Source organism: Lampris incognitus, chromosome 13, assembly GCF_029633865.1.
Source record: "Lampris incognitus isolate fLamInc1 chromosome 13, fLamInc1.hap2, whole genome shotgun sequence".
Lineage (NCBI taxonomy): Eukaryota > Metazoa > Chordata > Actinopteri > Lampriformes > Lampridae > Lampris > Lampris incognitus.
Genome location: NC_079223.1, coordinates 40083904 through 40155992, shown reverse-complemented (window position 1 = coordinate 40155992; position 72089 = coordinate 40083904). Strand labels below are relative to the sequence as shown.

At 44.3% G+C, this 72089-nt stretch overlaps 3 protein-coding genes across 3 annotated transcripts in view; 1 reads left to right on the top strand and 2 right to left on the bottom strand.

Moving 5' to 3' along the window:
• ide (insulin-degrading enzyme) overlaps positions 1-7799 on the bottom strand; it is a 39143-nt gene extending 31344 nt beyond the window's left edge. The window contains exons 1-3 of the mRNA XM_056291462.1: positions 7530-7799; positions 6082-6266; positions 3855-4062 (exon numbers count right to left, since the gene is read on the bottom strand). Of these exons, the coding sequence (XP_056147437.1) occupies positions 3855-4062; positions 6082-6266; positions 7530-7615 (479 nt within the window). The 5' untranslated portion in view covers positions 7616-7799. The remainder of the gene's footprint in view (positions 1-3854; positions 4063-6081; positions 6267-7529) is intronic.
• Positions 7800-29783: 21984 nt separating this feature from the next.
• LOC130122987 (kynurenine 3-monooxygenase) lies at positions 29784-52227 on the top strand. The gene is made up of 15 exons (XM_056292087.1): positions 29784-29942; positions 30334-30403; positions 30646-30743; positions 31479-31568; positions 37846-37894; positions 39792-39879; positions 42102-42267; positions 42451-42522; positions 45639-45760; positions 46361-46508; positions 46602-46659; positions 46836-46918; positions 48513-48614; positions 48713-48772; positions 51657-52227. Exons 1-15 carry the CDS (start codon positions 29880-29882, stop codon positions 51804-51806), a joined length of 1419 nt encoding a protein of 472 aa, XP_056148062.1. The 5' UTR covers positions 29784-29879; the 3' UTR covers positions 51807-52227.
• A 1792-nt stretch (positions 52228-54019) lies between these two features.
• On the bottom strand, positions 54020-62514 carry opn3 (opsin 3). The gene is made up of 4 exons (XM_056292319.1): positions 62181-62514; positions 59311-59630; positions 54614-54865; positions 54020-54292 (listed from the first exon to the last, which is right to left on the bottom strand). Exons 1-4 carry the CDS (start codon positions 62497-62499, stop codon positions 54020-54022), a joined length of 1164 nt encoding a protein of 387 aa, XP_056148294.1. The 5' UTR covers positions 62500-62514.
• Between the last annotated feature and the right edge of the window lie 9575 nt (positions 62515-72089).

The window sequence follows — 72089 nt, the reverse complement described above, 5'->3', positions numbered from 1 at the left end:
TGAAAGGCAAGGGTACAGTTAAGACTTCTGGGAGCAGCAGATGTGATGAAGATGAGTCCCATTGACACAATGTTCAGTGGTTTGAAAGGGACGGTCTCATCAATATTTCAGCATTCCTCTGCAGGCCCCCGTCTTTTCATTACAGACCATATGGCCTTCACCATTCATTGGCACACAGGAAAATTAGTCTGTGTATTTGTTGGACAATCATGTATTTCTTAGTATGTAAGCTTATCCTGATAGGTTGAATTCCACCCCACCACCACACACACATACATACAGGCATACACACCGGGGTTTGCCTGGGGTTTTGAGGAGGGGCGACAAGCATTACACTTGTTGCACAAAACTGCCCAGCAGCGAGGTTTGGACCAGACAGACTGTAACAACAGCTCTGTTGGACTATCACCTGGACACCCACGGAGAGCGGCTCTCGCTGATAAATAAATAATTTACAGCATCCAACTATAAACGTATTAGGAAAAACCGCTGCTGGTTATACCTCAGATATTGCTTCACTAGGTCGACTCAAAATGATGCAAGTGTATGATGACCTTAAGCTTGTGAAGAGTGACAGTGGTTACAAAAATGTGCATGCAAAAAGCTCTAATAATGTTGTGATTGTTGACAAACCTATTACCACAGCAGGGTGTAGCTCTGATGTCATTATGGGGCAACTGTTGGTAATGTCTAAACACTCTTTACAAATTAGTGCACATATCAGTGGTGTTACTTTAATGCAGGCCGCTGGGCCCCTCAAAATTAGGGCTGTGCGATATGACGACATATATCGTGTGATGATAGATAAACGTCTATCATTTCATACTATGCTCTATCGTTTATTTCATTGTGTCAAAAATGTCACTCTTTACGGCAATATTTTTCATCATTAGGAGTCTGTCCATCTTTTGCGTGGATGACATTGACAAATTACTCTTACTGGCTTTTTACTCGCGAAGCTTATATTGCACTTACAGTAACGTAACTAGTGTAGACGTCATCAACTCTCCAACTCCACCGATATCTTGTCACTCTTCCGCTCAGCTGAGCTGTGTGTGTGGAGGGGCTGAGCACTGCCCCGGATGAAACAAAGCGCAGAGGACAGGAGACAAGAAACTAACGTGACCATAAATGACAGCAAAACACAGTAGAGACTATGTTTATGTAGTTTACCTAATTTATGTGCACTTGTTTCATTTCAGCTCAGTGTGAGTTTCTACTGCATTTTGCCGTCATTTATGGTTGCGCTACTCTCCTCCGCTTTCTGTGGTTCAGCCAAGGCAGTGCTGCCCCCTCAACATATGCACACAGTGGGGGGACATGGACCTATTTATTCAGTGAATTTACATAAAATTTGCTATATCGCGATATGTATCGTTATCTAGATATGGAATGACCTATATCAGGATATGAGATTTTGGTCATATCTCACAGCCCTACTCCAAATCTCTATAAAGTCTACTTAAAACAATATTTTAACAACAATATGTTAAACATAAATTAGATAATGCAAAATAATTATGAAATAAAAATCGTTTAATTGTACAATGTGCCATGTAGTGTGTCAGCACCTGTCAGCATTTATTAAAAATTGGTTCAGAAATTTGGTTCTTTTCTGTGTGACTACATATACTTCCTGGGTGAAGGGCGCTGCTCAAATGAGAGTGGGTACATCTCAAGTCTCTTAATTGCATCCATGTTTCCCTAACTTGTATCTTTTCCTTGCGTCTAAGTCCCTCCCACTAAGGATGCATGGAGCGACACAAAAGAAGAAATGAAGAAATATGTTTTAAAGGAACTGAAACGGCCTTTCCTCTAAAGCGTCATGTGAAGCATCATGTGAAGCGACGTCAGTTTCTGATGACAGCAGCAGATTTAACAGGTTGTAGACTGAAATAAATGTAACGACATCTTCTTGCGCAACATATCAAAGCAAAAATAACAGGCATTTACGCTTGCGCTGTTTCTCCACCATCTCATTTAAATGTGTCAGATGTACGGGGTGGAGTAATAATACGTCATAGTGTTCAGTTGAAAGTCTTCTAGGTAGGCTGCGCTCACGGCTCCTCAGAGATCCCATCTTGTTCCTTGCTTCTCAGAGCAGAAATAAGAGCTTTGGAACAGCCTTCAAAATGCCGGACCAGAACTACTTCCGGTCCAAGTGATTAGAGGAGCGAGGAAATATCAAAAAAGAGACTTGAGATGTACCCAGTCTATTTAAGTCCTTCAACTTTTGGCAAGCCAATTCTTGATACTATATTTCATGTTCACATCCGCCATAAATAGAACTATGGATGCATGACTGTCACTCCTGCTCCTTAGCTAACTGACCGGTACTTTCAGTAGATGGCAACTTCAATTGGAACCGTGGAAATCAAAGAAAATTCAGTTATTTCCTTACAAAAACACCCTTTCACAAGGCGTTCACTGGAAGAATAAAAGAGGATAAAAGAGCTTGGACCAAACCTACCCGATTTACAAATTCAGCAGCAGGCAAGTGATCGGGGACGAGCTTATATCCGGGGCTTCTCCAGCTCTTGTTATGACAAAGGGTTTTGGCTAGCTGGATATGGTGTACGTAATGCCTTTTATTGCTTTAAACTGTTTGCTATTTCAAAGTGTTGGGACTGAAGCATGTGGACAATGATGGGGGTTCAAGACCTAAAACATCTTTCTGAAAAATGCAAATGAAAAAAGTAGCCATAGCGATCTAGACAATAGTATGAGGCTAAATTTTTTTGGCAGGCTTAGCATTGATGACAGGAGAGGCTGAATGCATGGGCCATGTTGTCAATGGAAAAGAGACTAGTGACTGATTGTCTGACTTTAACCACAAAGTCATTGAGAAATTTGCAGGCCAGAAGGAAAGCAGGGCAAAATTTATGTTCAAGTAGTGCTACTGGCCAGTGTTTAGGCAACATTACAGTGTGTCATTTTTAGATTTGTTGCTTTCTTTCTTTCTTTTTTTTGTTGCTGAGCTATTAGGGCTGCATCAGTTTGTTTGCCCCCCCCCAAATATTTTTATTATCAGCTACCACTGGCGCAAATGTAGAATATATGGGCAAGAGTTTAGAGAGGATTAGCTGCTGTCACAATTATCCCAAATTAGCTGAGCCAAAAAGTCAAAAAGCACAGCTGGGGGTGCTTTATAGAGTAATAGAGCCAGTTAAAAAAAAAAAATTTCTTGGGGGAGGGGATTTTTTTTCTCCCCAATTGTACTTGGCCAATTACCGACTCTTCCGAGCCATCCCGGTCGGTGTTCCACCCCCTCTGCCGAGCCGGGGAGGGCTGCAGACTACCACGTCTCCTCCAATACACGTGGAGTCGCCAGCCACATCTTTTCACCTGACAGTGAGGAGGTTCACCAGGAAGACGTAGCGCGTGGGTGGATCACGCTATTACCCCAGTTCCCCCTCCTCCCCTAACAGGCGCCCTGACCATCCAGAGGAGGCGCTAGTGCAGCGACCAGGACACATACCCACATCTGGCTTCCCACCCACAGACACGGCCAATTGTGACTGTAGGGACGCCCGACCAAGCCGGAGGTAACACAGGGATTTGATCCGGCGATCCCCGTGTTGGTAAGCAACAGAATAGACCACCACACTACCCCAACACCTCCAGAGCAAGTTAAATTTTAATTCAACCAATCCAATTGGTTAAGTAGAAACAAAGATCTGTTAAGGATGGCCTTACAGAGCTTTTGTCATAAGAAAATACCAGTCTTCCAGGAATTACTTAAGACAGGCACTACCAAAAACACCACGAATAGTGTCTTTAAAATATTACCTTTCTATTCTACTACATAAGGGAAAAGGTCACAGAACAATCCATCAACTTCAATAAGAAGTTACCTATCCAATGCTCCTTGCAAGTGCTCATGGGACACGTCAAAGTAGTAGTTGGTGTGCTCTCCACTGGTGAAGGCATTGGAGCTGCCTGCATGCTCACTGAGGAACTGGCTGTATTCATTCTCCTTGGGATATTTCTCAGTGCCCAGGAACAGCATGTGTTCACAAAAGTGTGCCAGGCCAGAAATGTTGCCTGGGTCTGATAATGAACCTGTAATAAAAATGAGAGGTCAACAGAAAGTCACTGCAAAAAAAAAGAGGCATCTCTACAGTTTTTGTCTTCTGAGATACACTGATGAGCCAAAACACTATAATCACTCACAGGAGAACCGAATAACGTTGATCATATCCAAACAAGGGCAAGTGTCTGTGTAGATTAGATGGTAAGTGAAGAATCAGTTCTCATAGTCAATGTGTTTGATGTAGGAGGAATGGGCAAGAGTAAAGTCCTGAGTGACTTTGGCCAGATGACTGGGTTAGAGCATCTCTGAAATGGCAAGGCTTGTGGGGCACTCCCAGTCAGCAGTGATGAGTACCTACTGACAGTGCTCCGAGGAGAGACAAACCACAAACTTGCGACAGGGTATTGGCGCCAAAGGATCATCAGATTCTCTGTGTGTGATTCTCCTGTGGTGCTCTGTAATCCTTGATTACAGAGCACCACAGGAGGTCATTCCTGCCTGTGGCCATCAAACTTTATAATTCCTCCCTCAGACTGTCAGACACTCGGGAGTTAATGGTCACTGGACTGGCCCATCGACTTGTTTTACCTTGTTGGGTTTTGTTTGTGCTGTTGTTTTGTGCTGCGGTAGTGCGGTATAGATAGGGTGTTAGGGTGTTATGTGCACCATCCTTGTTGATATATTTTGTTCTTATTTCTATTTCTTATTTTATCTTTTATTTCTATTTATTTGTTTTTCTTGTTTCTATTTGTTTCTAATTTCTTGTTATCTTGTTAGTTTTTAGTTTTTTCTTACTAGAGCATGAGTGTCTGTAGTTATCTTGTATCTTGTTAGAACCCAATTTCCCCTCGGGGATGAATAAAGTATTCTGATTCTGATGCTTGAGGGCAATAATAATAAAGGCTCTTCCATCTGGTCCAAACCAACAGAAGGTCTGCTCTGGGATGAATGTGTCACAATACACAGTGCATCACACCCTACTGCGTATGGGGCTGCGTAGCCGCAGACCAGTCAGAGTGCCCATGATGACCCCTGTCCACCACAGAAAGCTCCTATAATGGGCACGTGATTATTGGAACTGGACCTTGGAGCAGTGGAAGAACATTGCCTGGTCCCATGAGTCCCCTTTTCTTTTAGATCATGTGGATGGCCATGTACGAGTGTGCCATTTACCTGGGAAAGTGACTGCACCAGGATGCACTGTGGGAAGACACCAAGCCGGTGGCAACAGTTTGATGCTCTAGGCAATATTCTGCTTTGAAACGCTGGGTCCGGCCATTCATATAGACATCAATTTGACATGTGCCACCTACCTAGACATTGTTTCAGACCAGGTACACCCCTTTATGACAATGGTATTCCCTGATGGCAGTAGCCTCTTTCAGCAGGATAAGGCATCCTGCGACAGCGCACACATTGTTCAGGAATGGTTTGAGGAACATGATGAAGTGTTCAGAATCAGAATACTTTCTTCATCCCCGAGGGGAAATTGGGTAAGTGTTGAAGGTGTTGTCCTGGCCTTCAAACTCTCAATCCAATTGAACATATGTGGGATGTGCTGGACCGACAAGTTTGATCCACGGCAGTTCCAACTTGCAATTAACAGGACTTGAAGGATCTGCTGCTAATGTTTTGGTGTCAGATACGACAGGACACCTTCACGGGTCTTGTAGAGTCCATGCCTCGGTGGGTTGGCACTGTTTTGGCAGCACACTGAGGACCAACAGCGTATTAGGCAGGTGGTCTTAATGTTTTGGCTTATCGGTGTATCATGACAGGCTTTACAGATTTGACTGTTGGCCAGTTATTATAATTTTTACTTAGTGGTTCTCAAAGACACACAAAGGTCAAGCAATGGACAGTGTGTAAGCAGTTCTATAATCTCTCATACTAATTTCTTATATTTCTTTGCATTTCCCATAATTCCTATAATAAAAGTATGGAGAATTGCCAAAATAACTATATTTTACTACAGTTCCCACACCTGTGTCAGAATGGACCTTGTGAACAAGGTAAACCTTCCATGATATGCAATGAAAGAGTTTTACCTATGTGGACATCCAGTGCTGCTGAGGACTTGTCCGTTGTTGGGTCACTGATGAGCACGGCCTTCAAGCCATTAGTGAATTCCAGGCCCCTGTATACTCGCTTGTCCTCAGGAGAGCGAATTATTTCAGTCACAACCCTCTTCACAGCTGGGTCGGTCATTCTGAGGGGCAACGACGACACGAGCCTGCAGCGAAAAGGGCCAAGTATTAGGTCAAGTATTAATTTCAAGTAAGATGACCACCTGGTGAAGTGTGGTTAGCCAAGTTTGTCCATCCTGACCTGTTTACAATGTGACTTGACTCTAGCCTCCAAATGTACCTTGGTATATTTTCGCATTGAGGGCAACTTCTAAGGGTTGTCCAAAATTAACTTTTTGGTAGGGTGCAGCATGCGTTGAGGACTTATTTTTTTCTTATAAGTCTAACAGACAGACTGACACATACAGATACATACACCAATACCAACTTTAAGCCCCAACTCATGGCAGAGCCCTCACTGAGAGAAGTTTACAGACTGTCCTTCAGGGTCTGAGCAGATGGCAGAATTCAGTCAACAGGACATTCAGCCAAACTGGATCAAGGCCATACACCTGGCAACAAATCACTATGAGAGCAATTGCTGTTAGGCTACCTTAGATGCCATTGCCGTTTGCTGCAGGTAACCTTAGCGGGAATTTGACATTACGAATGTGTTTATTGACAAACAAAGCAAAGTTGGAATTTTTTTTTTTGCCAAACTATTAGTCACATCAGATGTACGGCTTTAAAGTGGCTTGCACTGATGGCAAGTGGGGACTTGCCCAAGTTGGGTATCAGTTATTAAGACGTAAAGCAAAATGATATGGCATTATCCGTTTTTAAATATATAACGCAGACGTCACGCGACTTGCTACCTTTTTTGTCAACTACTGAATAAGCTTTTTACAGTCACCAATGTTTTAACACCACACAAATAGAAATCACAGGACGTATAACATTATCGCTACCTGGAAAGGGGACATAAATGTCATCCCTTTAGCGCAGACGCTAACAACGTAGCTAGCCGGTTAGCAAGCTAGCAGCACAGGCAGACTATAAAAGTGATTCAGCAAGTAAGCAAGTCACAGCCGGTATTCAGATTTATGGTTCGGAGGGACGGCTACGCAGCATGAAATGCAGCCGTTTTCCTCAATTTCACCCTTGAGCGATAAGACGTTGACACAACAACCAAGGGTTTCACTTGACCAATACGGGCTAGCTATGAAGTGTATTTCCGTAAACCTACAACGTTATATAACCGCAAAGCTAACAATTTAGTTTATGCTAGTCCGCTAGTGATCCGGCTCGACCGTTTCGTGTAGCTAGCTATGTTAACGTTAATATGATGGACTGCTAGCTTCCTGGCAGGTACGGAAATTATTTTAATGTTGGAATTGAAAACATCGGAAAATCTGTAAGGAAATACTTACCTAAAATCTTGTTTTAAGTGGAAACTACTCTCCGCTAGCTTAGGATATCTGGCAAACCGGGTCAGTCGGTTAATACGCTGAAACATACTTCGGACCCATGAATAACAAACCTTTGCTCATTACGGCGCCATTTTTACCAGACCAATGTAGCTGAAACCAGATTAACGCATAGACGGTCGATTAAAATTGATGCCGCAGTCGAAATATTTAATCAACGAAACCTCTAAAGGTCACACTAATGTCTTCAACTTAAATACGTACTAACATATAACTGTTGTGAGTTTTTGTCGTTTAAAAGGTTGTTCCGGGTTAACGATTACAAAACTCGATTAGGTTGGTCTCCGTACTGTCATAGACGCGCGTGCTCTTCTTCGCGTAGATATAGTGCGGACGATGGATAACAACGGCGTGTTAGCGCCCCCGACCGATCATATCGGGACCTTGATCTTTGTATTAAGCCCTACTGCAAGTAAAAAATAAGACACGTCGGGCGTGGTTGGAACAAGTATGTGGCTGGGTATCATGAAGAAGCCCGTGAAGCCTTTAAATCATGGGCTACGGCAGGTAGACCCAGACAAGGGCCTGAGCTTGAACACAAGAAGCTCACTAATGCAAAATACAAGTATGCCATTCGCTTCATTTTTAAAAATGCAAGTCATGAGGGTTGATTCCGTGGCTAAGAAGCTGCCAGGAAATAATGTTGCAATTTTTTTGTTGTTGAAAGAAGTGAGAATTCTCAACAACTGTAAAACATCTCTACCATGCACTGTTGATGGTATCTCATGTACAGACAATATTGCTGAGTTGTGGCGACAGCATTATAGTACCTTTATTCAACTATGTCCAAAGTGATCTGTATAAGGTGGGCAATATTGAGAGTGACGATTCAATGGTGATCATGTCACATGAGGTATATCAAGCTATAAACAAGCTGTCTGTAAACAAAGCAAGTGGTTTAGATCATATTACTGCTGAACACATTAAATATGCCAGTCCGAGGATAGCGCCTCTCCTTGCTATTTGTTTTACTGGCTTTATGGTCCATGGCTTGTTACCAGACTCAATGTTGTCTGTACTGTTAGTGTCAGTCATTAAGGACAAAGCTGTTAAAATATGCAGCCTAGATAACTGCAGGCCTATAGCTCTAGCCAGCATACTGTCAAAAATCCTAGAAAGAATCCTGCTGGATAGAGTGCATTAGTTTATCAACTCCACGGATAACCAGTTTGGTTTTAAAGCTAAACATGGCACTGACTTATGTATATATGCCTTAAAGGAAATTGTTTACAAATACAGAGGCCAAAACTCATCGGTTCTTATGTGTTTTATTGATCTTTATTTATAAAGCTTTTGATCGTGTTAATCATAGAAAGTTGTTTGTTAAATTGCGATTTGGATTATGGATGGATGGATGGAAATTTACATAGTGTGGTCCACACATGATATACAGCAACATGATGTTAGTCAGTGTTCTGTAGCGCTACATAGTGGACAAAAGAAGTTATATTTAACTCCTTTGTGCAACGTCCGATATTCGTGAAAATGCATGTCAAGCGACCTCCACTAAATGTATTGCTGCATTAATGACACACGTGTAGCGCCACCTCCTGGCAACAAGAAGTCAAGTCGTAAGTTACAAACTTCTTTTGATTTACATAAAATTTAAAGTGTGTGCTCTACCTTTTCTAGCACCACATATAGCCCTTTTCGACCAAAGTTCCGTTCAGGATTCTGAAAACCTTGGTGTTGTGTGGCGAACGGGCCCGCATTTCGACCAGTTTTTACCGGAACCGTTGTACGTCATCAACGGGGGACTTTGTGCGTTGCACACCGGATGTAAACATTAGCTACATTCCACTGAAACCCACTAGCTAGGGCTATAATATAGCAATAATATTTATAATGTGATGTGGTCAAATAATGGACTTCTCAGCCAACCTTTCAGTGTTAACAAGCAAGCTTTTAATTACCGTAAGCCAAGCTAGTCATAACAGACATAAGTTTGTATTGGTCTCAGCTTGGCTTACGGTCATTAAAAGCTTGCTTGTTAACTCTGAATGGTTGGCTGAGAAGTCCATTATTTGACCACGTCACATTGGTGTCAGAAGTGGGATTGCCCAGCTGGCCCCTTCTTTGCATTGCAGGTGTTGCAGTTACGGCAGAACCGCTCCACATCTCGCCGGCACCTCCCCCAGTAGAATCTTTCCTGTAGCCGCCGCAGCGTTTTGGTAATGCCGAAGTGTCCCACTCCAGGGGGGCCATGAACTGTGCTTAACATTTGCTGTTGTACTGCGTGGGGAACAACTAGTGTCCAGGTACTGCCTCCCGTCCTTGGCTCTTCCCACACGCGATAGAGGGAGCCCTCATGAAGCATGAGTGAGTTCCACTGTCCCAGCAATGCCTTGGTAGTGGGGGAGTGGGGACCTGCCGTCTCTCTACTTGGGACCTCTTTATGTGCTAGCCAGCGTATCACGGGTCCCAGGTGGCTATCCCGACGTTGGAGTTCCCCTATCTTGGTTGGTGACATCTCCTCCAGTGGCGCACTTGGGACCACAAGTGTCCGCACTGTGACACGATCCACCCGTTGCTGTTCTCGAGTCTCCAACCGGCTACAATGGCGGCAGGCCTGATCAGAACAGGGGCGTCTGGAGAGAGCATCAGCATTGTTGTGTCAGCTGCCTCTTTGGTGCTCTGTGGTGAAGGTAAATTCCTGCAAGGCTTCTATCCATCTGGCTACCTGCCCTTCTGGTTCTTTGAAGCTAAGCAGCCAGCGGAGCGATGCATGGTCCGTCCTCAGTAGGAAGTCCTTTCCATACAGGTAAGGCTTAAAATGCTTTACGGCCTGTACTGATGCCAGGAGTTCTCTCCAAGTCACACAGTAGTTCCTTTCTTCCTTGCTCAAGGCTCTACTGTAATAGGCCACCACTCTTTCCCCTTCCCCACTGGGCTGCAACAGGACTGCTCCCACACTTACATCACTGGCGTCAGTGTCAAGTATGAATGGCCGCTGCCTGTCTGGGAGGGCTAGCACTGGTGCTTGGGTCAATGCTTTCCGGAGTATCTGAAAGGAACTCTCACATGCTTCAGTCCAGTGGAACCATCATCCCTTCTCGGTGAGCTGGTGGAGCGGACGGGCTTTGTCTACAAAGGCATGTACGAACCGACGGTAGTATGATGCCAGTCCCAGAAAACTCCTCACCTCCTTTCCTGAGGTGGGCGTTGGCCAATCCCTGACTGCAGTGTCAGGGTCTGTGGACACACCTCCGGGCCCCACCAAAGGTCCAAGGAACCTTGTCTCCCGCTGCAATAGATTGCATTTTCTCGGATTCAGTCGTAGGTTGGCTGCCTTGATGCGTTCGAGCACCATTCGGAGGTTGGAGAGGGCCTCTGTAAACATAGCTGCATGCACCAGGAGGTCATCCAGGTACACTACGCAGGCAGAGCGAGGGATGGGGCCAAGGACACGCTCCATGAGGCGTTCAAATGTGGCTGGGCTATTACATAAGCCAAATGGCAGGACTGTGAACTGCCAGAGTCCTCGGCCAATGGTGAAGACAGTCTTTACCCGGGATTCTGGAGCCATCTCTACCTGCCAGTACCCACTTCTTAGATCCAGGGAGCTGAACCATTGGGAACCTGCCACACAGTCCAGAGCTTCATCGATGCGGGGGAGTGGGTATGAGTCTTTCCGGGTCAGGTTGCTTAGTCGCCGATAGTCCACACAAAATCGGAGGGAACCATCCTTCTTGGTAACCAGCACGGCAGGGGACGCCCACGGGCTATCTGAGGGTTCAATGATGCCTGCAGTTGCCATCTCCTGGATCTTTGCTTCTGCCTCTTGAAATTTCATCAGAGGGAGACGGCGAGCTCTATGGCGGACTGGGTCCAGTGTCAATGTGGTGCTGTACAAGATTGGTGCAGCCACACTCCAGATCACTCGAAGTGAAGAGGTGTCTGTTCTCTATCAGCAGGTTCCGTACCTGCTCCCCCTCTTCTTGGCTCAAACCCTCCATGCACTTTTGGGCCAGTTCTTCCAGTTCAGAGGCCATTTCTGGTGATGTACCTTCCCATGGCCCTGAAGCCAAGCACAAGATTCGTGGTCCACCTTTATTGCCCCCCGGATTGCTGCGTACGGTAATGGCATTTACCACTTGGTTGTCCACCTCCAGCTGTGGTCCGGCCGCCTGTACCACCACACCAATGGCTCTCAAGGCATCCAGTCCAAGGATACAGCCCTCTCGTATGTTTGCTAGCCAAATTTATTGCTGTACCTCCATTTCTCCCATCTTAAGGGTCAGTTTACTTCTCCCCTCCATTCTAGCACACTGACCTGTAACTGTCTCCATCTTTACTTCTGTCGGCATCCACTGTACTTCTTCTCCTAGGACCCCTGGTCTCACCAAGCTGATGGTGGATCCGGTGTCGACCAGGGCAATGCAGGTATTGCCATTCAGCTGACAGGAGACATGGAGGCTGAAGCCAGCGCCAACCCGTCCAACGACTCTGGGACTGTTACTCAGGGGCGAGGTTGTGTGGGCCGGCCAGTCCCCTTCTAGGCCGACCCTTGGTCGTTTCCCGGTTCAGAAGTGGCGGCTACTTGGTTGACACACCTCCGTGCTCGTTGGTAGAAGCGTCTATTCGTCTTCTGACACTCCTTTCTTTGGTGCCCTGGTTTCCCACAGCCCCAGCACAGAAATGGCTCTGCTCGTCATGCTGCCTGGACGGATGTGCATGGCTCCTCCTCACTTTCCTGCAGTGCCCGAACATGATGGTGCAGTGTTGGGGCCGCTCTTTTTTCCGCCATAATGGCCTCCACTTCCTTTGCCCTATGCAGCGCCTCTTCAATGGTGAGTGGCTTGGCCAGCCGCACCTGTTGCCTGAGGTGAGGTGGCTGTAGAGCCCGTAGGAAGGAATCCAGGGCCAGGCATTGGATGGCAGTTGGGGCATATCAGGATATGCACGGCTCACCAGATGTTGAATGTCAGCCACCAGGGTACCCAACTTCTCCTGGCCGTGTCTCTGTCTTGAACGGAGTTGATCCCGGAGGCTAATCAGTGATTGGGTGTTGCCAAATCGGCGACCCAGGGCAGTGGTTAACGACCCCAGTGATAGCTCTCCAGCCGCCAGGTCTAGGAGTGCCTGCCTTGATTCTCCCTCCAGGGCTGCTGCTAGGTTGACTACTTGTTGGTTTTCGGTCCCTAGCAATCAGGTTGAACTGAGCAAGGAATCCCTCCCAGCTGGAGCTCCCGTCGTAGCGCCCCAGCTTCACCGAGGGAGTGTTTGGGCTTGGCAGAGTTGGTGAGTCTTGTACTGGAACCATATCTGCAAAGTGTGTTCAGTTCTCCACGGATCATGTCCAACTTGCTTCTGGTAGCTTCCCCATGGCTTGAAGGGCTGGCCTTTTTTTCGTCGCACGGTCGGGGCAGGACGCGGCGGGGGCTCCCCATTGGGCTTGCTCTGAAAGAGAAGAAATTTTCCATTTCCTTGGGACTCCGCCACTCGGACACTACCCAGCACGTCTACCGCACTCAGGGGTGGGCACAGGTCTCCCCCTTCCTGAGGCCGCACTGCGCTGCTCCCATCTGGCAGAGAGAGCCGACCTACGATCTCCTTTTCGAGAGCAGCGATTTCCATACGCTCACCGGCTAACTTTCGGTTACGCCCTTCGGCCAACGATTGCTGTTTAGAGAAGTCCATTCTACTTCTGACACCAATGTGACGAATTCGGGGGGGAGTCTGGGAGACCGTCGCCACAGCCGGGACGCGAGCCCGTATCTCCTACTCCGCAAGCGACAACGTTAACTAGTCGACTAAAGGGCCCGACCCGCTACTCAAGGACCAACGTGTCTACTTATCCATGCACGTTAGAATAATATAGCAATAATAATTGCTATAACATAGAAATAATATGGCATCATATATACGTCGTCCAGCTCCACTTTTGGACAACTGTTTTTTATCGTCTCGATTGTCCTTCTTAAGTTTTTTTTTAACTTGTTGATAATTTGTTGTTGCGTTCGAGTGAACCCATTCCCGGCCATCTCTTTTACTAATTTGCCATACAGCTTACTCTTTCTCGTGCTACTTGTAATATTTGCTAGTAATATTTGATTTGCTAATGTCCCTTACGGCTTTCCGTAGCGCCACAACAAAGTCACGTGATGTACGTAACAACGTCAGTCGGAATCCGGTCGGTGAATAAACACCCAGCACGAGAGAAGTCGTCCTTGCTTTATTAATGTTATAAGTTAACATAGCCAGAGGGCACAGAACATTACATGGTGTCAGAGTAGCGGAGTTTAAATACCCAATATGGATTCGTACGGCGTTCCAGCTCCACGGATGGACTGGGAATCGGCGAACTTACCTGAAGCATGGAGACGATTTCGACAAACAACGGAGCTAATGTTCACGGGCCCCCTGCGCGGGAAGAACGAAGAGGAGAAATGCAGCTACCTCCTGCTCTGGATAGGGGAAAAAGGGCGAGATGTGCACAACACTTGGACACTCAGCGGAGAACAAGCCAAGAAGCTAGAAACGTACTACGATAAGTACACTGAGTACATCACCCCCAAAGCAAACCCGATTTATGCCAGATATAAATTTCATGAAAAGATGCAGGGAGAGAGTGAATCCTTCGAACGATTTGTAACTGAGCTAAAGCTCCTAGTCAAAGACTGTGGCTACCCAAATGCCGACGAGATGGTCAGGGACCGCATCGTGTTTGCCACCAACTCACCCAGAGTGAGAGAAAAGCTACTTAGCCAGGGAGCTGAGCTAACGCTAGAAAAGGCCATAGATGTAGCCCGCTCACACGAGCTAGCAAAGCAACAGCTAAAGTCTATGGGCCAGGGCAGCACACATGAAACGGTGCACGCAATAGGCAGAAAGACTTACAAACCGAACGCACCCAAAGCAGCTAACGCTAACTTCAGACAAAGGGAGGGTAACGTTAGCACCGCCGCTAGGGCGTGTAGCTATTGTGGAGGGCTACACGGCGCTAAAGCCACTTGCCCAGCTAAGGGTAAACAATGCATTAAATGCAAGAAGCTCAATCATTTTGCTAAAGTATGCAAGTCTAGCTCCCAGGGACAGACAAAGTACTACCGCGGCACAGTACATGCCGTCGGAGAGAACCCAGAAGAGTACACCACTGACAGAGAGCAGGAAGAACTGTACTTCGACAACATTACAGTGGAGAGCACCGCTGTGGGAGAACAGACAGAGCTGTACATAGACTGCATCTCAATAGAGAACAACGGAAAAAGCAACGAGCAGGCTTACGTAGAGGTTGGAATTGGCACACCTCCACAGAAGGTAAAGTTTAAACTAGACACTGGGGCACAGGCCAATACTATTCCCACCAACCTGTTCCAGGCGCTGTTCAAAAATGTGACACTGAAACCAGCAATACACAGACTCACTGAATATGGAGGAGGCGCGCTGAGCGTGAAAGGCACATGCAAACTCAAATGTAAGTACAGAGACAATGCAATTATGCTGGACTTTTACGTCATTGACACAAACGCCCCACCAGTCATGGCAATGAAAACATGCCGTGACCTAAACTTGGTAAAAATAGTGATGGCTGTGAGCGAGGAAAACAATGTCACATCACAGAGCATAATGGATGAGTATGCAGATGTTTTCCAAGGAATAGGAGAGTTCCCAGGCGAGTGCACCTTCCGCGTCACACCAGATGCAACGCCGGTCGTCTGCCCGCCACGCAGAATCCCCATCGCCCTACGCAGCAAACTGAGGGACGAGCTTGACAGCATGGAGAAAGGCGGCATAATCTGTAAGGTAACAGAACCCACAGAATGGGTGAACGCACTCGTCATTGTTGAGAAGCCAAAGACAGGCAAACTTAGAGTGTGTTTAGACCCCAGAGCTCTTAACAAAGTGATACAACGACCTCACTATCCCCTCCCCACGCTGGAGGACGCCACCACAAAGCTCGCTGGAGCTGAGTACTTTAGCGTGTTAGACGCGCGGTCAGGCTATTGGGCCATCAAACTGAGCACTGAATCCTCAATGTTGACGACATTTAACACAGTGTTTGGCAGGTATCGTTTCCTCAGACTGCCATTCGGAATCGTGTCCGCTCAAGACGAGTTCCAGAGACGCGTGGATGAAACATATGAAGGATTGGACGGTGTGACGGCCATAGTGGACGATATACTAGTGTTCGGCAAGACTAAAGAGGAACATGACCAGCGTCTCAGAGCGATGCTGAAGCGCACAAGGGAGCGAGGGGTGAGGCTCAACCCCGACAAGTGTCACATATGCGTGTCCGAGGTAAGCTACTTCGGCCACACGCTCTCACACGAAGGCATCAAACCAGACCCACACAAGGTGAAGGCGGTCAAGGACATGCAACCCCCACAGAACAAAGCAGAGCTGGAGACAGTCCTCGGCATGATCAACTACCTCGCCAGATTTGCTCCACACCTCTCACAGATAAACTCACCCCTCAGACAGCTTCTGAAACAGGACAGTGAGTTTGTGTGGGATGCAGTCCACGACAAGGCGTTCCAAGAGATGAAGAATCTCATTACACAGCACCCAGGTCCAGTACTCTCATATTTCGACCCGCAGAAAGAGCTGCGACTCCAAGTGGATGCATCCAAAAGTGGCCTTGGGGCTGTCATGCTCCAAGATGGCAAACCAATTGCCTATGCGTCCAAGTCACTCAACAGCACTGAAGAAAACTACGCACAGATAGAGAAGGAGCTCTACGCTGTGGTCTTCGGCTGCAAGAGGTTCCACGAGTACATGTATGGACGAAAAGTGATTGTGGAGTCAGACCACAAGCCTCTGGAGGCAATACTAAAAAAGCCACTGGCAGCAGCACCACCCCGGCTGCAACGGATGATCCTGGCGCTCCAAAAATACGACATCCAAATCATCCACCGCCCCGGTAAGGACATACCGGTGGCCGACACACTGTCACGCAAGTCAATAGAACACCACGACAGTGACCTACAGGAAGGGATGGAGGCCCAAGTGCACACAGTCCTCAGCAACATCCCTGTGAGCGACACAAGACTCACAGAAATCAAGCAGGAAACAGCGCAAGATCCACAGCTCACCGCACTCAGACGAGCCACACTCACTGGCTGGCCAGACACAAAGAAAAAGTGCCCGCCCAGCATCCAGGAATACTGGAACCACAGAGCAGAAATCTCAGAAATGGACGGTATCCTGTTCAAAGGTGAGAGAATCATTGTCCCCCAAAAGCTTCGCAAGGACATGATACAGCGCATCCATGCCAGCCACCTTGGCGTGGAAAAAAGCAAATGCCGAGCAAGAGACTTACTGTTCTGGCCTGGCATGGGGAAACAGATCGAGGATGCGGTAGCAGACTGCAGCATATGCCAAGAACGGCGCAGCGCAAATGCAAAGGAACCAATGAGGTCACACGCCATACCCGAGCGGCCGTGACAAGTGATAGGCACAGACCTATTCACATGGAACTCACAGGACTTCATAGTCACTGTGGACTACTACTCCAGATTCTTCGAGCTAGAAAGACTTTACAGCTGCACCTCATCTGCCGTCATCATGAAGCTGAAAGCAGCAATGGCTCGACACGGAATCCCCGAGACTATCATCAGCGACAACGGTCCGTGCTACAGCTCTGGTGAGTTCCGCAACTTCTCACAGACATGGGGTTTCTCACACACCACCACAAGCCCCCACTACCCACAGAGCAACGGCCTCTCCGAGAAGACTGTCCAGACGGCCAAACGCATCCTGGACAAAGCCAAAGCTGAGAACAAAGACCCCTACATGAGCTTACTGGAGTATCGCAACACACCGGTGGACAACCTGAAATCACCTGCACAGCTACTGATGAGTCGGAGGCTGCGGTCCATTCTCCCATCAACAGCAAAACACCTGCAGCCACAGATCGCCAGTCAGGAGGATGTTCACAAAAGGAGAGAGGTATGTCAACAGCGCCAGCAGGCATACTACAACCGAACAGCCAAACCTCTGCCCCACCTGCCCGCAGGCACACCAATCCGCTTCCGGCAGGAGGATGGATCCTGGAGACCTGCAACTGTGGAAAGACCAGCGAACACAGACAGGAGCTACCACATCCAAACCAAAGAAGGTCAGATCTACCAACGCAACCGTCAACACCTGCGACAAAGCAGAGTGAACACTCACACTACACACACACACACTTCACAGCAGACTGTTACCAGCGCTAACAACAACACACAAGCCCATCAGCAAGAGCATGCTGAACCTCCAGACACGAACAATCAGCGACAACCAGACACACAGCCTGGTTACACCACGAGGTCAGGTCGCACGATCAAACCAAGACAAATCCTTGACTTATGAATGTTAAAAAAAGAGAATTTTACACCAACCTGTACTATACCTGCTATGTTTTGAAAAGAAATATTTACAGCGTTCACTTACCTTGTGTACCTACCTGCTGTTTGCAGTTACCAGTAATGAAATGAAAAAAAAAGATGAAATGTTATTACGGTGTCACATTTAGACAGTGAAGGAAATGTTTTACACTACTTTGTTGCAGTCCAGTTATATAAGAGTTCCACTTTCATATTCTTTCTTATTAAGATTGTATTCGCTTATAAACGTGCTCAACGTGGTCTGTATCTCTGCAGAGAAAGCAGCACTTTTCAGAAAAAGGGAGATGTAATATTTGCTAGTAATATTTGATTTGCTAATGTCCCTTACGGCTTTCCGTAGCGCCACAACAAAGTCACGTGATGTACGTAACAACGTCAGTCGGAATCCGGTCGGTGAATAAACACCCAGCACGAGAGAAGTCGTCCTTGCTTTATTAATGTTATAAGTTAACATAGCCAGAGGGCACAGATCATTACACTACTCTCTAGATTTCCTGAAAGTCGTGAGATGCCCAGATAACAACCAAACACTGAGTTTCCTCAGCTGACCACCGCGCACCCTTGTTATCTGCGGATTTCGCCATTATCTAGCGTTATCTCCTCTCTTCTTCCTCTGGAATGTCATGCGCCAATTGATGTCGTCACGGTCCGCGCTGAAAAACCTGCTGTTTTTTGGTGCCGGTTCGGAACTAACTTTTCGGGTTTGCAACCAATTTATTTTTGGTCGAAATGCTCTGAACTGTTCAAAAAAGGGTTTGCGAACCGGCACCGATCCCGTCCCCTGTTGATGAAAAAGGGCGAGACGGTACAAACCGCACAGTCTTTAGGAGGCTTTAGGAAGAAATTAAAGTAAAAATTCAAGTAAAGTTGATTTTAATGAATGAATTTAATAACTAGATGTGTCAGAGTTTGACTGAACCTGCAAAAATAAATAAATGCAACCTACAGAAATAAATAAACAATATGTCTAGTGTAATGTGCATGGATAAGTAGACACATTGGTCTTTGACTAACGGGTCGGACTCTTTTTTTCTATAAATTTATTTCTAGTTTTTCCCCTTATCCCACCCGATTAACTCAATGGCATACGGCCGGAACTCTTGTCGAATAACTCCCCTGGCTCACGTTTCCACAGGAAGGAGATAGTTGTCACACCAGTTTCCTTCAAACTCGTGTCGGCTGCTCTCGCTATTTTACACGCTGAAGCCTCGCATGGATTGCATTACCCTCAGGCCGTGTTGAGCTATGACACCAGTTTATTTGTATGACTGTGTTACTGTGTACTATTATTTTGTTTACAGTCAGTAATGACTTTGTTTGTCCACAAGTGGGCGGTGTTGCGCTTGCATGCGCGGATTGATTACGTCACTGAGACGCTGTTCATTCTTCTTCTCCAAAACGACTGAATAAACGGAGGCTGCATTTTTCCCTCCAGCAGAAGTTCGGTAGTCAGTACGATTATTTATAACGGTTTAATAATCCACTTCATCTGCGCAGAGATAGACATAAAGTATTAGTCTAGTCTTCTAACAGGCCGCGAAGGAGACGTAGGGAGAATGCTTTCGGTTGCAGGCGCCCGGATGGGCCAGAGGGGTCGCTGGAGAACGAAGAGTTCCCGAACACTACTCCGATGTACACCCACTATCCATCGTGTAAGGGTGGCCTAATGCCTTACCCCGTGGACGCTCTGGCCGTGACCGGTTACGGCGAGTCTGGAATACGAACCTCCCAGCCACATGACGAGCGGGCTGCAAGAACGGCGGTTTATTCCGCTCAGCCATCAGAGCGGCTCGGGTCGGACCCTTTAGTCGACATGTTAACGTTGTCGCTTGCGGAGTGGGAGACACGGGTTGGCGACGGTCTCCCAACTGCCCCCCGAATTCGCTACATTGGTGTCAGAAGTGGGATGGTGAGACCGTGAGGTCATCGGAAGCGCATGCGCCCAGAGGCGTGAAGGAGCCGATATTCTAAAGCGTGTGCATGGATAAATAGACACGTTGGTCCACTATTAATAGGCCTGAGTCTTTAGTCGACTGGTTAACGTTGTCGCTTGCGGGGGGGGGGTGGTACGGGTTCGCGTCCCGGGTGTGGCGACGGTCTCCCAGACGATCACGCGAAATTGCTACACTATATTACGGTTTATGTATTTATTTTTTTAAATTCTCTGAAGCTCTTTAAAAAGGTAGAAAACAACGCGTACTTTGATAAATGAAACTAAAGACCATCCAAGACCATCCGCTGGTCTTGTGCCAAGCAAGACCAGCAGATGGCGTAAAGTTAAACTTGGATGAACGAAGCTGCAGCGCCATCTGCTGGTCATATACACGTGCATGTATATGCACACGCGTAAAAGTGCACTATTTCGCTCATGCGTAGTAGGGTTTCCGTTCTGCGCATAATAGGTGCGCAATTTCGCGCATGCGCACCGGGTTTGCAGTTCATTTAGGAAAGCATTTTTGGGAATGCCTTTGCTGTATATACTGGGTGTTTTTTATTTATTTATATTTTTTTATCCACTTGTATAAAAGAAAGAACAAAACACAGGGAAAAATATGTACCGGTAGGGAGGGATTTTTTTTCTTTACAACATAATCGTTGATTTGTGAAAATAAAATCAGGCCTATGGGGGGCTATGTAGTCAAACCACTTTTTCCAGTATAAGGTTAATTGTTCCAATTCATGATTGACAGGTGCTGTTATCCTCTCCAATTTAGAAATGTCCATTGTAATTTCCATCCATGTGTTTAAAGTTGGGCTCTCCTGTGATAACCATAAAAGTCTTTTTACTAGCCACCAGCAGTATATTCATTAAATATTTACTTAATGAATATACTGCTGGTGAATTAAGAATTTCAACCATTCTTGGGGTTCTTATACCCAAAATATATGGTCTTACTAGCTTTTATACCCAAAATATATGGTCTTATACCCAAAATATATGGTCTTACTAGCTAGAAGTATTTCACATTTAAAAATGTCTTGTGTATCGTTCTCCAATAGTCTTCGATAACAGGGTAATCCCAGAAAATATGGTTGTGGTTTGCATTTTGGTTTCCACAGTTTCTCCAGCAAACAGGGAGGTTACTATCATAATGTGATTTCTGAGAGGGTGTATTAAAATACCTTATCAGGTATTTCCAACCAAACTCCCTCCATTTCTGCAAAGGAGTACACCTCCATATTGTTGTCCATTCTTCTTCAGATATAATTGTCTCTCCTTCCTTCTCCCATTTTGTTTTAATATATAAAGTCGAATGTATTTTAAGATTTAACAGACCCCTATGAAATGATTCTTCTATCAGTATCTGAATTATATGCTTTTCGAAACAGTTCTATCAGACAAGTACTTGCCTCAGTTACATTTTTCATCTTCATGTTAACAATGTTGCATCTGCAGATACCGATAAAAGTCTTGTTTTTCAGATAAGTGTTTCTTTTTAAGCATTTCAAAACTCAGCAGTGTTCCTTCTTTCATTATATTGCATAGAGCTGTTATTTCTTTAGCTGTCCAGCCCTTAAATCTAGTATCTAGCTTATTTGTTGTAAAATCTGAGTCATATGCACACATTTAAGAATTACACTATCTCCCTCTAGTTTATATTCTTTTATCCTAGTTTTCCATATTTTGAGAGTGCATTTCACCCATGGGTTATCCATCGTATTTATATAACTTCATAGATTGTTATCAGTTAAGATTGCCTGTATGGGGATGGATGGTATCCTCTCTTCAATGTTTGCCCATTGAGCATCACAAGATGGGTTACACCAGCATATCATAGCTCTCATCTGTGCTGCAAAATAATAATCTCTAATAGAAGGTAGGCCCCATCCCCCCTTTCCTTTGGCCAACTGCAAAGTTTTGAGATGAACCCTAGGTCTTTTACCTTGCCATATGTACCTTGACAACATTTTGTCCCATTCATTGAATTGGTTTTGGTTAATCTCTACTGGTGGGGTCTGAAAGAGATACAATTGTCTGGGCAATATATTCATTTTAATAGATTTGATCCTTGACCTGAGACTAAGGAAAGGAATTTCCATCTTGTTACGTCTTCCTTAATTTTTTTTAGTTATAGGCGACTAATTGTATTCTGATAGTTTTGCCAAATCTTTTGGTATGTTGATGCCCAAATATTTGAAAGACTCTGTTTGCCAAGTCAAAGGGTATCTACTTTCAAATTTTCTTCGTGGGCTACAGTTACATGAAAGTAATTGGGTTTTATCTATGTTGATCATCTGCCAAGTCTTAAACTGCTTTAATACTACCCTGCTCATAACAAATATCTATGGGTACAATTCAAAGTCTAGTAATGATGTCCTACTAATGGACCTAGAGTGCAAGCTTAAACAGTGGCTATCTAAATATCCAGGTGCTTACTTGCTAATAGGAGGAGACTTAAATGTTGTTTTAGATGAAGCTGTTGACAGGTGACCCCCGTGTCAAAGTTCTAATCAAAATTCCTCTTTAAGGCAGTTCATGGATAGATCTGGTATTGTAGATATATGGAGAGAGGAATTTAAACCTGACAGAGTTTATATTTGGAGCAACAAGTGTGGCTCTATCATGCTTAGATTACTGGCTTGTTTCTAAAAACTTGCCTAAGGATTTGTGTACAGTCAAGGTGATGGCAACTCCACTTACAGACCACAAAGCCATCTACATTAATGTCAGACTTGTGTCTGATTATGGTAGTATCACAGGTTGCTCTTTCTGGAAAATGAATAACTCCGCTAAAACATGCTATTGTTAAAATGGAATTGGAACAGATTATTACCTTTTATTGGAATAAAGCACAAGCTGAGGGATTGTTTGGTTGTAATTGGGAGCTCCTAAAATATGGAAGTGGTAAATATTTAAGGCAGTATGGAAGTGATTATGCCAAAGGCCAACACACCATGGAGGAGAAGGTGGTTTCTGAAATTACTACCCTCACTAATTTGCCACCAGAATGATGACTTGTATAGAGAGGGCTGAGGGAGCCTTTGTAAGATCCAGGTTGAAAATGGCTGGAACGGAGAGCAAATGTCAGGTTTTTTTTTTTAAATTAGAAAAGCAAAGAGCAAAATATATTTTGTTATAGCTGAATATTAATGGGTCTTTTACTGATAATGCAGATGATATATCTAAAGTTTGTTATAATTACTATTCTAATCTCTACAGATCAAAGTTCAATGAAAGTAACTTTACTTTGTTTAGTCAACATCTCGATGAATGTGATCCTATTCGTAAAGAGGAATGTTTATCATGCGAAGCTCCAATATCAGAAGGTGAAATTAAGGAGGGCATCCATTCACTCAAAAACAATAAATCGCTTTGTAATGAGGGTATCATTGCTGAATTTTTCTCTGATTTACTCACACCATTTCACACCATAAGGTCTATTCAGAAAGTATCCAAAATTCCTCTCTTCTTACCACACTGACACAAGGCACATATGACACATATGTTTAATCCCCAAACCAAAGAAAGATCTGCTTCTGCTGGACAATTGGAGACTTTACTCAATGAATATAAAGTGTTTGCTATTATTTTAGCTAAAAGATTCAAGCAGGTCTCAAACTCAATAATTGATGAAAATCAGTCTGGATTTATGAGCGGTAGACATTAGCAATAATATTAGATTGGTCTTAGACCTCAGACTATTCTGATCTAATTCTAGACAAAAGTTTCATATTTTTCCAGGACTTCTGCAAAGCCTTTGACTCCATAAAACATCCTTTTATTTTTTTTATTGTCTAGAACGCTTTGGTTTTGGGACATATTTTTGTAATGCTATGAAAATTCTCTGTGTTAATGGTAATAGCTCGATGTTAATGGTAATAGCTCTAAACCATGGGACAACTCAAAGATTTTCTCTACAGAGAGGGGTGAGACAAGGTTGCCCTGTTTTTGTTTACCTTTTCCTCCTCGTGGCTCAGGTTTTTTGCCATTATATTAAATCCAGTAGGTTAGAAGGTATCTCTGTTGCTGATCACAATCTTCTTATATGTTAGTTGGCAGATGATACAACATCATTTCTCAAAAATGCCTCTCAGGTTCAATCACCTAGAAAGATTATTGATTTATTCTCTAGAGGTTCAGGTTTAGGAAGGATTATTATATTAGAGGGACCGCTCAGGTTGGATGGTTTGGAGACAAAGCAAGAGAGGCAAGATTGAGATGTGTTGGAGGAGCTTGTGGAGGAGAGATGCTGGGTATATTCAGAAGGATGCTGAATATGGAGCTACCAGCAAAGAGGAAAAGAGGAAGGCCAAAGAGTAGATTTACGGATGTGAGGACATGTGGACATGCAGGTGGCTGGTGTGACAGAGGAAGATGCAGAGGACAGGAAGAAATAACAGATGATCCGCTGTGGCGACACCTAATAGGAGCAGCTGGAAGTAGTAGTAGTAGTAGTAGTAGTAGTAATAGTAGTCTCTAGAGCTTCAGGTTTATGCCTGAATTTGGGAAAGTGTGAGTTATTTGCACTGAAAAACTATAAGGTGTCAATTTGCAACATTCCTGTAAAAGAAAAAAGTAACTTATTTAGGTATTGTTGTAGCTAAAAAACCCAAGGACAGAGTTACCTTAAATTACAACCCAATGATTGATAAATTAAAACATGAATATTTGGTTACAAAGAGATTTGTACTAAAAAGTGCATGCTCATATCCAAGTGTAAGGACCTCTAAAACCTAGGCCCCTAGGATGTAAATAGAGGCCTAGTATAATACTGTTTATTGTAATGCATATGTTATGACATTGTACTGTTTAGCATACGGCTTACTGTACATACTTTGTGGTACTTCATTTACCAGCATGCTTTGTGTTTTAAGCATTTCCTATGTTCTTATAAGTTTCTAAACATGTAAACCAATTAAATGTATTTGCTCTTTGTATTTTTGAATTTTGTTATCATCCAATGATATTGTGTAAAGTTATTATGCCCGCGAAATCGCCAGGACGTCAACATTCTATCTCCTCACGGAGAGAGAGGAGGCTGAGTCCAAGCCAGTACTCCCTAGAGAGAGGTCTATTTTCTGCTGCTCCATCTCAGTACCAGTTTCGCGGAGACTTTATACACAGCCCGTGTACTAGGCCCGCGTTTGAGTTCAGGAGTGTTGCGATTGGCCCGCGGTAGTATGCTTGCTTTTGTGGTTGTTTTTTTTAGTATTACGATTGTTTTGTCTATGCCCTATAACCAGTGTAGCCGCTAGCTAGCTAAGTGGATTTAGCACACAGAGCTAGTGTGTTAGCCGACTTGAGTTGTGGAGGCTAGCATGAAGTCATCGGGCTGCACTGGACTGTGCGCTAACTAGGTGAGCCGCTCGGCTCCATTCTTGGGACCTGTCTGCTGTCCAAAGAGGACTCGCTTCATCTGCTCTCCGTTGCTGGGCCCACCGGAGGACCACCATCTTCGCCAGGGTTTTTCTGATCATAACAACCTGTGGCCATCTTGCGGCTGAGGACGCTAACGGGGAGCCGACACCTGCCAGCTGCTAGGCTAGCACTACGCCTTCCATCCTCTGGACTGCACACAGCCTCCCGGTCGAGGGAGCGATGGGTTGTGAGTAACCTGAAATTGCATTTATACTGACACACACACACACACACACACACACACTTTTATCTCGTCGCCTGGGCATCGTAGCGGTTGCTGCCTTGCCCTCAGCTCAGAGAGCTGGTTTGTGTGCACCAACGGGCCCCAACGGAAAGCGCTGGGTAGTTTTGTGTTCTTTTGATACTATAACGTGCATAGATAAGAAGACACGCTGGCCGTCGAGCGGTTAGCGATGTCTCCTGCGGTGCGGGCGATACGGGTTCGCTTCCCGGCCGCGGCAGTTCCTGTGGTTGCGTTGTCCCCCGAATTCGCTACAATACTTTTCTTCCTGTTTATTGTGACCGGTTGTCACACCCTGTGTAATATCAATTAATGTACCGATGTCAATAGTCTGTTATCGATTTAAGCACATTGCTATTGTTCATTGGGTGTTAAGCTGTGTGATTCACAGCTAGTGCTACTGTAAACTACTAATAAGACACGTTAGTCCCTAGCTAACGAGTCTGATGCTTTAGTCGAGCGGTTAGTGATGTCGCCTTGTGGTGCAGTACACCTCGTATCGAATCCCGCACCGGGCAAGAAAATAACCGGTTACATTGGTGGCAGCGGTGGGATCCGGAAGTGTGCAGATCCTCAGAAGTCTCCTCGGAGCGCGGGAATAACAAAGCGCGAAGGCGCGCTTCCGGGGAGGGTGACGACTGTAAACTACTAATAACATGCATTAGTCCCTAGCTAACGGGTCTGACCCTTTAGTCGAGCGGTTAGTGATGTCGGCTTGTGGTGCAGTACACCCCGTATCGAATCCCGCACCGGGCAAGAAAATAACCGGTTACACTACTAACACTGGTCTGTAACGCTACTTAGGCTAAAAGCTACAGCTAGCTTGAACCTAGGTTTCAGGTAGCTCTTTGGGTTTGTTTATTTAATCAACAATACTACACTCGTGTGGTTCTCTCTCTCTCTCTCTCTCTCTCTCTCTCTCTCATTATTATCAAATAAATCCTATTATTATTAATTACATTTCGGGTGTATTGGCAGCTCATTTCCTCTTATGCAAAGCCTAGGTTACTTTTAGAGTGCTGGTAATAAGCTTGTGCAGTAATTCAGTACACAGCAGGGTTATAAGATCTGCATTCACCACTATTATAATTGATTCACATGTTTGTTTAATTCTGGGAAGATACACCATTCACTAGACTTAGGTAAGTGTAGTATTTTCACAGTGGAGGCACTGCGCTACTAAATTGATTATTATATCGGTTAATTATTTCTATTATCATTTATCACTAATATTGTCATCAGTGGCACTAGCCTACTAGTACACAGGAAGTTCAGCCAGCTCACCATTCCACCGCTGAGAATTCAGGATCCTGTTGCGCCATTGGATTGTATTGTAACACTTTAGTAACTGGTAGCATTAGGCTTTTGTCTTGTTAAAATGTGCTTGGCGTTGCCCGCCAGTGAAAAAGGGGTTACACAAGATTGAGGGAATATCCAGGCTTATATATTTTGCTTCATCTGTATTTTTGGATTACAAAACTGCTAATGTCACTGATACATTTTTCTATGGAAAAATCCAGTCCACTATACCAGGAAATCTGTAGTTTTCAACTCTATTAGTGGTTTAGATTTTCTGGATTTTTCTTCTATGAATTATACTCTGAAGATTAACTGGTTGAAGTACTTCTTGTCTAACAGCTCATCCATGTGGAACATTATCTCTAGAACGGTCTTAAATAAGGTTGGGGGTCTTCCCTTCTTGTTAATGTGTAATTATCAAATTGGCAAACTCCCTCTTAAATTATCAGCAAGCAAGCCTTACTGGCATGGAAATGGATTTACAAGCACTTTTCTCCACACCGTTTTCATATATGGAATATTTTATACCAGCACACATTTTATACAAGTATTTTCTTTAGTAACTGGTTCAATAGGAATATTTTATTGGCAGGAAAGCTGCTGAACTCTCAAGGTTATCTCATGACATGACGAGTTTATTGTACATTTTACTTTTCCTGTAACACCCAAAGAATTTGCTATAGTGATGGCAGCTATCCCCAGTGGTTCAATTTCCTTATTGCAAGGTACTCAATATCCTTTCATTATTCCTTTAGTACATCCAAATGAAACAATGTGTGGAAGGGTTTGCTTCACATAAAAAACAATAAGGCTGTCCGTACTGTTTTCTATAGGGAGTTTACCACTTCTCCATATGTTGTAGCTTACTGGTCCCAGTTTGATCGGAATATTCCATGGGAAAAAAGTTGGACAACCACTGAGTTTCCTCAGCTGACCACTGCGCACCCTTGTTATCGGCTGATTCCGCCATTATCTACCGTTGGGCTATCTCCTCTTTTCTTCCTCTGGAACGTCACGCGCCCATTGATGTCACTGTTCGTGCTGAAAAACCTGCTATTTTTTTGGTGCCGGTTCGGAACTAACTTTTTGGGTTTGCAACCAATTTATTTTTGGTCGAAATGCTCTGAACTTTTCAAAAAAGGGTTTGCGAACCGGCACCGAACCCGTTCCCTGTTGGTGGAAAAGGGCAAATAGTGGACACAGGAAGCGATAGTTGTCTCCTACATGCAATGTTTAATATTCATGAAATTGTATACCTTTACATGCAAGTTAAAGTGTGTTAACTTACAAAGCTTTTGTGTTTTCTTGGAATGTCCTTCAGGTGGCATGTTTGTATGTCATGACGCATTAGACATTCTCCTTCACCGGCTGGTTCCCCTCCAGTATACATTGAATGAGCTATTTGTTACCTAGGCTTTACTTCATAACACCACTTACAGGCAAAAAGACTGAACCCTAAGTGACACGTAGTTCATCTAATGTATACACAAATTCTAACATGTCCCGTCCAGCACCAAATACTGAACAGTTAATAATATTTTACCCACACACATACTCATGCACTACCACAGCTGCCACTCCCTCCGACACACATGAGGTGCGAGGGCCCGTCCATCGCAGCTTGCAGCTTGAATTTTATGTACGTGCACAGATAAGAGTTGCGCTCTGGCGACCAATTTTGCACACACACACACACACACACACACACACACACACACACACACACACACACACACACACACACACAAAGGATTCACATGCAATATATATATATTTATTTAATTTTTCCAAGAGCTGTTACAGCACATGAACGGCTTGAGGAGGGCTTATTTCTCTGCCGGGACATTAAGCCAAGAGACAATACTGTAACGTGCATGGATAAGTAGACACGTTGGTCCTTGACTAACGGGTCGGACACTCTAGTCGACTGGTTAATGTTGTCGCTTGCGGAGTGGGAGACACGGGTTTGCTTCCTAGCTGTGGTGGTTCCTGGGCTGCTCCCTGAATTTGCTACAATACTTTGGCTTTGATTTACTGGGTTAAACAAAAAAGGTAAGGGCCAAGCCATCCAACAACACTGCTGGAAGAATTGTGGGAATTTTTCGAGGAGAACAAAGTTGAACAAAGAAAAGTGCTCAACCCCTTATTGGATTAAGAGCAGGTATCGCTGTGTAGGGAGAACTTGGTGTGGGGTCCCCAGTACTGGCCAGTTGTTCCGTGGATGGCTATGTTACTATCAGTCTTCTGTGTGTGTGTGTGTGTGTGTGTGTGTGTGTGTGTGTGTGTGTGTGTGTGTGTGTGTGTGTGTGTGTGTGTGTGTGTGTGTATATACATGTTTAACTATCCTAATGTGGACCTAATGTCCTCATTAGGATAGAAAAGCCAGAAACCACCTACCTTGTGTGGCCCTTTTCGAGGTCCTCACAAGTAAAAGGGTCTATTTTAGGGTTAGGACTTGGTTTTAGGGTTAAGGTTAGAATTAGGGTTAGGTTAAGGTTAGGGTAAGGGTTAAGGTTAGGCGTGTAGTTTGCGTGGTTAAGGTTAGGGTTAATGGCTAGGAAATGAATGTAGTCAATGAGGGGTCCTCATAAGTATAGTGAAACGAGTGTGTGTGTGTATGTGTAAAAATAAATGACAGAGAATTGCCGCAAATATCGTTTTCACCACTAGATGGAGACACAGTTCATTTGAGTTTTGACCGTGGTTGCTCCGGGGGAGGGCAATTACGCACGGCAGAAGACGGACATCTGAGTTCATCAAAACGCAAACCTATCAGAGAAGTCGGTGTTTTCCCTATGGCAAGTGCAGTAAAGACACCAACTCCACCAAAATGTGCATGTTATTTGTGAAATGCGTTCAACGAAATGCTCACGCATTGGTGCGCACGAGTAGGACGCGAGAGGGGGTTGGTGTTTAGATGAGAGGTGGGAGGTGGGAGGGTTACTTCGCTCCTGCTGAACTTTTGCCGTCATTTCGAAAAAAAGAAAAAGAAAGAAGTGTATGTGAAACCACTTTTCGCCGGACACCGAGTTGGACAGTTTAACAAGAGGGGGCCAAACGCAATGGAGGACACAACGGGCAATACTACCAAGACGAAAGTTGTGGCTGTAGTGGGAGGTGGTTTGGTAAGACCATTAAAAGTTTGAACAACTGTATCTCCTCTGTGGCTCTTTCACAGCAAAATGTGTCTCGCCAATCACGTTTAGAGAACACAGTTCTTTCTACATTTCATTTACTGCAGAATTTTATCTATCTATCTATCTATCTATCTATCTATCTATCTATCTATCTATCTATCTATCTATCTATCTATCTATCTATCTATCTATCTATCTATCTATCTATCTATCTATCTATCTATCTATTTATTTATTTTGGTTAAATGAATTTTGGGGGAAAAAGCAACTAAACAACCCCATGATAGTGGGAAGCATATCCAGTATTGATGTTGTTAGGCTTCCATTATAACAAGGGACAAGGTTTTCATGTCATTACAACCATCCCTTTACCCCTCAGGTCGGTGCCCTGAACGCCTGCTACTTCGCCAAAAGAGGTTATGAAGTGCAAGTCTTTGAATCTCGGGAAGGTAATATTCAAAGTATATGTATTTTGTCCAAAGTAAGCAACACCACCATCATGTCATTCACGTATAATTATCCTTCTTGCTTGGGGAGAGCTTGTGAAAGGATGCGTGATGAATAAATCAAGAGAAATATAGACATGTAAGGAAGTGAAAGTGAGGTTTATCTCTAAAACAAAAGTAAAAGAGTAGTAGACTGACAGTAGTGTGAACATAACGACTTACTGAAAAGATCATATTTTGGTCAGATATCCGCCAAGCCAAAGTTGTGAGAGGAAGAAGCATCAACCTTGCGTTGTCTCACAGGGGCCGTCAGGCTCTGAAACAAGTTGGAATGGAAGAGAGGGTACGTTGACTTCTTTATCATCTATTTTCTACCTCTGTAAATATCGCCACACTGATGCTGCTGTGTTAGTTGAGTGAAGAGATGAGGTGCATTGTCACACATTCACCCTATAAGTGTGTTGTATGCTTTCCGGTATAGCACAGATACCCATCATGTTAACACTCATTCTCGAGCTGCACACCCAGAGACCAAAGTGGAAGCAAGCAAATAGTGCACGTGTTTCTGTTTAACTGGATCCCTAATAATGACAAATTTAATGTGTACAAGCCCCAGGGATTCATCCACCCTGCCCTGTTTGCCTCCACACTGCTCAGATGTTGTTTCTGTCATGTCTGATGTCAGCAAATATGTTCTTGTTTGGTTGGTTCACATCAGACGTTCTGAGCATGTTATATATGCCTGGAAAATCTTTGCGCTGGATGCTCTTTTTTTTTTACACGCATGACTTTTCAGCATGACAAGACAGATCTTGCCTCACAACCTTTTCAAATAAACATTCAAGGGCAGTTTGGAATGGAAGACAAAATGGACTATGGCCATGAGAAAGGACATGGTCGTTACTTTTGTCAGCATGGCTCCCACAGACTGTTTCTACCTGTGATATATATATGGATGTTTGATTTATATGAAAGTTTGATTTGCTGTGAAAGCTAAACAATTCGTCTCAAGTAAAAAAAAAAACTATATTTCAAATGTTGATTTTGTGTGGCATTCTGGGGCGTTTTTTCTCCTCAGATTATCTCAAAGGGGATCCCCATGCATGCCAGGATGATCCATTCACCTAGTGGGAAGCAGTCACCAATTCCTTATGGCAAGAAAGGCCAGGTAACTGTCAGAAGCCCAGTGTCAGTATATACTCTCACATACAAAAAAAAAAAAAGAGAGAAAAAAGGGACGTCTGGATGATGTGGCAGTCTAGTCCTTTGCCTGCCAATATGGGGATTGCTGGTTTGAACCCCCGTGTTACCTCTGGCTTGGTCGGGCGTCCCTACAGGCACAATTGGCCGTGTTTGCGGGTGGGAAGCCGGATGTGGGTATGTGTCCAGGTCGCTGCACTAGTGCCTCCTCTGGTCAGTCAGGGCGCCTGTCAGGGGGGAGGGGGAACTGTGGGGGGAATAGCATGATGCTCCCACGCGCTACGTACCCCTGGCGAAACTCCTCACTGTCAGGTGAAAAGAAGCAGCTGACTACTCCACATGTATCGGATGGAGTATGTGGTAGTCTGCAGCCCTCCCTGGCTTGGCAGAGGGGGTGGAGCAGCGACCGGGATGGCTCAGAAGAGTGGGGTAGTTGGCCAGATACAATTGGGGAGAATAACGGGGGGGGGGGGGAATCCAAAAAAACCCAAAAAAACTTCAAGATATGAGCTCACTTGACTTTCACTGTCTTCTATCATTCCCAGACTGTCAGTCTGTCAGACCAAACGACATGTGATTTGAGATGTGATGACTCTCTGAATATTGTGAAAAGGGGAGTTCTAAAAGTTATCATCATTCCAAAAATTATTTCAACACAACTAATGACCCTTAAAGCTTCAGTCAACTAAGACCATAGTGACTGATTACTCGACTTATTGACTACGAAGTGGTAGTGCTTCATATTTAGTCAATGGACTGATAAGTCAAAAGTACTAAAGTCCAAGATTGGTTAGGCAGACTTCTCCATTGGTGGCGCATGCATGCGCGTACCTGATACAGAATCGGACGGTAGTGAGCACTCTCGAAAGATTGGTGACGGATTGACGTGCGCCTCGAGTCCCCACTGCAAGATTCTTCGATTCAGAACAGACTTTGTTTCCTCCCCTTTCCCTGTGTGCATGAATGTTCAACCAGTAGGTTATATGTCCTGATCCTAATATCCTGAATAATTGATAAACTCCCGAGGGAGTTAACCGATGCAGTTGTCGTGTGTTAACTTTGACTAGCTGCACCTCTTGTTTGATTAATACTGTTACGGGTAAATAGGAATTGACGCCACAACAAGATATCCGATTACATGTCTGTTCTGTAATCCTGTTTCTGTTCATGGACATTATATTGTGTAGTTGTTAATTGCAGTAGCTTCTCCTAAGAAACTCACGTGGTACTCTTCTATTGAAACGTGACTTAGCCGCACGGTCGACGAGTCTCTGATGTTGGATGTATTGGTATTAATACGAGTGTTATTATGCCTTTGGTAGTAGTATTTGTATTAATAGGACTATTAGTTTGATTGACATTGCTGTTAGGTGTTGACATTGTTGGTAACCTTATCAGTGAGATTACCATTACTGTCAAGCACTGTATACATTATCAGGAAAGCCTAGTTAAATTGTTTGTAGTCATTACCAACCTGATGTATGTATATTTTGTTTCCAGTTTGTTCCAGAACACACACCTACCTTTGATACATGCCCTAATTGGGTCTACTGTACTGCTGTGTTGTATTAAGGGCAAATCAGTCACTAAACCGTTATAACAACATCATGTCTCCTGTCCCGTGTGCTCTGACCGACATCCCAGGTCGAGTGCTATCCAAAATGTTCCTCAACCAGTTCCCGCTATTTTTTATTTTGGTCCTTCGAGTAGGATTCCCTGTGCTTAGCCTGGTTTAGGATGGATCCTTCCAGCCATGAAACTGATGTCCGTGAGGAGACTTTGCGCCGTAAACACAATATTCAGCCTCCACTTCACCTGGCAGATTACAAGCTTTGCTCCTTCAGACACAGGTCTGCTATCTCCTCAACACCCGACCTACATTATACAGCACAGCATGCCGATAGGCGAAGGAGAACCAGTAGGAGAGGAGCACCTATTGGAAGGTGCAGCTGCCTCCAGCGATAGGATTGATGAATGCCATGACTTCCTTAGGGGGCCTAGAGAGGGCTCAGCTAGCTCTGGCCTGGACAGGCAGTTAGTCCATCAACTGTAACGTCGGCTGGAACTACTGGGCTGTTCGCCTTTGACACACTCCACTGCTAGAGATTGAGTTTAGAGAGAGAGAGAGAGGTTTAGCTCTGCTCCAACTAATTATCATTCTTTGCCTAAGTCAATCAATTAATCAACCAAGTTGCATTTTATGTAACACTTTTCTAGCTGTAACAGCCACTCAAAGCTCTTTACAATTAATTAATTCACACACACACACACACACACACACACACACACACACACACACACACACACACACACACACACACACACACACACACACACACACACACACCTCGTTCACTTACTCACCCCTCCCGCTAGCTAGTGCGAACTGCAAAGACAAGGCGAGATAACGTGTCGGGATTATGCAACTCTTATATTAACAGTATTTGTGGAACTGTATGAAGTCAGTTACTGTATTAACCTATCCCTACCCAGATTCACCATACATCTAATAGACAGTCAGCTTACAATCCATATCTCACTAAGTCCCTATCTCAAGCTCTAGGCTAGAGGCACCCCTATTCATTACCAGCACAAGTGCCTTTCCCTACTCTCAGGGACAACCGACTTCCTACATGGACTCAGCGTGACTCGACTACTGCTCAAGCACAGCACAGCAGAGGCTCTCCACCGGACTACAGTTACTGCTCTGCCAGATATGGGAAAGGTCAAAGGGATTCATCAGCATCAGGAGACACCATGATGGACTTCTTGGAAAAGATTATGCAGGAGCTGCAGATATGAAGAGCTATATTGCATCCCCATCCCCTACAAAGTTGGAGTCCCATCCATCGTAGCTGGCCATATACCACTCAAATTATGATCAGCTACAGCTACCTCAGAGCTATCCGGATCGGGCCCACTTTGCTGCCTAAGGGAGCAATCAGTCCTGCACCACAGTCTCTGGCCCTCCAGGGCTGGTCCACCTACTCGCAACAACCGACCAGGGCGACACCTTCATAGCCTAGGCCCACTACATATCCTCATCCTGCCATTCACACTTGGACATCATATGCTCAACCAATGCCTGCCGCTCAGCATCATGCTCCACTGTGGCCACATACTCAAGCTTATTCACTTCAAGTGCACTCACAGTTATCACCACCAATAGGTTCTGAGAGGGGCTACCGAGGACCAAAGCCAACCATAACAGATTTTAACCATCGAGACCCTATTGAGTTTGCATGACTTGAGATTACCTTGGAGAACCTCCTAACAGTTGACAGTACTGAGCTCTTCAAGTATCAGATCCTTGTGGACCACCTGAAGCTGTAGAAGGCATGCCTGATTGCCGATTCCTACCTGAGCTCACCTACTCCTTATTCTGATATCTGTTAGCCTTAAAGAAGATTGCCCATGTAATGGATTCTCTAGACATTAGGTGGGGGGGGGGGCATGGAGGCTTTTGAGAGGTTCGCTCTACAGATCTGCGCCCTGGTGGGCATAGTACAAACTCTTGGCTCCCGAAGGGGATGCAGAACTCAAATGCGGCTCACAGCTATGGCAACATCAACTTGGCATTTCTGATAGCCAGGTCAAGGTTAGCACCATGAAGGCAATACTCCATACCCAGGTTGGAGCTCTCTGCACAGCCATCATTGGGGCCCTGCTAGCCAAGCTGATAGCTATTGAGCTCACCTCTCCAAGGGACTGTACTCTGGACTGATTTAACAACAGTGCTAAGCTGGCTGCAGTCTGACGCTTGCCAGTTCTAGGTCTTTGTGGGGACCAGAACAGCCAAGGTACAGGAACTGACAGGCTCTGAAGCTTGGTGATACATCAACTCACAGGCCAACCCTGCCAATAATTTGGCCTGAGGCAAGACCTTAGCCAAACTAGCCAAACACATCTGGGCAGGGCCATAGTCCCTGGGCCTACAGGACACAGCAGACCAAGCTCTCCCAGCCGATCCAGCTCCAGCTCTCCCAGCTATCAAACGAAGACACAAACTTAGACGCAGATGTTGACAAAGACACTGCATCGACAGAACTGGGTGAGGCAGCCGCAAACGTGAGTTTGCGCCACCATCTTCCCACACCGGAACTGGGTGAGGCCGCTGCAAACGTGAATTCATGCTACCATCTTCCACACTGGAGATGGTGTCATGGATATTATGTTATGTAGTTGTTAATTACGGTAGCTTCTCCTAAGAAACTCATGTGTTACTGCTCTACTGACACGTGACCCAGCCACACGGTCGGCAAGTCTTTGATATTGGTATTAATACAAGTGTTAATATGCCTATTGATAGTAGCATTTGTATTACTAATACTATTAGTTTGATTAGTTTTGCTGTTAGATTTTACATTGTTAGTAACTTTATCAGTGCCAGCACTGAGATAACCAGTACTGTTAAGCCCTGTATACATTGTCAGCAAAGCCTAGTTAAATTGTTGGTAGTTATCAATAACCATATATATATGTATTTGTGATTTGTTCCAGAACACACACCTACCTTTGATACATGCCATAATTGGGTCTACTGTACTGCTGTGTTGTGTTAAGGGCAAATCAGTCACTAAACTGTTATAACTCCCCCCTATCTCCTTTCCTGTGTGTTCTGACCGACACCCTGGGGCGAGAGCTAGCCAAAATATTCCTCAACCACTTCCCCTTATTTTTCAAATACAATTTCCAGAATATCATTCTGTTTTTGATGGGGCTGGCTTTCCCGTAGAGTGTAGCTATAATGTTAGAAATTGGTTTGTCATGGTTAAAGCTTTACTTTGTCTGAGAGTGTTGAAATCTTTCACGGACCCAGTCTTGGCCTACAGAAACTTGGCCCTTTTCATAACCTCTAACAAGACACAAAAAAAAATGTTTTTTTAAATCTCTGCAACAGTGTCAGCATAGCTCCTATAGGTTACAAAGAATGTGTGGCAACTAAACATGATCCTTCTAGGCCAAAAGCCTATTCCCACAACAACAGGAACTCCACCGTGAGTGCACGCTGCTAATCATTAATGTTACAGACAAGAACGAGCGAGAGTAACCTCTGCTTTATCTCCACAAAGCTGCTGTTCTGTTTGAGAAGTGGTGCTTGCAAAAAAAAAAAAACACCAGATAGAAGTCCTTGGGGTAGCTGCTGGGAGAAATGATTAAATTAAAGTTCACTGTGTACGCTGCACTTATGTGTTAGTGTCCTGCTGGCGCTAAATCTAGAGGACACCCCTCCGCTCGACTCAGCGCTCGACTCATTGTCTTCCATTTGGTACCGCTGCATCATCCCAGCTCAGCTTATAAAACTTGCACCTTCATCTTCTTGGGTGTACCCTCCTCTGTCAGCCACATCTGTCATGAACTAAAAAGTAAAAATGCTTGTTTGAGCAGATGTGAAAATGCAATTGCTTGGTCTTGAGATGATGAAATAACGAGAAGGGTCTTACAGCAGTTCCCCGTCCAGAAGCATGAAGCAGGCTTTATTTTCTGTGGAAAGATCTGATTATAAAGGGGATCTGCAGCATAGTTCACGATACACAAGAAGAAGTGATCCAGGGATAGAAAAATATAGAAAAAATCCTTCACATTTAGTGTTGGCTTGAAAAATGAAGTGAACGTATTGATTGTGTAACAGATCTCTGTGTTCATGCACTCACACAAGTGGACATATTAATCAATCAATCAAGTTGCATTTTTATAGCGCTTTGCTAGCTGCAACAGTCACATAATAATGATAATAATAATAAAATAATCCATCTGCGGAACTTAATGGTCGAGAGACCATATACCAAGTCAATGAATCAGAAATGTATGTCGGCACAAGACCATTTAAGGCCTTAAAAGTGAGCAATACATTTTTAAAATCAATTGGAAATCTAACGGAGCCAGTGTAGCACATATAGAGGTGGTGCAGACAGACAAGCTGTAATGGAAGCATGAATGGTGGAGCTGATGACCGGCAGACAGACTAAACATCTTTTGTTACCAACGATAAGAGGCTGTCAAAATGCATTTGGGTCAAAGACTTAATTCCATACTAATCATAACAGCGAGTGTTGTCTGAAATGTCTGAAAGTGTTTAAGTTCAGGGGGAGAGCAGTGAAAGGAAGCATTAAAAGGTGATCTTTCTTAAAGATTCCTAATCACTGTGTATTCCTTGCTAAAATGGCCCAGCTCTGGTAGTTTAAATGCTTCAACTTGAGCATTGCACTGGTATGAAAAGTGACTTTTTTTTGGTCTCATTTCAGTACATCCTATCAGTGGACAGAGCCAATCTCAACAAAGTGCTACTAACAGGTAGGATCATATATACCCTCATCATATTATTCAGCCATTGATGCTTGATCCAACACCATACTCCAACACTGTGGTGTACCTCATCTAGTATTGACAGACAGAATACTACCGGTACTTCAGCTGATATTGTTACTTAGGTTGCTAAAATAACAACATGATTATAGTTTTATGTTAAGGTAGACAATGTATGACCACGTTTGTCATGGCCAATTTAATTCATTAAGAATTGTCCTCGAGGGCGTCTGGGTGGCGTAGTGGTCTATTCCATTGCCTACCAACACGGGGATCGCCGGTTCGAATCCTCATGTTACCTCCGGCTTGGTCGGGCATCCCAACAGACACAATTGGCCATGTCTGCGGGTGGGGAGCCGGATGTTGGTGCGTGTCCTGGTCGCTGCGCTAGCGCCTCCTCTGGTCAGTCGGGGCACCTGTTTGGGGGGGAGGGGGAACTGGGGGGAATAGCGTGATCCTCCACACACTTCGTCCCCCTGGTGAAACTCCTCACTGTCAGGTAAAAGGAAGCAACTGGCGACTCTACATGTGTCAGAGGAGGCATGTGGTAGTCTGCAGCCCTCCCTGGATCGGCAGAGGGGTTTGAGCAGCGACCGGGACGGCTCGGAAGAGTGGGGTAATTGGCCAAAATTCCATTTGGGAGACAAAGAGGAGGAAATTAATTAATTAGATAAATAAAATTGAAGGGGGGGGGATTGTCATCGATCAGAATTTTGTTATAGAGTAACTACAAATTAAAAAAAAAAATTCTTGTTGAGTTAAAAGCTGAAATGACTTTAAATGAATGATATTAGTCTTGGATGAAATCTATGCAAATATGATACTACCCACATTTTCTGTAATACTGAATCTTCCAACATTGCTCCCTTGCTGGCTGAACTGCAGCACAATCCCCAATTATTATATAACCAAGTGCTTTTGTCCACAGACACATCACACAAACAAAAAATAAAAATAAATAATTAAAATAAAGTATGGCTGTTACCACCCCAAGTGATAGGAGAGACAGTTTGAGCCCAAGCAGCCACTTCTTCTTCATTTTATCTGTTTATAACACGGGCTCCGCCCCAACTCACCCACTGTCCTATAGTGAGCGATTTTTAAAAGACGAGAAATTGGCAGAGCTTTGCTACCCTGAGGGTGATGTTACTCTTCTACGTCATACTGCTGCCCATGTCCGGACCCACCATTTCCTAATGTGCTGTTTTTACTGGGAAAACAGCACATTTTACAACACAAGGGCACATAGTGGTGAAGGACTGTCAAGACAGTTCGTCCTCCCAAAGCGATACGGAAAATTTGATGCGTCAGTTCAATGATAAGGTCTTTACAAGTGTCTCTCCTAAATTGTCTGAAATCATTTTTTTTTTTACATTTTTGTTAGTGAAATGAAATTTAAGTCAAATCCAGCTTCCTTTGTGTATTTTAGTACACTGTGTGAGTCTTATAAGTGCAGGAAGACTCGGCCAATAGGGGACATAGGAGTACATTTGGTCTTAAAGGAGTTTGCCTCATATTTCACGACACATCCCAGTTGAGGGTTGGGGATGATTTACCACAGCAAGGATTGGGTTGCCAGGTTCCCTTTTTGCTCAAGACAACCCTATAGCATAGTTCTGCCTCTTTGTCAGTATTCACACAATTAGATAGATGGATTGACATCCGACAGTTTATTTCCATGTCATTTTAAATCAGTGTGACAGGTGTGTCCCTTTTACAATTAATACAAGAGTTATATTTAGTGTTTACTGACAGTCTAAAATATTCATCTTCATCTTCTTCTTCATCTTGCATTTCATACCAAACCGCTTTCACTATGTCATGTCTGTGTACTATGTGTGATCTAAGATTTTTCTGTAATGTTTTTTTTCCCATGTTACCAAAGAGGCAGAAACATATTCAAATACAAAGCTGAACTTTGACCGCAAACTGCAGGACTGGAGCTCTGACACAGGGCTAATGACCTTTGTCAGGTAAACAGCTATTGACTTCATACACACACACACCCACACACACACCCACACACACACACACACACACACACACACACTGTATATCTGAGTCCCACCTCAGGGACTATGTCTTGTAATGCCTCTCTCTACATTAAATTCATGTCGTCTTGTGTCTTCTAACTGCCTCAGGTACCATGTGGCGATGAACACATCTCATGTTTAAGCCTCCGTGTGTGACTTTTTGCTAGCTCTGTAATATAATAGGATGTCACTGAGATAAACGTGACGCTGCACTTACAGCCAAATCCGCAGCTAAATGCCTCCCGGCTCCTTTATTTGTGTGAGTATGCACCGCCACATAGTGGCTTATTAGCACAATATGCAGGAGCACGGAAGTCTGCTTAATCTAATTACACGACAGCGTGTCCTCCCGTTCTCTCCAAATTAAACAGCGATGGCTCTCGTTTGTTCCCTTCTGTGTCAAATACACTCTCCTGCACTCAGGACAAATATGGTCGACACTGTTTGACTCTGGTTCTCCGCAATAATTCCTCTCTGTATGAGTCCCTGCAAATGTTGGCTTTGTGACAGTGATGAGCATTTTCCAACCTGTTGTAGCCCAGAGATTTAAATATCCTCGGAAGGGTTTAAACAGCATCTACATGCACCCAGCCACGCTTGCATTGGCAGCCAGGACCAGGGGTTGTAGAAAAATGTTGTTTAACTCGATAATGCCAATCGACCTTTATCAAGGCTTTGCTGATTGACAGCGGCACACGGTCAATACGCTAACCTGATTCAGTTAGTCACTTGTTGACATTCAGGTCCTAAAACCTTGCACTGCGGAGCAGGGCAAACACTGGGGAACTGAGAGGGAGCCCCTCGTGTCTGGGTTATCAGTGTTTTCGGTGCACATTAACAAGCTAATATTTAGTACGCATTGCAGAATACTGGTAGACAAGATCAGAAATCGGCTGCTAGGAAAAGTACTCATAATAAGTGTATTTGCAATTTTTCATGAGACTTTCTGTAACTTATATATGAAAAAAAAACTTCAACTGATCTCAGTTAAAAATATTTAACTGATATCAAAACCAAGATATTATTGTCAAAATGGAAATCTTATAAGAAAACCAGAAGGCTCAAGTGCAAAACCTACATAAATCACTGTGCGTCCCTATTTTCCTTTATTAAACCCTTGATGGTAGAACAAGTATTTATATGTTTTTGAGCATATAGGCCCTCGACACCCATTAACGTCACATACCTCCAATCTGGTAATCCTAAATCACTGAGGCAAGGGTCCTGTAGCATAACAGGCATGTTTGACCAAATGTTAATGTAAAAATCCAGCTGTAAGTCCACCCAAGAAGCATTCAGAATGGGTTGCAACCCAATTGTTAAACTACAGTGGGAGTGTGGCATCCGGGTAGCATAGCGGTCTGTTCCGTTACCTACCAACACGGGGATCGCCGGTTCAAATCCCGGTGTTACCTCCGGCTTGGTCGGGCGTCCCTACACACACGATGGACCGTGTCTGCAGATGGGAAGCCTGATGTGGGCACGTGTCCTGATCGCTGCTCTAGCGCCTCCTCTGGTCAGTCGGGGCAAGTATTCGGGGGGGGGGACTGGGGGGAATAGTGTGATCCTTCCATGCGCTATGTCCCCCTGGTGAAACTCCTCACTGTCAGGTGAAAAGAAGCGGCTGGCGACTCCACATGTATCGGAGGAGGCTTGTGGTAGTCTGCAGCCCTCCGTGGATTGGCAGAGGGGGTGGAGCAGTGACTGGGATGGCTCGGAAGAGTGGGGTAATAATTGGGGAGAAAAAGGGAGAAAAAAATCCCCCCCAAAAAACGAAAAACTACAGTGTAAATGGAATAGTATCTCCGAGCCACACACTGAACATCACGTTAGACTTCATTCTGGGGGATGTTTTGTCATGCTGCAAGGGAAAGCACAAGGGAAGTGTATTTAGATTTGCCTCTGGGTGCCAGAAACTTTTTTCAACACCTTTAAATGCAATACTGATAAATCACATGTACAGTAGTGTATCAGTTTACTCGAGTTACGATAACATTACAGTTAACAGCTCTCTGTCCAGCTCTTACTACTGTAAGAAATAGCTTGGAGCGCTCACAAGTACCATAGATTTTGCGATCCAGTCATGTGAGGGCACCTGACAACAACATATGAGACTATTCTCTGATAAAAACCATCGGTATTGGTTCTTCCATGGCATGCAGGTCTGATGGGACCATGGAGGAGATCAGGGTAGATTTAATAGTGGGCTGTGACGGGGCCTTCTCTGCCATCCGCAAACAGTTCCTTCGCCGCAGCCGCTTCAGCTACAGCCAAACCTACATCCCTCATGGGTACCTGGAGCTCACCATGCCACCTAACAACGGAGAGGTCTGTCTAACTTCACTCTATGAAGTTACATCCTACATTACTGAAGGTTTATTTTTGCTGCCATAGCAGCCATTCTCACCAAGCCTGTCTCTTTTACTGTTGCCGGTGAGGTGTTGGTAATCTCATGCGCTTATCTTTTAATAATTGTAATGCTTCTTGCATCTGACTTGATTTTGGACCCAGTTTGCCATGAAGCCTAATTACCTGCACATCTGGCCAAGAAACACATTCATGATGATCGCTCTGCCCAATTTGGTGAGTGTCACTTTCATTTGTTCATCAGATTCTTGCAACTTGGTTATTCGAACAATATATTGGATATTGTGCACTGTGAGGGGTTTAATTGCGATACCATTTTCTACTCATAAATTAACAGTTGTGGATATAAGTTATGACAAAATGATAACCAGACTAGGGGATTTTGGAGTATGGTTGACCTTCAAGGGGTTGCAGTGATGTTGCCCTAATCTTTGGACCATTTCACTGAACAGCCTAGCACCCCCCCCCACACACACACACACACACACTTCCAAAAACCCCTCATCAGAATCCCTCATCCAGAATTTTTTTGTTTTGCTCCCTGATGTCTAGCCAGTGGCGGCTGGTGCTAAAAAAATTTTTTTTTTGGGGGGGGGCACAATTTACCTTGGTGCAGTACACCTGACAGCTGCTTTAATGTCCATACAGTCACAGAGTTATTAAGAAGGACAATGTAACCTATAGATTTTATCAGGGTTCATAGACGGTGGATGATTGACAGTCAAGACAATTCTCGTGGTGGGTGTGAACATGATTGACAGCCACGAGAATCGTCCATCACATTAGATCAAAAAACATTAAAACAATACCAGTTTGCTGCCAATAAAAGTGAGAGTGTCTGGGACGCACAGAACTGCGCCCCATGGAAAATCTTAAGAACCCAATTAGACAGCAGCCTCAGGTCACCTGCTCGCCAAAAGTTTGAGGGCTTAACATAAGGTATCGTTTGGCCGGCGCCCTTCACCCAGGAAGCATATGCATTCAGACAGATATCAACCAAATACCATTTGGAACCAATATTTAATGGCTGCTGATAGGCGCTCACAGACTGAAAAACACTTTTATTTCATAATCATTTGCATTATACAACTAAATTATATTTAACATGTTTAAGTAGATTTTCATCTCTTGATGTTTGAAGGGGGTGGCGCCCCACCACCCTGTACTGGCCAGCCGCCACTGTGTCTAGCCCTACATCTCACACAGCGCTGGCATGAACTGCAATTTGCAAATGCAATTTGCAAATGGCTCTCAGTAAACACAACACCCTGTTAATGCCTGTTTCCTTCTATTTGCATGTCTTCCACCGTATGCTCATCTCTCCTCTTCTCCCACTTTCTTTCTGTCCTTTTCATTGTCCATCTTTTTGGCTTGTTGCCATCTGTCTCTCTCTCTCTCTGTCTCTCTCTTGGATGTTTCTTTACTGTCATAACATTTCTGCCTGGCTGACTAAGCACAAAAAAAAAATTGCGATTTGCTCTGTTTGGTGAGGCCAGGTTGAGGCAACTAAATCAGGAGTGCATCGGCACTGTCTGTCACTATCTGCCACACTACCTCTGTTGCTGGGGAGATGCCATGGTAACAGAGGCACTCTAGGAAGGTCCTTCGGGACGACTTCCTGGTGCTGATGGATAACAGCAGCTAAGTGAACAGATAATGGCACTCCCACACCATTCCTCCACTTCCATCCATCAGTCACACCGGGGGGTTCGGTTATCATATGTGGAGGATTTGGCCCATTTGTCACTTGATAAGAAAATATGCATATGCCCTCTGTCTGGTTTTGACTTGCAAATCAGCCGTATTCCACGGTGAGGGAGGACTTGGTAGACCTCATTAATATGCAGTGTTTAATGTTGGAAATCTATTAGAATACACTAGATAAAATGTACATCTGAAGAACCTACCGTATTTCTTGGACTACAAGTCACACTGGTGTATAAGTCGCAGCCAGCAAAAATGTGTTGTTGTGGGGGAAAAAACTTACATATATACCAGTCGCTTCAGTGTATAAGTCACATTTATTGTGGTATAGTATTTTTTTCAATTGAGTCACAAGATTAAACAGTGTCATCTAGTGGCCCTAGTTGAAATGCAGTGTATTCGTCAGAAAAAAATTACATTGTATAAATTGCTATGGAATATAATTTGCAGGACTAGCCAGACGAGCAAAAAAAACAAAAACCAAAAACAAACAACCCCCCCGCCCCCACAAAAATAAAACAGTGATACAGTATTCACTTTGAATAGACATTGGAAAATATATTACGTGTGGAACGTTATTGTTATTTTAAGTATTATACGATCCTGCGTCAGTTCAGCTGTCAATTCACTATAGGGCTGCTATTTCATTATCCCTCCCAATGTGGCAGAAAACAGCACACACTTTTTGGGTCAAATTTGACCCATATTTTAACTCATAACATAACTCAAAATCAATCATTATCATCCAATACAATGTTCAATCACTTGAGTAAATTATCCACTCGTAAAATCTCAGTTTACTTTTCTATTATGTGGTCCAAAGACCAAATTCGCTTTATGATATACCACTCATCAGTCGGCTAAACAAAGTCAAGATTCATCTATAAATATGTCCTATGTTAAGGAACATGGCATTTTTAGATTTCTGAATAAAATTTGATGCACAGAACTTTCCAGAACATTGTAATTCAGTATGCCATCCTATCAATATTCTCTGCTGGGTCAAATTTAATCCATAACACCAGCGATGTAAAAAAAATTAGAAACTTAGACAGAAAAAAGATGACCATTGGTTTTATTGTGTTTATGTGACCGGTGTACTTTTTCATTGCGTTGTGTAGGAAAGACAGGACAACTTCTCTCATGCGTGGGATCTGTATTGTCTTTCTACATGTCCAAAGCGAGAAAGAGGCAGAAGACAGGGGGAACACACATTTTATAGCTACCAACAGGAAATGGCGTCACAACAGGGAGGGGCTACTAACAGGAAATGGTGTCACAACAAGGAGGGGCTACTATAAGCGTTTCCTGATGATATAATAAAATAAATAACAATGTTGGCAATGAAAATATTAATACTAATAATAATAATAATAATCATGTGGTGATACTTTGTGTAATTATATAACATTTTTTGGTTATGACATTTTTAACCATGCTACATTTATATAGCCTTATATTGTGTAGCATTATGCAATAAAAAAGACTAAATGGTATTTCTGTCATATTTCAACTTGAAAATATGTCAAATGTGTTACTAACACAATAGGTTTAATGCTAGAGACATTTCACAATGGATGGGTGAATGAAGCTCACTGGGCACTCCGTCTGTCTGTTCCCCAATCTAGGACAAGACGTTCACCTGCACCCTCTTCATGCCCTTTGAAGAGTTTGAGAAAATCACCACTGGAGATGAAGTCATAGAGTTTTTCCAGACATACTTCCCCGATGCAGTGCCGCTTATAGGAGTGTAAGTGACTCTCACCTTCTCCCTGTTCCTGCTGCATCTTCTCCCCCCCATCTCTATCTACCTCCTTTTCTCCTGCTCTCATCCCTTCACCTCTCCCTCCAAACGTGCTAATCCACCCGCAAAACACTTTAATTTTCCATCATGCGTTGGGCTCCAGCCACATCCACAGTCATGGTCCGTGAGGTGTGAAATTACAGCCATGTTACTGTAGAGTAACATGGCTGGGAGCGACAAGAGTTTTTAATTTAAGGCCGACAGTACGTTGCAGGTGACAGGAAGATGGCGAGGGTGTGAGATATAGGAACGGATGAGGTGTGTAATTCATTTACCTCCTCCCTGGGCGCACTTTATTTGGCGCACTTGGCCTACAAAAGCTGCTCCTTAACAGTATTGGGGAAGACAAACAAGTGCACCTGGTGGACTTCGCCGCTGTAGACAGGCGTCAGTTCTTTTACCTCATGCAAATACAACGGAGGCTTAGAAATTCAGAAATAGACAAAAAACTAAACCCACAGAAGTCAAATGTAACGGCTTGATAGGACTCTGTTGTGTTTTACGTTGCTCATCTCATTCTGCTGTGTTTCTGTTTGTGGTACGCAGTGATGCTCTCAAGAGGGATTATTTCCGTTTGCCTGCCCAGGCCATGGTGTCTGTCAAGTGCTCTACGTATCACATCGGAGACAAGTGCGTCCTCATGGGGGATGCAGCCCACGCTGTGGTGCCCTTCTATGGCCAGGGCATGAATGCTGTAGGTATTATCTACCACAGGATGGGGGGGGGGGGTGGGAATGAGGGAATGGGAGTTTGGGAGTTTAATCTGTTCCTTCAATTTTTTTTCAAGGGCTTTGAGGACTGCCTCGTCTTTGATGAAATAATGGACCAGTTCAACGAGGACTTGAGTAAGTATGTTCTTTATGATCCGAGGTTATAAAAGGTTTTGTTAATAGACTGACAAACAAGGCCATGGAAACGAAATGAAAAATGCATTCCTTCTTGACGTTAGTGAATCTAATTGGCCTGTCATATTGGTTTACTCTCTGCAAGTCTTAACCAATGCCCCCATGTCTTTTCCCAGGTGTTGTACTGCCTGAATACACCAGAGTGAGAGTTCCAGATGACCATGCAATTGCAGACCTGGCCATGTACAACTATATTGAAGTAATCTTTTTTTTTTAGTTATTAGCACTTTGGGAAACGTACAATTTTGCATTGCACTGGATAATTTGCATTCCCTTATCTAAAGGGACAAAAAAGATTTTCAACATTATCTCTATGTTGTGGAGATAACACTCCTTTAGTAGCCATAATACTGAGCAATCGTCCGTGTGTCTATGGCTGCCGAAATCGTTTCCACTGTTGACATCACTGGCGGGCAACCCGGGGATGCGAAAACTGCGAATATCAGTGTATTTTAAGAAAAATTGAGTATCAGTGCTACATACAGCTGTATATGAAAACACAGCTGTATGTAGCATGTAGATGTATGTAGATGTACTCTTAGACCCCCCCCCCCCGGTTCAGGGATGGCCGTTCCCTCTTAACATCATCTGCCGCCATCCTACAATGCTGTGATTGCAAACATTCCCAAATCTTCTGTGAATAGTCCACATGGCCATTGAAACTCTAGTTAACGGTCACACCCATATTTGCATATGAAACCGATCATTGGTTTCGGTCGTTATGCAGCTGTGTTGTTTATAAGGGTGGGGACACCTGCAGTCTGTTCAGACAGATGAGTGATGAAATTTTTCTCTCAATAAATGCTGTGTCCAGAGGAACTGATTCACCGTTCTGTGATTTTCTTACCTGGATTATTGAGCATGCATCAAGACATTTTTCCTCCCAATAAGGGTTCATTTGACCCAATACTGTCATGTGTTTTGAGAGTCAGTGGTCTTGTGAACAATAAAGTCAGCCGAGTGAGTCAGAGATGTGGGCCAGCTTTGCATTCTGTCGTTAACATGGTAGCTTAGTTCCTTTGTCTGTGTCAATCAGGTGCTCACCAGGCTTCCTGTCCCAGCTGCTAATCATGTTACGTCCATATTATCTCCTCACATGTAGTTGAAGCGACTGATTTCGAGCAACGCTTTCTAGTCTCTGCAATCGTCCAGTCAACGTGTTCATGCCCAGAACTGAGCAACAAAGAGATAAAACACACACACACACAAAAAAAGACATGGGTCGAAAGTTTTCTGTGGTTACCACTCTTTTGCAGCATCTATTAAGAGCAAGGAGAGCAGCGCCTCCTGCTTTAATTAAACGTGGCTTCTGAACTGCCACGCATAGCTCGGTATAATAAGAGGATGACTAATCCTGGTTGCGGGGCAGCGAGAGACTCATTGTGCCGAGGACAATCGACCATAGTGGAGATGTCAACACTCTCCATCACAACTGACAGGCCACCAGCTCCCTAACCATCCGTCCATTAAAAGTCATCTACGCATAATTGGCTTCAGCGTTGTTGCTATCCTTCACGGCTCACACGTGACTCTCACCCCAGCAGGACTTTGTCAGAAGTCAGAAGCTAAATGTACCTCCCTATCATATAGCTATGCTTGAGAAGATGGGGAAAAAAGAGGCACCTGGTTTTATTTAGCTTATTGATGAAGTTAGCCATTTATATGTGCTTAGATGTGTAGATTGCCTGCAGAAACAGGGAGGAAAAAGAATGCAAGCTTTTTGAACTTTTCAGAAAGTCCCCAAGATGTCCTCCATTCACCTCGCTAACAGGTCTTCTATCCATGTTTTGTAGATGAGGGCTCACGTCAACTCCAAATGGTTCCTTTTCAGAAAATACCTCGATAACGTCCTCCATTTCTTCATGCCAAATACAATAATCCCCTTGTACACAATGGTAAGTTTCTCTCAAGACAAACCAAATGTGAATGTATTTCATATTTTTTGATATGCCAGAAACTCCATGTCTTTCTGTATATCATCTGTTGTCTTTAGGTCACCTTTACAAGGACAAGGTACCATGAAGCAGTGATACACTGGCACTGGCAAGACAAAGTAGGTCACTATTTGAAGATCTGAAAGTTTTTTTTTTTTACTTTTCATAAACCTTTCACACGATGAAGTTTGAAATCCTCAGAATAACTTTCTTTTTTAATCGCTGCACTTTTCTGAAGTCGCACAATATCGGCAGTGAGTATGATAAGAGGATAGGACTCTCTCACAGTGACTTCCCTATCACAGAAAGTTGTTTTTTTTCTGTCATGTGCCTCATCTGCTTCATCCTCTCTTGGAACGGTAGCAAAATACACAACGCCCCAGGAGATTGACCGAGCAGACATTTTAACACCTGGTTGTGTTCTCATGTGTATCGATGTACCTTGGGAAAGACTTGCAGAATATGCCTTAAGTGAAGCTATGACATGAAGAATCCTCACTTACCCAGTGACTTAGATTATGAGGAGATGGTTGCACATCATAGGCAGCAATTATAATGGATTTAAAGGATAATTCTGGTTTTTTTTGGGGGGAGGGGGTTTGCCCTTTTTCTCCCCAATTGTATCTGGCCAATTACCAATTACTCCACTCTTCCGAGCTATCCCGGTCACTGCTCCACCCCCTCTGCTGATCCGGGGAGGGCTGCAGACTACCACATGCCTCCTCTGATACATGTGGAGTCAACAGCTGCCTCGTTTCACCTGACAGTGAGGAGTTTCACCAGGGGGACGTAGCATGTGGGAGGATCACGCCATTTCCCACAGTTCCCTCTCCCCCCCCTGAACAGGTGCTCTGACTGACCAGAGGAGGCGCTAGTACAGCGACCAGGACACATACCCACATCCAGCTTCCCGCCCGCAGACACAGCCAAGCCGGAGGTAACACGGGGATTCAAACCGCCGATCCCTGTGTTGCTAGGCAACAGAATAGACCGCTACACTACTGGACACCCCTTGTTTTTTGGTTGTTTTTTTTACAACATGGGTCTTATTTTCTTAGTTGTTGCAATCGTGCATATCGGTTATATAATTTCTCTCACTGGCTTAATTTGAAGACTACAGACACATTGGACTCAGCTTTACAACGGCATTTTATGGTGCCGCGGAATAGATAGTATCATCAGACATGTTTCATTCAACAAGTCAAATATGACCCAATTACTTAAACGATCTTAATCGCCGGGCAGGTAGTAGTAACCATCAATAAACTGCCCAGCCAGTGCAATTAAGAACTCAGATAACGGGAAATGATGTGCACAATCTAACTGTTGTTTTTGAAAGGACGGGTTGTATTCTGTGGCACCATGAGGCACTGTTGTAAAGCTGTGGTGTTCTGTGTTCAAGACCTCCAAAGTGAAGTAAGAGAGTAAAACCACATCATAACTGACATACGTGATAGCAAAAACTAAAAAAAAAAAAAAAAAACTCAGGTTGGAAAAAAAATATATCTTTTAATCCAGGTGCTTCCATGCTTCATAGTCTTCTGCCCTACCCTCCCATGTTTTTTCCTCTCTATGCTTTCTCAGTTCATCCATGGACCCCGCTTTGCTTGGGAGACTGCTGTAGCACACCTTGCTGCTTCCTACTGCCGACATGCTTCACAATCCTTTTCCTTTTCCCCAGCAAAACTGCTTTACCCCAAATTGGCTGCCCTGCACCCAACTCTGCACACTGACTGTGCATGTTGAACCATCTTCTCTCGGTTTTGCTCTTCCGTACTGTTGGTGCGATACTCATCACTGTTAAACATCTGTATTTTCTCATCTGTAAGCAGACATCAAGATATATGTTAATATTGTGCAAAATTCCTAAAGATTGTCATGATAATAATATTGTCTATATTGTCTGGCTCTATGGTACACTGCTGGATTCGGGAGATGTCAAAGTGTCTTTGGTCTCAAACCCATATGGATGTGTGAGAAAAGGGCAGAACAGCCGGGCAGAGTGTCAACCTGTATTTTGACATTACAGGCATATTATGTCATTATAGATACATTATATACATACCAGAACATGGTGTCCGGGTAGCGTGGCGGTCTATTCCGTTGCCTACCAACATGGGGATCACTGGTTCGAAACCCTGTGTTACCTCCGGCTAGGTCGGGCGTCCCTAAATACACAACTGGCCATGTCTGCGGGTAGGAAGCCAGATGTGGGTATGTGTCCTGGTCGCTGCACTAGCGCCTCCTCTGGTCGGTCGGGGTGCTTGTTTGGGGGGGGGGGGGCTGAGGTAATAGCGTGATCCTCCCATGTGCTACGTCCCCCTGGCGAAACTCTCCACTGTCAGGTGAAAAGAAGTGGCTGGCGACTCCACATGTATTGGAGGAGGCATGTCAAGTCAAGTCAATCAGACGGGTGGAGCAGTGACTGGGACGGCTCAGAAGAGTGGGGTAATTGGCCAGGTACAATTGGGGAGAAAAAAAAGGGAGGGGGGGGTCAAACATACCAGAGCATTGCATTCGCCATGTTACACTATGACAGTCCGGACTGTATCTCCTACACTGCGTTGGTACTCTGAAAAAGAGTTTGCACTATAAATAAAATTAAAGTGATATTTGTAATTAAGGGGCAAGTAGTATTTTCTGCTGTGATATTCCATTTTGAGTACATTTTGCCATTGCATGCCTCAATTAATCAATTTTATTATCATTACATCGGTATTTGGTTCAAAATGAATATTCTCACCTATTTTTAACTTTAATATTAAAGATATGTGCTTGCTTTTCCTCAGAGAAATGATCAGAAGCAGGTCCTAGTGGCTCAACCAGTTGATATTTTTGCTCGTACCAGGGCAATGTGCAAGGGTCAAATCTGGTCAGGGACCTGACATCATGTCTCGATGTCTTGTCCTCTCTCAACCCTATCTCCCAAATTTGTGTAAAAAAACACCTCTGCAACTCTTTGTAATCTCTTTTATAATCAATTGTATCCTTTTTTTCACGCAGGTCATCAGCCACGGTCTGCTGTTTTGTGCGACAGGGGCAGTTTTTGGGGGCTCTTTCCTGCTCATTAAAAATCTGCACAATTTGCCCAACATCCCCAATATCCCCACTGAGAAACTGTGGAACAGTCTGTTAGCTCTGAAGACCTCCTGAAGACATCCGAAGACCTTCTGAAGACCACCTGAAGACCTCCGGCAGACTGCATCATTTCCAATCCAAAGGATGAATGTAATTATGATTACTGATTTACAGTAATTGAAGCACCAATTTTTTTATTTAATGTGCTGTAATGAAGACTGCGAACTCACCCAGGTGATAAGCATCGATATTATGATGTTATATTGTGTTTATGATAGTATTTCGGTTACTTTTGGTAGATGTTACGTTTTATTGGTGACTGAGTTCAGAGTCGTTTCAGGGTTTTGGATCGTCAGTCGGTTTACCAGTCAAACACCATCACTACAGATTGTGTAAACTTGGTTAATATGTTGCTGTCAAAGGAAGATGAGCATTGTTCAGTGGTTTTGATTATATTATCAGAGAAATCTGCACAATTAAAATATCAATGATACAATTTCTCTGGATACTATTCAAATACATGTTCCTGTGCAAATAAAAGGACTCAGGTAAGACTTATAAATACAGATAGAAACATCTTTGCAGCAGCAAACACAATATACTGGAGACCAACACATCTCAGTGTTAAACTCCAGTTCCTAGTCTAACACTGGAAAACATGTTCCCAACAACTGATTCCAGTTCTCGGAAATATCTTTGACTAAGATGCAGGTCAAGCTGGTTGTCAGATCAAAAAAAAAAAAATTTTTTTTTTGTGGAACCCCCCCCTTTTCTCCCCAATTGTATTTGGCCAATTACCCCACTCTTCCGAGCCGTCCCGGTCGCTGCTCCACCCCCTCTGCTGATCCGGGGAGGGCTGCAGACTACTACATGCCTCCCCTGATACATGTGGAGTCACCAGCTGCTTCTTTTCACCTGACAGTGAGGCGTTTCACCAGGGGGACGTAGCGCGTGGGAGGATCACGCTATTCCCTCCTGAACAGGCACCCCGACTGACCAGAGGAGGCGCTAGTGCAGCGACCAGGGCACATACCCACATCTGGCTTTCCACCCGCAGACACAGCCAATTGTGTCTGTAGGGATGCCCGGCCAAGCCGGAACAGAGATTCAAACCGGCGATCCTCGTGTTGGTAGGCAACAGAAGAGACCGCCACGCCAGCCGGACGCCTAAACCAAATTTTAAGAACATAAATATGCATCAAGCAGCGTGGGACACTTACAAATGTTAAGGGATATGTCTTTATGGTCCCGACACATGAACATCACAAGTTCAAGCATCTTTGAGTTGCCTTTAACTCACTGTAGACTTTTCTGCTCTGTTTGGTCCCAACCCCCCCCTCAGCAGCAGCCAGGACAGGTAGGATGAAGAGTTACAAGACTGACATACAAGTGTCAATCTTCTGTTAAATGTTAAACCTGCCGAGGACCACCTGATTATGGGATTAAAAAAAAACGCTTTCGTTACCACCATCTTTAAAAACGGAAGCGACTAAAGGGCGGCGCATTTACTCGCTCACACTAATACTTATTCACAGTAGACCCAGGTTATTATCAGCTGTGGAGATCCAGTCATCGTGTTTGTCCATAGCTGACATCCCAGGATGTTATGAAAGGAGTTAGTTAGTCACTGATGCAGCCGATGGACCCGTTTCATCTCTGAAACGGGTCCATTGGCTACTAAAAGGGTAATTACAACAAAATTTCATTTCGTAACGACTGCTTTTCACTACAGTAGCGACTTAGTTAAAATGAGATGAAACAAACAAGCACGTGTGGCTAGATTAAAAACTCTCTTCACTGAATCTGAATACAATGATGACGGTGTTAGCGAGTAATGTACTATGGCTAAAGAGCTAAGACTTTTTCCATTTGGACAGCAAGTTGGCTTCTAAACCCCTGATATGGTTCAAGAGTTGTCACATGTAAAAGTGACGGATATGATGACCTAGCTAGGAGAAACACATCACAACTTGCTACTGTGGGCACATTATTATGTTTGTCGACACAACTTGTGTTTAGATTGTAACATCACTGCACTATCTGGTTTGGAGAAACAACGTGTTAAATGAGGCCGCGCAAAAATGTCGGGCCATCCCATTGTTGAAATCAGATATTTACAAGTGTGTAACAAGTGTGTAAAAGTGAATCCTTCAAACGGGTGGAGGCAAAAGGAGAGCCTCAGTGTCTCGAGAGGTCAGAAAGCATTATTTTGGCTTGGAGTTGCATGTTGAAGTTCTAAGGCATTGTCAGAGAAAGGGTGAAAAGTCAAATCTCTCAGGTGTCCTGACTCACAACGGTCGCACCTGGATGACGTTGACCTCTGAGGTGATGCCGGTCTTGGAGGTCGTTCCCAGATTGTGGACGTCGTTACTGGCGATGATGAACACAATGGACGAAGAGCTGAACCTGACTCTCTTCTTAGGTCGATCCCTGCTGCCGCACCCATTGGAGATAACAATGGGCCGGATGGGTCGCTCGACAGGGGCGAGTGGGCGTTCTTTGATGCTGTGCTGCAGCCACGAGAGTCGGGAGCAAAGAAACTGCAGCAAGCAGCGTCGAAACTTTTCAAAAGACATGCAGAGAGTCAAGGAGAGGGAAGAAAATAAAAAAAGGCTGATTTTCAGTGTCATACAAAAAAAAGTACATCCAGGATGCAAGCACGTCAAGCCATAAAGGACACATTATTCCTCTTCTACACACTTTCAATAATTAATATGTATTAAAGCTTGGTGAAATAGTAACCCGATAGATAGATAGAGTCCATTTACTAATTCAAATATAGCTCTGCGCTCATATCTCAGGCACTGATTTTATTTGATCAAGGAAAGAAAAATCCAGTTTTTGCAGAAACATGGAAAAAAAGCAGCTTGTGTGAGTCTCACCTTTCTGCTCATGAAGATGTAGATGAGGGGGTTGTAGGCTGTGCTGGACTTGGCAAAGAAAGAGGGGATGATGGCCACTGTGGGAGAGACCATTTTCTTTCTGCCGAAGGCCTCCATCATGGACACCACAGCATAGGGCGTCCAGCACACCAGGAAGCAGGAGATCATGAGGAGGAACATCGCAGCTACCTTCTTCTCATAGCGCAGGATCTTAATTATCTGAACTGTCTGAAGGTCCTGGATGGAGTGCAGCTAGAAAGAAGGATGCAAAGAGAGATTGTGGCTTTGGTTAGACCTTGTAATATGATAAATAGCAGCCTCATAGAGGGCTATACAACAAACGGCAAAATTCTGAGGCCAAAAATTAAAACGTTAGCCTTATTATTATAACCTGCCAAATGCAAATGTGCATGAGTGTAAAGAAGGGAAGTGCTGAGAAACCATGCAAAATCATGGTTTATAAAACTCATATACTGCTGCTTGAAAATCTTGCAAACCCTATTTCAATATTTTGCCAGGCTTTATTACTTGGGTTTTTCAGGCGATCTTCTGAAATAATTATAGAGCACCTCCAACCAGAATATCGTTAGTTATTCATTATTGAGGGGTCGAGGTGAGGCAGGATTTGCATTTGTGAAGGCATGCAGCAAGGCTTATCTGGAAACGCTGCACGGTTTGAGTTTGGAGGTGGAACAGGCCTGTGGGGTTTAATCTGCACTAAAATCAAATCCTGAGATATGGGAAGAACTACTGAGCTTTTAGAAAGCACTAACCGGCAGCCCTTCTGGCAATGAAGAAAAACAATAACTTTGTTCTTTGTGAATAGTCTTTCTTACTATATGGGGAATCTGGAAAAGCTTGGCCAAACAGTCAAATCTTTCAATAAAAACCCTCATGCCTGCCTTCCCTCCTCTTGCCTCCAGTCAGTCTAGATTCTGGTGCCACAAGTGCAAGTACAAGAAAAATGTCGTGCCGTCAACCAGCAGAGATTGTTTCTGTTTCGAGACTAAGAACGACTGAAAACAATTCTCTGTGTATTACCGGTTTATGAAAATTGACTGGAGCACACATTTCGGAACATGCATAGGCCTATCGGTAACACAAGTCAATATATATTCATCACGATAAGGTTTCATAGTAGCTTGGCTTATAAAACAGCACTTATGCACACTTGTGCCACACCTCTCAGTTCTGGACCACCTGCATTTCAGCCCCTGTTTGCGAGCACCCCTCACCTCATGTGGCAAGAAAAGTTATTTTTATTTTATGTTTTGTGTACTCCTGAATTAAAAAAGACAATCTCAGGGTGTCCGGTAGCATAGAGGTCTATTCCATTGCCTACCAACATGGGCATCGTCAGTTCGAATCCCCGCGTTACCTTTGGCTTGGTCGGGCATCCCTACAGACACAATTGGTCATATCTGCAGGTGGGAAGCCGGATGTGGTTGTGTCCTGGTCGCTGCACTAGTGCCTTCTCTGGTCAGTTGGGGCGCTTGCTCAGAGGGGAGGGGGAACTGTGGGGAATAGCGTGATCCTCCCACGTGCTACGTCCCCCTGGCGAAACTTCTCACTGTCAGGTGAAAAGAAGCGGCTGGCGACTCCACATGTATCGGAGGAAGCATGTGGTAGTCTGCAGCCCTCCCTGGATCGGCAGAGGGGTTGGAGCAGCAACCAGGATGGCTCGGAAGAGTGGGGTAATTGGCGGAATACAATTGGGGAGAAAAATTGGACCCCCCCCCCCAAAAAAAGACAATCTCTGTATTCTCCTATTTCCAAAACCACTTAGTTAGCGTGTCTCTCTACGAGGGCGGGTGATGAACATATTAATAGCTAGTGTGGCGCTCACGCCATAATCACATTAACACACGACGGTGAACTGCCAACTGCCTCAGTAAAACGTGAGCGCGCTGCAGCTGTAATTCGGCGTGGGTGTCGTGAAGGCCAAAAGCCAATTTTAATTGTTGAGCTGTTTTATTTGTACCTGTGTCTGTATAAGTGTGAATTTGCGTGTAACTTCGGGACCTCATAATTTACAAAGCAAGCACTGCCTATGCCGTTTTAAGCACACAGGAGTTATCAGTCATCCTAACTATTGTGTAGTTAAAAACTTCTCTTTTTTTACAGCACATGATACAAATCATCTGAAAATTGACACCGCATCAATATTTACACAGCTCCGGGGGTTGTAAATAATGCAGATAACTCTGTGGAGAGAAGTTGTCGGGCTTTTTATCTTTCTTAAAAGCACTTGTCACTGTGCATCACATCGACCAGCTGAACAGACTTGCAACAAATGGAGTAGACGAGAATGCATGCGGTCTATTTCCAGAACAATCACTTGTAGCGGATAGGATCAAAACAGTGTTGTTGTTTTTTGATCTGCGATATGCTTTTGCCCAGACTCACTACAACATTTTAAACTGACTGAATTAAACAGCCCTGGAGCCACCCGTCACAGCTTCTTTGCAAAGCAGCGGGAATTGTTTTCATTAGAAAGATGAAATTCTCCAGAGGGCCTCCAGTGTGAACTTTTCTTTGAAGCCTTTTCCAACGCCTAGCGTTTTCGCGGCGAGGAGCTCACGGCGATGAGTCATAGCAGATTTAGCAGAGATCCAGAGACTACAGGTGGGCTCGGTTGTAGTGTTTGAATCAATTCTGGCGGGCTGCGAAGAGGTAACGGCGCTGTCTGTGTGTCACAGGCCCACATCTGGGTCAGCTGATTTGAAACGAAGTGTTTGTCCTATTTACACGCGGTTTGCTTATGCGCGGTCCTGTCCAAATACTCTAAATAGTTGTCTGCTCCTTGGCAGAAGCGGCGGAATATGTTGAATGTGCAACTGATGAGACTCCTCTCCACACCTAAGATGCAGATGGAGGAACGTTAACAGATGGACAGACTTGCAGGCATGGCGAGAGAAACCTCGCCCATGCTGTCGGCGTAATGGAGGGCGCGCTCCATCACCATCACAGATGAGCCTTTTTCAGCTTGTCATCTCCTGCCGGGCTGACTTGTACAATTGGTGACATCATGACACATTAATAGATGTTAAGGTTGTCAAGGAACAGTCTTCAACTAACACAAGATTCTTATAGGCACTGAGGAAAATGAGCTTCTAAATTAGGAAGTGCAACAGACAGCGCCAACTTTCAATTCCAACTCAACGGCACTGGCTGTCAAAATATTGAAGTTAAACACTTGTTTCACATCAGCTGAATATTTCACTCCATCTGCAGAGACCATGGGGATCATGGGTCTCCCATCAAAGATGCTATAACTAATTGAAAACAGTTAAAAATGGTCTTGATTTACTCCATAGTCTCTGTAGTAAGCTGATGTAACCGAGTCTCAGAGGAACAGAAGCTTACGGAGAGCTGAGGTCACACGGAGAGCTGAGGCTATGCTTCTCACCAGGGGCGTAACTACCATATATGTAGCTGCATAGGGGCCCGCGAGGATTTGGGGCCCGCGCTGCATGGCCGAATATGGCCAAGGCAGGCAGCACGGCTGCACTGGGCCTTGCCCACGGAGGTGAATGGGCCTGTGGAGCGAGCCATATATATCCGCAAAAAGGCATTCTCCGTTATGGTTTTTACATAAAGCAGTCTGCAGCAATCTATAAACTATGAAACACGATAGATAAACTAAAACTATTCAATTAAATGAATAAGTGCTTCTTATTTTGGTATATTTGTCATAATTTTACACATAATATACAATGATTGCTGGGTAATACTGCATGCATGTTGTTGTTGTCCAATGTCAAGTCACCATAATGTTTATGTAGGCCTATGTGTTGGTGCGCTGTCACCATTATGTTTTCATCTGTGTTTAGAGGTTCGCGTTATGGTGATCCGACCTATTACTATAGGGCCCGCTTTGACCAGCTTGCATTAGGGCCCGGTGCTGATTCGTTATGCCCCTGGTTCTCATCATCTCCACTGATAAAAGTAATACCTGAATCTAATCAAAGAAAGTTGAATCAGTTCATCTGAACACAAAATTTTCTTTGTGGGGGGGGGGGGTTTCCCCCCTTTTCTCCCAATTGTACTTGGCCAATTACCCTATTTTTCCGAGCCATCCCGGTCACTGCTCCACCCCCTTTGCTGATCCGGGGAGGGCTGCAGACTACCACATGCCTCCTCCGATACATGTGGAGTCACCAGCTGCTTCTTTTCACCTGACAGCGAGGAGTTTCACCAGGGGGACGTAGCGTGTGGGAGGATCATGCTATTTCCCCCAGTTTCCCCTCGTCCCCTAAACAGGTGTCCCGACCGACCAGAGGAGGTGCTAGTGCAGCGACCAGGACAATACCTACATCCGGCTTCCCACCCACAGACACGGCCAATTGTGTCTGTAGGGACGCCCGACCAAGCCGGATTACGGCACATGGGGATTCGAAATGGCGATCCCCATGTTGGTAGGCAATGGAATAGACTGCTACGCTACCTAGATGCCCTGGACACAACATTTTTTGACAGTCTGTCAATAAATGTTGTGTCCAGATGAACTGATTCAACTTTCCTTGATTTTCTTACCTGGATTACTGAGTATGCATCAAGACACCTGAATCAAATGTTTGTTCATGTCCTTATAATGGACTCCAGAAAATATTTGTGTTGGCAGTCTGATGATGTTTTGAGATGTGTTCACCAAAAAAACAAAAACCCAAAACATAGAAGAAACTAGCATTCCTTACCATTCGCACTGTGTAGAGGATGTTCCCGTAGCAGTAGATCATGATACCCACAGGCACAAAGAAACAGGCCAGGAGAAAGAAAAGAATAAAGGAGGCATCATTGGGGTCCTTGGAGGCCCAGTCAAGGGAACAGCCCAGCTTGTGGATTTCCAGGGTGTAGCGGTTCCATCCCAGCAGGGGAGCCCCCGTCCAGGCCAGGGAATACAGCCAGATATGGGCAATGACCCGCCAGGCCCAAGTGAAGTCCACCACCTGGGCATGGACCACCCTGATGTAGCGCTCGTAGGCCAGGGCCGACAGAGTCATGATGGAGACAATACCTGGCACAGTAAGAAAGAGACAGCCAGGCTGTTATGTGACGATATGGTAAGCTATGAAATGGTATGATAATATGGTAAGATATAAGATTGGCTGTAAGGTATCACTCGCAAGTCAATGTATTTTTGAACTCAACGAGCTTCGTAATAAACTCTTCAGAGTTATTCTGAAAACGAAACTACACTTAATTCAGCAAACCTCCACCTTGTGCATTATATTGTAAACCATCTGAAGCAGGACTCCTTGAGGCCCAAACTTGTCCTTCAGCTGTTTCATAATGACTGCAACATTTTGTCTAAGAGAATATAACTATGTTTTTTTTGTTGTTGCATATAATCTTTAATGATAAAAGATAAAAAAATAAAACACTGGCTATAAGGTGTTATTCAATCCACCTCTCATGCGTGTTAGGTCAGGTACGGTCTTTTGTATGGTGCGAGCCTCATGAGGGCACATTCGTGAGCAACTCTTATTAAACATGTATAACATCTCCTCTACACTGCATGTTTTGTCCAGTGACAGATCCCAGTATCCTCTTCAACACCCCCTGCAGCACATTTACCTCTCAGCGGCATGTGTGTGAGTGCAAGACGGTGACACTGAGTCATTCAGTCAATGCGCAATTTGTGCACCGCTTGACGTAAACAAGACAAGAGACAAGCCCCCCCCCACACACACACACACAAACACACACCCAATCCATTCAGCTGGAGTCCAGCTTCACAGCTACTGATTCAGCATTTAAGAAAGCATCGTTGCAGACCCACTGCATGTGTCTGTGAGGGTCGCCGTCCTAGCGTGGGTCTATCAGATACAAAACTGCACTTAGGTGGAGGTGTGAAGGGGAAGGCATCACTTTCCGTGTCTGTTATGAAGGAAAGGTAGAGTGGGTGGGAGTGGTATTTTCTTTGTCTTTTAAAGCGCTCTTCAATTTCCATGTGACAGGCAGGGGAATTAGGGATTTGTGTCATTCGTCCCTTCAGACATATCTCTGAGACAGGTGCACGTCTGAAGTGCCTGCCGTCATGATTCATGGTCTATGTAAATTTCCACAAGGTTTTTCATCTCGCTGTGAATTTCATACTGCGTCGATCAATATCAAAATAATGCGCTGGGTCAACGTCATCATGACCTTGCGGCCTCACCTTCTTAAAAAAGGGTCCTATAGTGAGCTGCAGTTCTGTGGCGGCAAGACAAGGGAGGGACAGGCAGTGCTGCACGATATGGAAAATATCATCATCACGATGATAACAGGGAATTTTACACGATATCAATATGAATCACAATACCTGCTTATATACGCAAAAATACCATATTCAGGAATCTGATTTATCACATTGAATTGTTTGGTTATGTAAAGTAGACTACCAAACCAAAACTAGATTACAAATAATACCCACCAAATATTTAAGACCTCATTGTGTGAGAGGTTTTAGTTAACAGATTCTCGCCATCATTAATTTAGACAACAAAACTAGCATATCGTGATTATGATAAATTCCAAATGTCATCCTGGCACGATGCCACTGAAAGATGACGAATGATCATATTGAGACGCTGCCCGGCCCTGGGTGCAGGCACAGCATGCAGGTGAATTTCCAGTAAGTTCTCCGATGGTGGATGAGATCCCTATTGTCTGCATTCCCCTGCTTGTCTGAGTCACAGCCAACAGGCAGCAGTGCAGGACACCCTTGTCACCCCCCTCCAATGTCAATTCAGTGATGAAGTATTGTTACTGAATTTAAAGGGCGGAGCTCATAAACACACCAACATGCACACATCTGCTATCAAATGGTATAAAACCATTCAGACAAACAAGACTAGTTGATGAAGAGTAGGGATCTTCATCAGTTTAAAACAAACCATGCAGCGTAGTGTTATTCAAAGCTGAAGGCGAGCAAAAGAACACGTTAATGAAGAGCTCAGAAAGGTTTAAAAAAACAAAACAAAACAAAACAAAGTAACCAATAGGACCTCTTTTACTTGCACGATGTTTGAACCAGTTGGCTCCTCATCACGCATCCCTCCCTACGTGCGATATGATCCCTACAGGTTAGGGGGTCGAGTTACACGGGGATTAACTCTTAATAAGTACAACAATTAAAACTTGATGGCTAAATAAAGGTTTTTAAGAGGCTGACCTGTGTTAAAAGAGGCTACAAATTGCGAGCGACGCGAGGCGGCCAGTTACTATAATAAACCGAAACCATCCTCACCTCGACCGTCTAAATTCTCCGCTCTAAGTTAGACGTCCAGATGATGACGCACGGCACCAAATTCAAAAAGCTACTTTTGGGATCTTAAATTGAGGACATTAATTAAGAATCCCCGTTAAGGATATTATCAAAACTCTTGGAGGTGGTGCGGAGATCGGCCGTATATTAGATGTCGGACCTTACTTTTTTTTTTTTTTTTGGACACGATTCCTCAAGAAGAGCGCGAATATGTGCTCTCAGCTCCAGACTCGCCGCTCACCCAAACTTTATGCGAGCCATGGCGTTGTTACACGCCTATGAGCCGACCGTAAGAACTACGTTTCCATGCGTCCTTACCGAATAAACTGTTGCAGAACCCGTCCCACGCGCATGTCGCCGAGCTCCAAATCCATCCGCCGCGGATGCACGAGACGAACGTAAAGTTTGTTCCGGTGACGGACACCAGCAAGTCGCTCACGCTGATGTTGAGCAGCAGCAGATTGACGGGCGTCTGAAGCCTCTTGAATCGGTAGTACAGCAGGATGACAACGACGTTGTTGCAAAGCCCCAAAACTCCGATGGTCCCGATGGTGAAGGCGAGAAGTTTGTAGGTGCCAGCTGCAAAAAGGTATTGCTCCGCGCTCCTTTCAGCTCTGGTTTCGTTCGCAGGATTCATTTCGCGAATAACTTCGTTCCCAACATTGCGCTGCGCACCTCTCCTTACTTGCGCGCGCGTGTGTGCGTGCGCGTGAATACGTGTGTATGGGTATCTGAACCGCCCTTCCCATTCACCCCTGGCGCGTCTAATTCAAATAAACCTACGACTGATGTTTGGTGAAACTGGGTCAGTCGTCTTACGTATAGTCGGGGGGAGAGAGAGAGAGGGAGAGAGAGAACTTGTGTATGTCTGTGTGTGTGTGTGTGTGTGTGTGTGTGTGTGTGTGTGTGTGTGTGTGTGTGTGTGTGTGTGTGTGTGTGTGTGTGTGAGAGAGAGAGAAAGAGGCAGAGAGAGTGAGAGCGTTGTGTGTGCGTGCGTGCGTGTGCGTGCGAAAGAGAGAGACAGACAGACAGCACTATAATCACGTAGTTTCTATACGTTATGAACGCGAACATCCATAACGTATTAGTTGGTTTCTAATTCAAAAATCTCCTCCTGTTGGTTTCTAATTCTAATTTCTAATTCTAGTTGGTTTCTAATTCAAAAACCTCCTCCTGTTGGTTTCTAATTCGAATTTCTAATTCTAGTTGGTTTCTAATTCAAAAACCTCCTCCTGTTGGTTTCTAATTCGAATTTCTGATTCTAGTTGGTTTCTAATCCCAAAACCATTCGCATGACCTTTTACATGTAATTATTTTCTTCATTTTATTATCCATTTATTATTTATCATGTATATCTGTTGTAATATTCTTTTATCTTATATATTCTTAAATTGTTTTTTTTTTATCATTCTTGCACTGCCTTTTCATTGCACATCTTTCTGAATCTGATTGTTCAAATGAAATTGAATATCTTTTAAATATTTGAATGTTGTTTGGATCTGCTTCTTTCTGAAGTACAGTACTCTGAGGCGCAATCTGGATATAGTTTATATTATCATTATTAATTTTACAGTGACTATACTGTACGATCGCTCAGGTTTGATTGACCCACTGACACACATTTGTCTAGTTTTGTTCCACAGTATCTGGAAAGTGCTGATTATAGATTTAGCTTTCTTTTTTATCATTTCACAAGCATTGAAATCAATGCCTAAGTCGGATTAGGTCGGTAGAAAAATAAATCCTTGGACATATCAGTTACAGTAGCGTAAACTGAAGTTTTGAAAACAAAATTAAACCTGTAAATAAATGGCATGGAGGAAAACAGAAATGGAAGTACTTTGCCAGTGGTCACGGTTCAAGTGCTAAGAAAACCATAGAATATGAGACATTTGTTGGGAGGTGTGTCGCTCATTATCATAAGTGTGTACATCTTTAGCATGCGTGGCCCCAACAGGAAGTCAACACTAACAGACTGGGCCTGGTCAGCATCATCATCTGCCCAGGTGGCCACCCCGCATCCGGAGACACTTCTTTCATTGTCTTATGAGATTTCTTTGCAAAATCTGATGCATTTCACTTGATTTTCTTCTGCGTCTGAGCAGGGAGCCCTCACTGACATTTTGAAAAGTGCCTCCCACCCACAGCCGTTGTGTCCAGAGGGAAATGTCACCACGTTGAAACGGATATTGCATCTGACCTCATTTCTCAGGACTTACAGATTGATCAGACAACAAATCGGATCTCTCATGAATAATACAAATGACCGGGCTCTGCCGGGCAGGTGCCTACCGTACATGTGTGTGAATATTTTAGTTTTGGTCCATGTCACTCCATTCCCCCATCCATAGATGGTTGAGTCAAAGCTGCATTTGCTTCTTTCATGGCATCACTAAGTTTTCCTTCCTGTTTGTCACATAAGGCCGTACAGTAAAGATACTAAAACTGTCAAGGGCAGCACCGCAGTCTGGCACCGGTATTGTAATTCTGCGCCCATTTTTTTTACAAAGGCATTTTAGAGGGGTATCGGGTGACCTGGGGTTAACTCGATTTCTAGCTGAAACTTCAGTTTTCTTTTTTTGTGATCAATAAAGACCTCTCAGTATAAAGACTGCTGTAGCAGAACACAGTGTAAACATACACGGCAAGCTGAGAAACAGATGCCGTCTATGAGCTATATTTTCCAGTCCAGCAACACACAGACACACACAAATAAACAAAAACACAAAACAATTATTTGGCACATTCTTTATGAATATCTTAGAAGATCCACAATATGCAGTCTTGGATTGTGGACAGATTTAATCAAATGGCCAAAATACCCTCCAGATATAGGTCAGTGTGCTGTTGGAGCATCCCATTTACTGATACTGTGCCCATAATTACACAGAAAAAAAACGTCCTCACGTTTCCCCTGGCCTCAGTCTCTGGAACAAGGTCAAACTTCCATCTAATAATTCCCCTTCTTTCCAGTTCTCTGCCCTTCACCTGCTTTGTCCTGTTTCCCCCTCATTACAATAAGCGGTGCAGTTGAATATGATGTTATAAATTCTGCTGAATTAAGTTTGATTAAAGGTCGTTTCTGAGTGAATGGAGCCTTCCTCTCACTTGACTGGCCTGCATATTAACACAAACACCTGCCACTGCCCTGTCCTCACATGTAATCCCTTTGACATTTTAGTTGATGCGTTTGTCAATTGCTGTGATACGACTGCTCATTCGTATGGTATGAAGCTTTTCACAGTTGCAGATTGTACGACTGCATAAAGAATGGGGCTCTGCAGATTTGTTTAAATACATATTGCCACTATTAAAACATGTATACATAACCTATTCACTCTTCCGCCTGTGCTGTTACTTTCTGGTCTTGGTGCAATGATTCAGAGAGTTAACAGCCTCCTGTCTCTTGTGAGTTAGCTGAAAGAGCTCCAGCTACAAGTCAACCAAGACAGGCATAAAGGTTATATTCACCAAGGAGAAGTCAATGTCAGACCCACATGGGGTGAATTCAGCCACACCATCAAGTTTAATGCATGACCGGAGCTCTGCAGTGAGATGTCACTGACACGTACAAGCCAATGCGAATGTGCTGATAGCAGGGGCTCTAATAGATATCACATTGGTGATGAAAATGTTACATTCCCCAGGGAAACTGGCAGATGAGAACCCAACAAACTATTCAGATAGGAAGGTACAGTAACACTCAGTTTAATGAACATGCAGCAGTCAGTAATAAGTGAAATAAACATCAGAGATGCTTTGCTACAAGCAGAAACTGCAGGAGCTACTTAAGATGTTGCAAGTGACTCCTCTTGATGGTATTCATTGGTGGCAGGTTGGTCAAAGCATTTGCATTGCAATGAACCCTTCTGCATGTTCAGCAGGTATCTCAGGGTCACAAGCGTTTTCCCCTTTAGTCTGTATGCCTCGTCTGAGTGGGGCAGCAAAGACCAAATTAACCTTCACCTGAAGAAGGGTTCCAACTGCGGGCTCTCATCAACCACAACCACATTGAGCTGGTTTAGGCTGCCATGGCTATTTCCCCAATGGCTTGCTTCTGATTTTTGGGTTCCAAATCCATCTTCTGTAGGAAATAGCACACTGATGTTGCTGGGAAACCACGGCTTTCCAACTTTGATAGGAAATAAGGTTGCATACCATCCTTTGACAAGAGTCTCATTGATCAAATCCTGGTACTTGGCTTTCTTTTGTGGGTGAGAGATGGCTGGCCTGTCCTCCCAGGGCACTGAGTTTGGCTACTAAGATAGTTTTTGTGCTCCTGGATAGAAGACCCATGTCTGGTTGGCGTGATGTTACTGTCACCTCTTCCGGAAAGATAAGTATTTTCTTCAGGTCCACCTGCATCTCCCAGTCGGAAGCTTGATACAAAATGGAGCACGGGTTCTTGGCAGTTGTTCTTGCCCTAGGAACCTTATCCCCTTCCCTTTGGAAATTGACAACTTCAGGTGGTAATACCTGATGTTTATTGGTTTTGACCCTTTGCAGGTCCATCCATTTGGAAATTTCTGTAAGGACCTTGCTGTGCCTTCACCTGTATGGGTCTTCTCCCAGTTCTTTGGGACATCCAGTCAGATATGATTCAGGGTGCAAAGGGATGCTCCACACTGCTTGCAGGATGGGTTGTCTTCTTTGCCCCAGAGCTTTAGATTGTTTGGCGTTGGCAAGAGTTCAGCCACAGCACACAGGGGGAAGGTCAACTTGCCCTAGTCAGTACCCTGGAGTTCCTTCCAGGACAATGATCATTTGAATGCCTGGTCCCAATGCATCCACTGTCCCTGGCAGGTGAGCCCTACTGCTTTTATGTGGCGGTCTTCCACTGTCTCCCGGACCCTCTGCACCATGAGTCCTCTCTTGCCTTTGGCATTGGTCTCACTCCATCTCTTGACATTGTTTCCAAATCCTAGCTATCCTTGACAGACTACCCCAACGATCTCCTGATGTTTCCAGTATGCTTCTGCTTCCCTCACTGCTTCGTGAGGCTTCCACTTCCTGTCACATTTAATGGTCTTGTTAGCGTGTCTGACTTTCTTAACCTCAAACAGTAGCAGTGTGCTGACTGCTCTTGCCTTGGTGGCTTTGAATTCTTCCATCACCAATGAGGCTGCTAAGTGGAGCTTGGCGGTCTTGCTCTACAGGTTGACCAAGCTGAAAGTTGGAGGGAGACCCAGCCACCTTCGCTAGAATTTGATGCACAGTCTCTCCATTGCTTCCACTTGAATCATGGTGAAGTCATATAGCAGGAACGGCCATTGCATTCTGGGTATGATGTCATACTGGAAGCACCACACCGTAAACAAGCAGCTGGTTGTTGTCAATTACCTTGAGCCAGATGTTTAGTTGAGCCACGGTGCCTTTGAGGTTGCTGTTGTCCTTAAGCGTGCTGTGAATTCTTTCCAAAGCATCAAATCCTTTGTTCTTAACTAGCACTTTTCTTAAATGTTGTAAATAAATAAATAAATACATACATACAACCAGTCAAGGCAAAAATGAGAGTAAGACCAAAGGACATGAGCAAAGAGGAGGTAACAATAAATGATTAAGACCAAATAAGCAGCAATAAAAACAGTATAAATAAAAACAAAAATTTCCAAGCGTTCACAACGAGAAAAGTTTTACATTTAACATAAGGTAGAAACTTAGTTTGTCTCACAAACAAACCCAAGGAATCAGTCTGAACAGGTGACCAGATACACAAGAGGTGGGCAGACAAGCAAACACTGGTACAAAGCACAATTTCTAGTTACCTCATGTTCAGTCCAAACAGATCTGACGAGGGCAGGCAAGAGAAACAAGGCCCAGAAGACGGGCAAAGACTCAAAAACTGCGTAGGCAGGCAGAAAATGAACTAGAGAATGCTAGATTAGTTGGCTGTACAAACAAGATTATATTGAAAGGGAAACCAGAGGAGTATGAGCTGGAGCTAATCAGGGAATGGGGAACAGGTGTGGGATACAAGGGGTTCACTGAGGACAAAACATGTGTCAACTTCAAAGCAATACTAGTGGGAATACAGACAATGAGGACAACACATGTGAGACCGTCAAAACACCACAAGAAGGATAACAGACAATGAGGACAAAACAGGGAGACATCAAAACAAAACAAGAGGGATAACAGGCAATGGGGTAATGTCTTGATGCATGCTCAATTATTCAGGTAAGGAAATCCCTTTAAGTTGAATCAGTTCATCTGGACACACTCTGCAATACTGACTGCCAAAACTGACTGAACTAATCTAGGAGACATAATAAAATGATTGACTGGGAGACATCATAAAGGACTGAACTTGGACACATTGTGGAATCACTGTGTCAAAACAGCTAACATGGACCTCCGACACTTCACTCCTGATCAGAAAGGCCCAGTAAAGACTTTTCTTCCTCAGGAATCCGAAACAGGCCCAGCTCCCACAAAAACTACTGCTGGATAGATAGATAGATAGATAGATTCTGTTTATTTCAAACGTAAAAAAAATAAATAAAATGAAAATGTATAATAAAAGAAAAACAAAAGAGAAAAAATCAAAACAAGCAAGCGATATCATCAATTTGTTTCAAATCTCGGCAGTTCGAAAAGGAGTAGAAGTTAAAAAACTTTTCTAGTCCTACCCCCTTTTTCTAGTTTAATATTTCAACAGTGAACTGTGTGATTTTACAGAAAACTCAATCATCTACCACCAGTGACCATGACGTCTAGTAAACCAAACAAAGATCATTCATTCAACAGAACAAGAACAAAGCAAGTGCAGAGCAAACGTTTAAACAACTCAAGAAGAACTTAAACAAGATGTCACAGCTCCATCCCATATCTGTTCAAAATACTATTTTTAAAGAGTCTTTTAAATTTGATTATTGATTCACATGTTTTCATTTCATCACTGCAATTGTTCCATATCTTGACTCCTTTGGTTGTGACACAATGATATTTTGCATTTGTCCTAACTGGGGTTTTGTTTAAACGTACATATTCCTCTCAGGTCATAATTACTTTCCCTCAACTGGAACAGCCCCTGGATACTGCTGGGTACTTTATGATTCAATACTTTGTACATGATTTGAGCAGTTTTAAAGTCCACCAGATCTTTGAATTTTAGTGTTTGTAGTTTGGTAAAGAGTTGTTTTGGTGGCTCTCTGTAATTGGCTTTGTTTACTATCCTTATGGCTCTTTTTTGAGTAATGAAGATTGACTCAGTGTTGGTTTTATGTGTTTCCCCCACACTTTTACAGCAGCACCATTGAGAGCATCCCGACTGGCTGCGTCACTGTGCGGTATGCCAGCTGCACAGCTGCTGAGCGAAAGGCCCTGCATTGTGTGATGAAGGTGGCCCAGCGCATTGTCGGGATGGAGCTCTCATAACTGAACGCCATCTATGTCAGTCGACTGAGCAAGAAAACGAGCAGCAGCATCAGGGACACCACACACCGGCCCTTCCCCATTTGAACCGTTGCCGTCTGGCAAACGTTTTAAGACAATAAGGTCTGGCACCAATAGACTGAAGAACAGCTTCTGTCCCAGAGCTGTGGCCTCCATCACACCCCTCCCTGCCCAACCGCAGAACAGAATGCAGGTACTGTGAGCACACACAGACATACATATTAAGGACTGTGAAACACAAACATACACATTAAGGACTGTGATACACACACACACACACACACAAATATCAGGGACTGTGACACACACACACACACACACACATATGCACACACGCTCACCTCCACCCCCAGACACTGCTATCACACACAATTTATATCCTCTGTAACTTTATAAATGTATAAATTTAATTTAACTAGTGCCTTTTTTTGTAATGCTTTTATTTCTTCTTGTTCTTTCGGCTGCTCCCGTTAGGCATCGCCGCAGCAGATCATCTGTATCCATGTCCTCCTGTCCTCTGCATCTTCCTCTGTCATACCAACCACCTGCATGTCCTCTCTCACCGCATGCATAAACCTCCTCTTTGGCCTTCCTCTTTTCCTCTTTCCTGGCAGCTCCATATTCAGCATTCTTCTCCCAATATACCCAGCATCTCTCCTCCACACATGTCCAAGCCATCTCAATCTCACCTCTCTTGCTTTGTCTCCAAACCGTCCAACCTGAGCTGTCACTCTAATATACTCGTTCCTAATCCTGTCCTTCTTCGTCACTCCCAGTGAAAATCTTAAGCATCTTCAACTCTGCCACCTCCAGCTCCACCTCCTGTCTTTTCATCAGTGCCACCATCTCCAAACCATGTAACATAGCTGGTCTCACAACCATCTTGTAAACCTTCCCTTTAACTCTTGCTGGTACCCTTCTGTCACAAATCACTCCTGACACTCCACCCACTCCACCCTGCCAGCACTCTCTTCTTCACCTCTTTTCTGCACTCCCCGTTACTTTTAACAGTTGGCCCCAAGTATTTAAACTCATCCGCCTTCATCACCTCCACTCCTTGCATCCCCACCATTCAGCTGTCCTCCCTCTTGTTCACGCATATGTATTCCATCTTGTTCCTACTGACTTTCATTCCTCTTCTCTCCAGGGCATACCTCCACCTCTCTAGGTTCTCCTCAACCTGCTCCCTACTCTCACTACAGATGACGACGTCATCTGCGAACATCATAGTCCACGGAGACTCCTGCCTGATCTCGTCCGTCAACCTGTCCATCACTGTTGCAAACAAGGAAGGGCTCAGAGCCGATCCTTGATGTAATCCCACTTCCATCTTGAACCCATTCGTCATTCCTACCGCACACCTCACCACCATCACACTGCCTTCATACATAGCCTGCACCACTCTTACATACTTCCCTGCCACTCCCGACTTGTAATTCTTTTATTTATTCATTTATTTTTATTTATTTACGATAAGTCTGTGAAATTTCATTGTACCTGAGTTCAGTGACAATAGAGATCATTCATTTTGATTCATTCAGTACTTTAGTTGTGGGGTCGAAACTGTGTACAATCCTCTGCACTCGGCAACTGCTTTATTTTTAAGTGTGTACTCTATTTGGTTCATATGAGGATGTTTCTTATATGCCATGTTTTTCTTGTCCCGCTGAGTTTTTTAAATGAGCTCCTTTTAATGTTTTCCCAGGGCCAAATGAAATTCCATGCTTGGCTGCTGGGGCAGTAAGAATTAAACGCTAATCGCGTTGTGACTCACAGCACAGTGGCTCAATTCTGCCTCTGCAAAAAGCCACTTAATTATGGGGGACAATGATGAGTAAGTCATCTGAATTCGAGAAATACTCCTATAAGGGGATTCACAGGAGCTGAGACTAAATGAGCATGCTAACCTTTACACTGCATCTTGAGCAGCTTATGAATAATTCAATACAGCAAGCCTTATCTTTATCTTGCAATAAATTTGTGCGTGTATGCATGGCCAATCTGCATGCCTTCGAGGGCACCTGTGCATTTTTGCAGCACGGCTAAAGCATGATGGTTGTTAACCAAAAAAAGCACTCTCTCGTTTTCATGCCGAAACCCCGCCCCCAAAAAAAACCAAAGAAAAAGAAAAACACGTACGAACAGGTCGCAGATAACAACTGTTGGCCTGCTTTTTCTCAGCTCAAGAGGAGAGGTATTCCTTGACGCTCCCATATATTTTTTTCCACTCCTAGAGGTTTCGCTCTTTCCATTTGAGGCAGGTACCCAAAACAACGTCAAAGGTTTTGCAATAGGGATCATATCTGTGTTGCACACCACATCCAGAAATTTACAGTCTTCATTTTGAATTGCTGTATATATATATATATATCCCAATTGTATCTGGCCAAACACCCCAAGCAGAGACCGGGACCCCCTCTGCTGATCCAGGGAGGGCTGCAGACTACCACATGCCTCCTCCAATACATGTGGAGTCGCCAGCCGCTTCTTTTCACCTGGCAGTGAGGCGTTTTGCCAGGGGGAGGTAGCGCATGGAAGGATCACGCTATTCCCCCAGTTCCCCCCCGAGCAGGCGCCCCGACCGACCAGAGGAGGCGCTAGTGCAGCGACCAGGACACAAACCCACATCCGGCTTCCCACCAGCAGACATGGCTAAATATGTCTGTAGGGACGTCGACCAAGCCAGAGGTAACACTGGGGATTCAAACCGGCGATCCGCGTGTTGCTAGGCAACGGAATAGACAGCTACGCTACCTGGACGCCCCTGAATTGCAATATATATATATATGATACAAGCAAACAAAGATGAAGAATACATTACCCCAAGTTTAT

Bases quoted from the DNA above. Each gene is read 5' to 3' on its own strand.
- opn3 (XM_056292319.1), bottom strand. From the start codon at position 62,499: ATGAATCCTGCGAACGAAACCAGAGCTGAAAGGAGCGCGGAGCAATAC. The intron at 59,631-62,180 runs GTAAGGACGCAT...TTACTGTGCCAG, and splicing joins GTTCTGCAACAGTTTATTCG to GTATTGTCTCCATCATGACT. The intron at 54,866-59,310 runs GTAAGGAATGCT...CCTTCTTTCTAG, and splicing joins TCCTCTACACAGTGCGAATG to CTGCACTCCATCCAGGACCT.
- LOC130122987 (XM_056292087.1), top strand. From the start codon at position 29,880: ATGGAGGACACAACGGGCAATACTACCAAGACGAAAGTTGTGGCTGTA. The intron at 29,943-30,333 runs GTAAGACCATTA...TTTACCCCTCAG, and splicing joins CTGTAGTGGGAGGTGGTTTG to GTCGGTGCCCTGAACGCCTG. The intron at 31,569-37,845 runs GTAACTGTCAGA...GTCTCATTTCAG, and splicing joins CTTATGGCAAGAAAGGCCAG to TACATCCTATCAGTGGACAG.